Source organism: Gymnoscopelus microlampas (genome assembly GCF_963454915.1).
Source record: "Gymnoscopelus microlampas genome assembly, chromosome: 19".
NCBI classification, from domain to species: Eukaryota; Metazoa; Chordata; class Actinopteri; order Myctophiformes; family Myctophidae; genus Gymnoscopelus; species Gymnoscopelus microlampas.
The window spans coordinates 43,617,574-43,689,662 of record NC_139956.1 but is presented as its reverse complement, the minus strand read 5'-3'; the positions used below and the strand labels follow the sequence as shown (position 1 = coordinate 43,689,662).

General features: G+C 42.7%; 1 protein-coding gene across 2 annotated transcripts; it reads left to right on the top strand.

Moving 5' to 3' along the window:
• The first annotated feature begins 15,293 nt into the window (after positions 1 to 15,293).
• On the top strand, positions 15,294 to 53,009 carry arsj (arylsulfatase family, member J). 2 transcript variants are annotated; one of them, XM_084042177.1, is made up of 6 exons: positions 15,294 to 16,098; positions 17,194 to 17,447; positions 49,397 to 49,817; positions 50,588 to 50,967; positions 52,025 to 52,223; positions 52,310 to 53,009. In XM_084042177.1, the coding sequence occupies exons 1-6, from the start codon at positions 15,958 to 15,960 to the stop codon at positions 52,721 to 52,723; spliced, it is 1,809 nt and encodes a 602-aa protein (XP_083898303.1). In that variant the 5' UTR covers positions 15,294 to 15,957; the 3' UTR covers positions 52,724 to 53,009. The 2 variants fall into 2 exon arrangements, with proteins under 2 accessions (XP_083898303.1, XP_083898302.1); XM_084042176.1 differs by having other exon boundaries at positions 15,294 to 16,113.
• The last annotated feature ends 19,080 nt before the right edge of the window (positions 53,010 to 72,089 follow it).

The window sequence follows — 72,089 nt, the reverse complement described above, 5'->3', positions numbered from 1 at the left end:
TCTCAATTTGGAGACAAGGTTATCAATGTGAAATTTAAAACACAATTTCTCATCTAGCCAGATGCCCAGGTAATTGTATTCCGAGACCCTTTCTATTGTAGCACCATTTGAAGAGGTTATGACTATGTTGCTAAGGTTGGTGGTTTTAACTCTAGTGAACAGCATGAATTTGGTTTTGCTTGCATTTAAAACCAGTCTAAGCTCAACCAGGGCAGCCTGGAGAGCATTAAAAGCAAGCTGCAGCTTCCTGGTGGCAAGATGAGCTGAGTCAGCGACACAGTATATGAACGTGTCATCTGCATAAAGGTGGGCCTTACAGTCATTAAGAGTGGAGATAATATTGTTAATATATAAAGTAAAAAGAACTGGGCCTAAGACTGAGCCCTGTGGGACGCCCACGGAGACTGGCCGAAACCCAGATTGAGAGTTTCCGGACTTCACAGCTTGATGTCTATTGTTAAGTAGGTTTGAAAGCATTCCGAGGTTTCATTACTAAAACCTATGTTGTGTAATTTCAGAAGGAGTAGGTTGTGGTCTACGGTGTCAAAGGCCTTGGATAAGTCCACGAAGAGGGATGCACAAAAATGCTTATTGTCAAAAGCAGTGATAATGGTATTTGTAACTAAGGTGACTTCAGTGATTGTACTATTTTTGGCTCTGAAACCGGATTGATTTTCATTTAACACTGAGAAGGATGAGAGGAATAATTTGAGCTGCGAGTTTATGAGGGATTCCAAAGTTTTGGCAAGGCAGGGCAACTTTGATATCGGTCTGTAATTATTTACCTCTTGTCTATCACCACCTTTGTGAAGTGGGAGAACATGTGCAAGTTTCCAAATATGCGGGAAAAGTATTGTACTTAAGTACAATTTTGAGGTACTTTTACTTTACTTAATATTTCCAATTTTCAATACTTTTACTTCTACTCCACTACAAATATTGTACTTTTACTACTACTTTGCAGATATAAAATGATATTATAAAACATAAATTAACCACTTTAGCCCTGTTTTATACATAGGCTATTTGAAAATAGCCGATCTACAAGCTCACAACGCGTCGCAAAGCGACACGTTGTGAGCTTGTAGATCTGCTATTTTCAAACATTTTAGTACTTTTACTTTTGGTTCTTTAAGTATATTTTGATGCCAATTTGTACTTTCACTCAAGTGACATTTTGAACACAGGCCTTTTACTTGAAACAGAGTATTTTTATATTGTGTAATTGCTACTTTTAAGTAAAAATATTGAGTACTTCTGCAGTGGTATTTGAATAAGGAAGAGGGCGATGAGCCACAGGCTGAGGCTGCGTCACCGCCGGTGAACTGGCAAAGCATAACAGTGTCCTCTTTATCTCTCTGTGCATGGGAACCTCTTTCCTATGCAGTCTTTTATTGTTCCAGCTGTGCTGTTTTCATTAGACCTGCCTTTCACTGTCATCTGAGGGCTTTGGTGGCCTATATGATCTTTGACTCTAGCAGAGAAAGGTTCACCATGGAAGAATTTCAGCTGCTCTGAGTGGGTTTCAAATGTCCATTTTTGGAAGGAGTGCTTGTATTGTTTTATTTAACCCATTAAAGGACGACTTCACCACTTTTCAGCCTATCTTCATATAATAGGTCCTCACTAATACTCATGATAAAATGGTACCATTTTTTTCTACTTGGTCTGTGTCTCGTAGGAGGGCTGTGGACGGTCCAGAAACCGTCTACCAGTGACATCATCATTAGGCAGGATTTTTTTTCCCAACAAGATTTCAAGTTTATTATTTAGATTTTTATTAACGCGAGAACAATGGCTTTTATTATTGCATTGCAACTTTCCAGGAATAGAAAGCCTGCAGTTTCTATTAGCTTGGATTCCTCATCGATGATGTCACTGGTAGACGGTTTCTGAACTGTCCACAGCCCTCCTCTGAGACAGAGACCGAGTAGAAGAAAATGGTACCATTTTATCATGAGCATTAGTGAGGACCAATTATATGAAGATAGGTTGAAAAGTGGTGAAGTCGTCCTTTAAGACCTGAGGGCCGATTCTACAAAGGCCTTCTAAATCAGTGGTTCTCAAACTTACAAGGGTTTGTCCCAGGGACCCCAAGAAGAGAAGATTTATGTTTTTTTTTTAAATAGCAAACATACAAGCTTGTAGATCTGCTATTTTTGAATACCCAAAGCCTTTATGGTTAAAGTGGTTAAATGATTGTGACGCTATTAACCGATTTTGCTGGGGACCCCCTGGAACCACCCCAAGGCCCCCTGGGGGTCCCAGGACCTCACTTTGAGAACCGATGTGTTAGGGAGCACGTTCCACAGTCTTTTTTTCCCCCAGTTTGATAGAACGTGTTTCAGACCACCCTGCAAAACAAAAGGTTAAATCACTCATCAAGTGTGTTGAAAGCCAGTGCTAATGTATTATAACAGACGCTGCAACATAGCTCACATTCCCTCCATATCTGCTGATCGGCGGTTAGCGCTGTTGAGTAGTGCTGTCCTCCATGTTCCACTGATGGTTTGCAAAAACCCACAGTCCGTGGTGGAAGAAGTACTCTTTTACTTGAGAATATTTTTTTACTTAAGTAAAAGTAGCAATGGCACATCACTTCTGTGTTACAAGTAAAATATGTGAGAGTAGTAGTAGTAGTGTATGTTTTGTAATAATAATCTAAATCTACAAAGTAACTAGTAACTAAAGTTTTCAAATAATTGTAGTGGAGTAAAAGTAAAATATGTGCCTCTGTGATGTAGTGGAGTAAAGTACAGAAAATTGGAAATACTCCAGTAAAGTAAATACCTCAACATTGTACTCAAGTACAGTACTTGAGTAAATGTACTTAGTTACTTCACACCACTGTCTGTAAATGTACCTCATTGTGTGCATTTAGCAGAAGCCAGAGTGGAATGTCAGACACAATGGCAGAAGCAGCACAGAGAGGTCCCCATCATGTGGGTTCCTTTCACTGTCTTACCTGTAATTTACGTGTCAACGCTCGAGTGCCGAGAGGACTTGACGGAGGAGGACACAGCGGGGTCATTCCACTGTTTACCTTATCACTGGAGTCATTGGGGTTCATGTGGAATTGCTGGAATACCAGGGCTGCTAAACGCGCCCGGAAGCACAGTGGTGGAAAAGCTACTCACATTCTTAAGTAAAAGTATTAGTTTTCAGTGTACAGTTTAGGCAATTTAGCAGATGCTCTTAATCCAGAGCGATTTACAGTAAGCAAGGACGCAAGATAATACATCAATATTACATCAAATGCATAAAAATAGAAATCTAATAATAAAGTGATACATAAGTAAACCAATAATCTAATAATAACTAATACATACGTAAAACAAGAACCTATCATCAGCCTACATTGAAACTATACACACTATATCAATACTGCAATGTAGAAATACTCTGTTACAAGTATAAGTACTTGTACTAAAAAAAATACTTGAGTAAAAGTACAAAAGTATTGATATCAAAACGCACTTAAAGTACCAAAAGTATAAAGTACTCATTATGCAGAATGTCCCATTTCACAAGTTTTCAAATGTATAAAATGTAACAAATATTTTTGAAAATAGCAGATCTACAAGCTCACAATGCGACACATTGTGAGCTTGTAGATCAGCTATTTTCAAATGGCTGAAATGTATATAGGGCTGAAGTGGTTAATGTATGTTTTGTAATAATAGTAAATGTACTTACTTTACACCACTGACCAGGGCTAATACAAAAGTATTGGCGGCATCTTAATATAGCTAGTGCCAAAGTAAAAGTACAACATGAATTGTCAAAAAGAACAGACAAAGTTAATAATAATCAAAATAAAGTGACTTGTAACTAAAGTTTTCAAATAATTATAGTTGTAAAAAGTACGATACTTGCCTCTTAGAGTAAAAGTATTTGGGAAAACAAGTACAGCTTGTTACAGCTTCTGTACCGGCAGGGTGTTATTTATATTGCAGGAAATGTGAGACTACTGGTCATATTTGGCACAAAGATGAATTATGACCCTAATTAAGACCCTCCTAAATTGATATATATTTGGCCGCGGACCCCCAACTGAAAATGTTTTGCCAATTTTTTTTTCTTCAAAAAATAGCAGATATATGTAGATATGCAATTTTGTTTTAATACCCAACGTATACATGGATAAAGTGGTTAAAATGATTGTGATGCTATATTAATTTATTTTGCCAGGGATCCCCTGGAACCCCCCCAAGGACTCCTGGGGGTCCCCGGACCCCACTTTGAGAACCACTGGCTTAGCAATTCTGCTTATTTTTGTCTTTGTTGAAACTAGAGTTTACATGGATGAATATGTTCTTTGTATTCATTCCGGGCGCTCACAACCGTTTAAAATAAACATGGCGTGATTTCAAAACTAACTGCGTGTGAAAGATAAAGACATGGGGCTTGATTCAGAGTGCAAAACCACTTTGAATTTTATCAAACACAGTCACTTCACGCCTGACACGCAAATAATGCTTTACACAAGGAAATAATGCTTTAAACAAGCAAATAATGCTTTAAACACAGTGTTAATTCACACGGGTGACTCTCCAAATCCGCCTCAGGTAAAATCCTGAGATTTCCTTTTCAAAACAAAAACCTTTTTCTCAGTCATCATGTGTGATGTGTGCAGCGGTGTGCCTTGAAGTAACCTGACACATTGGTTTACCTGAATCATCCAGTGGTGGAAAAAAGTACAAAAGTAAAAGTATCAATCCTGCAATGTAGAAATACTCTGTGACAAGTAGAAGTCCGGAATTCAAAATTTACTTGAGGAAAAGTACAAAAGTATTGGTATCAAAATGTATACTTAAAGTACCAAAAGCACTCATTATGCAGAAGGGCCCCATTTCGCAAGCTCAATAAGAATACAAATATTTTTGAAAAAAAGCAGATCTACAAGCTCACAATGCATCGCATCGCAACGCATTGTGAGCTTGTAGATCTGCAATTTTTAAATGGCCGAAATGTAAATAGGGCTGAAGTGTATATAGTGTTGTAATAATAATCAAAATCTACAAAGTAACTAATTCAAGTTTTCAAATAATTGTAGTGGAGTTAAAAGTATAATATTTTTCCTCTGAGACGTGGTGGAGTACAAGTAAAAGTACTGACAATTGGAAGTACTCCAGTAAAGGAAAAATACCTCAACATTGTACTTATAAGTACAGTACTTGAGTAAACGTACTTAGTTACTTTACACCACTGACTAACCCTCAAGCAGGCATCCATTCAGGACTTTAACCCCATGAACCCCAGTGATCCCAGTTCTGTGGGGCGAACGTAGCAATCTACAAGCTCACAACGCAACGCGGTGCATAGCAAGCTTGTCTATTTTCAGTGAAGAGATTTTGGTGTAGAGGGGGAAAAAAAAGATGCAGACCTAGTATGGTGCCCTGTGGCACTCCATTAAAGTACTTAAAGGAGAATTTTGCCCCACGGTTTTCTTACCTTTTCTATGATGTTATGATATCCTAGGATGAGTGGTACAGTAGAACAATTCAAAAAATAATTTTCTTTTTTTTTTTAGATCTGACGTTCAGTGACAGAACACTATGCAACGTGATTGTCTTGAATGCGCCCCACCGGAAGTATCGCGAGACGAGATTTCGTGAAGTCTCATCTCGCGAAAAAATAAAATAAACAATATATTAAAATACGCGATTTAGCGCAAGTTTTTTTTGTGCTGTGGCGGACCCTGGATTATGAAATGTTTCTACACTACCACTCATCCTAGGATATTGTAACATCATAGAAAAGGTGAGAAAACCCAAAACCGTGGGGCAAAATTCCCCTTTAAGTAGTGTTGAAGTGGTTAACTGTCCCTGGGCAGTGTGTGTGCAGATATTCTCTCCCTGCAATGCTGTAAAACGAGCTACCTTTTTCACTAATGAAGCAATTACACACTGGCATACAGCTTTTGAGCTATGTGCTGCCGAGAGCTCGGGTTCTTTGGCGCAGCAAGCACTCGGCACCGCTTGCCTGTGTGTGTGTGTGTGTGTGTGTGTGTGTGTGTGTGTGTGTGTGTGTGTGTGCGATGTGCCTGCGTGCCCGCCTGTTGGGGCATTTTCCCTCGCTTCAATGAAATCATCCCCAAAAAAACTAAACAGGGGGAAAAAAAATTTAAACAAAGGATTTCTTGGAAATTGGGGCCTGGCATCCGTGTTGGTTGCACAGCAGACACACACACACACACACACACACACACACACACACACACACACACACACACACACACACACACACACACACACACACACACACACACACACACACACACACACACACACACACACACACACACAGGCACACACAGGGCCGGGGGATTTTTTGTGGCTGGTGGCACGCACTCTTTAGTCTTTTACAGATCGGCCTGGCTCCTACGCTGTATGGCGTCACTGTGGCGCGCAGAGTGGAGATGAGTTGTGACTCCGGGTGAGGTCATCTGCCATCGCCGAGGACGTCAGAGCTGACCGCCGTTCTTTTTGGCGGCGCTGTTTCCCAAACAGTGGGTTCGGGACCCATCTTTGGATCGCGGACCAATTTTTGGGGGGTCATAATATCCCCTTTTTTCCGTTAAAGGACGACTTCACCGATTTTCAACCTATCTTCATATAATAGGTCCTCACTAATGCTCATGATAAAACTGTACCATTTTTTTCTACTCAGTCTGTGTCTCATAGGAGAGCTTTGGACAGTCCAGAAAACCGTCTACCAGTGACATCATCATTAGGCATTTTTTATTTAGATTTTTATTAACACGAGAGCAATGGCTTCTTTTATTGCATTGCAACTTTCCAGGAATAGAAAGCCTGCAGTTTCTATTAGCTTGGATTCCCCATTGATGATGTCACTGGTAGACGGGACTCTGAACTGTCCACAGCCCTCCTCTGAGACACAGTAGATTTTTTTTTTACCATTTGATCATGAGTATTAGTGAGGACCAAATTATATGAAGATAGGTTGAAAATCGGTGAAGTCGTCCTTTAACTACATTTGAAAAATATTGTTTCAAAATATTTTAAAAAGTTAAAGAAATCATTTTTTTTAAAGGATTTCATTAATAAAATGAAGAAAAAAAACACACAAATCTAATCATTTCCATAAATACATTTATAAAAAAAGTTAATGACGTGGTGAAAATAGCAGATCTACAAGCTCACTCGCGCCACGTTGTGAACTTGCTATTTTTACTCATTTGGGTCCCCGGGGGCAAATGACTAATTTCTCTTTTGGGTCTGGAAGGAACCACTGCATTATGGGTAACCATTAATGACATCCGCTACTTGTTAAACGTTGTGAAATCTCTTTTTGATGATTCAAGGATTCAGCTCAGGCGGGCATTACATTGCTTTAGTCGTACCAGTAAAAACAGGGCAGAATAAACTGCGTCTCGGTCAAAGCCAGTGGAGCGGTGAGTGTGATTTACGCACTCGTGCTCATTGTGGTGTAGCGCCGCGGTTAGACATGTTGGAGACCTTCCCGCGCTCGCTCTGTGTGTGTGCGTGCGTGCGTGTGTGTGTGTGTGTGTGTGTGTGTGTGTGTGTGTGTGTGTGTGTGTGTGTGTGTGCATGTGTGTGTTCAGTGATCTGTCAACCGTGTTTACCGAGCTGTAAATGAATTAAGCAGATTTAAAACGCCGGCCCACTCAGTGTAGCAGTAGCTAGCTAGGCGTGTTGTGAGTGGCCTATCTGTCAATTGCTGTGTAGCGTTGAGCATGTGGTGTAAAGTAACCAAGTAGGCTACATTTACTCAAAGAGGTGGTGCCATGGTTTTGCACTTTTTCTGTTTTTCATGTGTCTATGAACTTTATTAAGCCCCCTGGTGGTGTTTTTATGGTGTTTTCTCTGTCTTCTCTGACTGCTTTGAGTTTCTTCCTGGAGGCTGAAACCTTGAGTGTCAAACGTGCCAATAGATAAACAGCGCTTTAGTGACATAGTAATAACATGCCCTCCCCCTCATTATCATAACACAGCAGGTGTGGGCATGAGGAGGAGGAGGGACTAGGACAGGTGGGTGGTGCTGTGGTGGTGGAGGAGGTGCTAAGGTGAGAACCAGGTATACTTAATGAACTGGAGGCGTGTCCACATAAAAACATAATTTTAACACTTTCTGTACACTTTTTTGAAAAAAATCTTCCTCCTAGTATAACCATAATACCTGATGATTATGTTTTAGGGGGGGAAAAATCACTGAAAATCACGGCACCCCGTCTTCAAGTACAGTGGTGGAAAGTAACTAAGCACATTTACTTAAGTACTGTACTTAAGTACAATTTTGATGTACTTTGACTTTACTGGAGTATTTCGAATTTTCAGTACATTTACTTCTACTCAGTATTAACCACTTCAGCCCGATATACATTTCGACCATTTGAAAATAGCCGATCTACAAGCTCACAATGCGTCGCAAACACATTTTTATACATTTGAAAACGTGTTAAATGGGACATGCTGCACACATGCTGTACTTTCTACTTTTGGTACTTTAAGTACATTTTGATGCCACTTTTGTAACTTTTACTCGAGGGGGCTGACAGCACAGAGACGACTGCCCTTCAACTCCAGCAGCAGTATCCTCAAATCACCCTCTGACCGGTGCATGACCGGCTCATGGATCTAATCACGTATAGATCAACACTTTGGGGGCGACACACCATAACCCCAACAAATCCACCTCCACCATACGGTTACTGTAAATAACCCCCAATAAGCTCCTTTCTTCTAACTTAAATATTATGGACTACAGTTACAGTAGACGACTTAAATCCTTCAGCAGCTTTGCTATAGGTTTTAGTTGGTCCTCAGCAGACAGTATACATTTAACTATAAGCAGTAGTGGAAAGTAACTAAGTGCATTTGCTCAGTACTGTACTTAAGTAAAATGTTGAGGTATTTGTACTTTACTTAGGTATTTCCAATTTCTAATACTTTTACTTCTACTCCACAACATCTCAGAGTCAAATACTGTTCTTTTACTCTACTACAATAATTAGAACACTTTAGTTACTACAGTAGTTACTTTATAGATTTGAATTATTATTAACCACTTCAGCCCTATACACATTTCGGCCATTTGAAAAAGCTCACGATACGTCACGATGCGACACATTGTGAGCTTGTAGATCTGCTATTTTGAAATGATGTTTATGCATTTCAAAAACTTGAAATAGGACATTCTGCATAACAAGTACTTTTACTTTTGGTACTTTAAGTACATTTTCATGCCAACACTTTTGTACTTTTACTCAAGTACATTTTGAATTCCGGACTTTTACTTGTAAGGGCACGGTCCCACCGCACTTTCATTTTACCTCTGGGGCGGAATCTGCCAATGCTTTGTCAATGCAAATGCGTGGAGTCATGGAAAAAATGCTCGACTTTTTGGCACTTTAAGTACATTTTGATACCAATACTTTTGTAGGCTACTTTTACTCAAGTCAATTTTGAATTCCAGACTTTTAATTGTAACAGAGTATTTCTACATCGATATTTTTACTTGAGTAAAACATTTGAGTACTTTCTCCACCACTGTGCACGTGTCAGAAGGCAAGGCCCTGAAAGCTGGCCTGTGAGGGAGTCTCTTTCACAGACGCTCAGTGTCTAGGCCCCCCAGACACCTCTTGCTCAATTCACTGGCCTTACACACCATGGCTCTTTATGTACCGCAGCCCGCCATCATAGTAATGTGACCGTTTTTTTTTAGAGGCACAGCCAGCTGCGTGCGTTCCCCTATAAGCAAACAAACACATGGCATGAGATAAAGGCGGGCATTTGAATGGTTTTCCAGACACCTTGGTTCTTGCGATAGAGTGAACATTGTAGAGAGAGAGCAACACCTGGCTATAGGTTATGTCTCAATACTCTCACATACAGTAATGGCTTTTTTTTTAACACATTAACCACACAGAGCCTAATCTCTCAAGACAAATTCTCAGTGGTGGAAAGTAACTGAGTGCATGTACTCAAGTACTGTACTTAAGTACAGTTATGAGGTACTTTTACTTTACTGGAGCATTTCAAATGTGCTGATGATTTTACTTCTACCCCACTACATCTCTGAGGAAAATATTTTACTCCACTACAATGATATGAAAACTTAAGTTACTAGTTACTTTGTAAACTCCGATTATTATTACAAAACTAACCACTTCAGCCCTATATACTGTATATTTCGGCCACTCGAAAATATCCGATCTACGAGCTCACAATGCGTCGCGATGCGACGCATTGTGAGCTTGTAGATCGGATATTTTCAAAATACATTTTTATACATTTTGAACTTGTGAAATGGGACATTCTGCACAACCAGTACTATTACTTCTGGTATACTTCAAGTATATTTTGATGCCAATGCTGTAGTACTTTTACTCAAGTAAATTTTGAATACGGGACTCCTACGTGTAACAGAGTATAACTGCAGTATTGATACTTTTACTTAAGTCAAACATGTGAGTACTTCTTCCATCACTGTAGATTCTGCTAACGGCCTTATGGGTTCCCACTCCCAGATTGCATAAACCCTAGTACCCTGTAATCTATGGTGAACATTCGGCGAAAATAGACGATATACAATCTCACAACAAATGCTTGTAGATCGGCAATTTTTAAAAAAGAGATTTGGTGTAGATGGTAAAAAGGAGGGCACATACGCAGTATACAGGTATAAAAGTACCTACATTTTTTACTTAAGTACAGTACTTGAGTAAATGTACTTAGTTACTTTACACAACTGATGCTGTGTATATATATCAAAGCCCTTAATCATATGTTCTTAATGCGACGCAGATGACATGGCGATAGGGTACAGTGCAAAAAACACGAGATAGCCATTTTGTATCAAAGCTTGTGGTTTACCGGTAATCTCTCATAACAGGTCATTATCACGGACTGCAGATATGGATAACAGACACACTGTTGTGCTTTAGAATCCTCATGTGATCCGAACGGCTCTCCTCTGGGGTCATTCCATTGAAAAAGCCCTCGATTGAATTACCGTCCTGCAAAACAAACACGACACAACCTCGGAGATTACACCAAAGGCAGCGTCACGCAACATGATTATGCACACAAAGAGAATGATGTGTGTACATTTGCACAAGCCACAGATAAAGGATATGCTAAACATGTAAACGGTAGATATGTGGCGGCCGATCTACCCCGGAGAATTTTCGCACACACGCGCATACACATACACACACACACACACACTTTAGCGGCCGATCCGGCCAATAGGCTCTATTCACAGCAGCCATATTATGAAGACATTCACAGGTGTTACCAATGATACTAATGAAGCCTCTGTTCCATTCTGGTCAAACGGAGTCAGGGTGCTGGTATTGTGCATGTTGGCCCACTGGAAACACTCTGTTACACCAGTGAGTCTACAGTTGGGGTCCAGGGACCCTCATGGGCTTCCAAATGCTCCCTTACAGGTTTGTGACTTTTAAAATAGGACTGGATCTAAAAGTGCATGTGTTTGTACATGCGCGTGTGTGAAAATTCTGTGGTGTAGATAGGCTGTGAGATCCAGTCCTATTTTAAAGAGTGCGTATGCGGTATCAATTGGATCTTAAAACAAACGCGCCGAAATAGCCGATCTGCAAGCCGATCTACAAGCTTGTAGATCGGCTATTTTCAAATAGCCTAGGTATAAAATGGGGCTAAAGTGGTGCATGTATGTTTTCTAATGTTTTAAAATGTATATCTGCAAAGTAACTAGTAGCTACATTTTTCTAATAATTTTAGTGGAGTAAAAGTACAATATTTGCCTCTGAGGAGTAGAAGTAAAAGTATTGCAAATTGGAAATACTCTAGTAAAGTAAAAAGTAACTCAAAGTACAGTACTTTGAGTTCATGTACTTAGTTACTTTCCACCACTGATCGTATATCTGTCGGGTGGAAACCTCATTATGTCCAAAGCGGTTACTTTTCAGGATTCAAATTCAAAAGCATCAAAATTAGCAGCTTGTAGATCTGCTACTTTTGTGTGACGCTGTAGTATGATCAACTAGTGAGTACATTTACGAAAAAACACACAAAGTGGAATAGTCTACATCTGAATCACAGCCAGAGCCGTGGGAACACGTTATGGGTTACGCGTGCACGCGTGCCTAGCGTGTGCGCGCGCGCGGAAATTTGTGGTTTCTGGGCGGTTTCGGGGGTTATTTTGTTAATTTAATTCGGTTAATTCGGTTCCAGAACACTTATTGCACAAAAAAAATGGTTTTATGTTGGTTTTATATATTTTTTTATTTTTTATGTCTCCCACTTTTCTTCACTTCTCCCTCATCCCCTTTTGCTTCAGTTCCCTCACACGCATTCTCCATCTCTTTCTTCTCTTCTCCCCTCCTAACCCCTTGTTCACCTTTCGTTCTTTCCTCACCCCCTCACCTTTCATCCTTCACCCCCACCTCCATTGATCCCCAACCTTTGTGATCTCATCATTCTTCTCTCTCTTCACACATCTCTCTCCTCAGTTCAAAGTGTGGTCTTTACTTATGAGTCCACACATACTGTAGTCCCTAGTATACCGTATAGAGCCCTGGGGTAGCCTACTCTATACTACTGTTTCCCAAACAGTTGGTCGGGACCCATTTGTGGGTCGCGGATCCATTTTCGTGCGTCTTTTGTTGGTGACAAAATGTGTTTCCTAAATGTGCCATTAATTATTATTAATTTAAAAGATTTCCACACAAAAAAAATCACACATTTTCATTAGTTGAAAACAAATTCAACGGTTTTCAAGAAGAATTTCATGAATAAAATAAAGAATGATAAAATAAATTCCCTAAAGTAGAAAACAAAATGTTTAAAAAGTAGTGAAAATTGCAGATTTGCAAGCCCGTGCGACGCGTTGCGAGCTTGTAGATCTGCGTTGTTTTTTGCAGATTTAGATCTGTAGATCTGCTATTTTCACTAGTTTGGGTCCCGGGCAAACATCTGATTTCTCTTTTGGATTTCGAGCTAAAAAGTTTGGAACCACTGCTCTAAGTTAAGAGTTTAATAGTGACTATAGTATATTAGTTGAAGGTAGCCTATATTAGTGGATGTACCTCATGGCATCATGGCAGATTCAATCATATACTGTATGTACCGTATATGCTATTGCTGCAAACTCTATTATATCATGCCCAAGTGGCTCATTTGAGTGACATGGTTGGCTCTCCAGACATCGCAAGTGTTTTCCCACTTATATGAATCCTCTCCTGGGCTGCGTTAAGTCATACATCAAATGCCAGCAGCTTACTGGAGTGTAAAAACAGAGAAGAACATGTTTTTCTACCCCTGAGGAGCCACAGAAGAGAAACTAATCAATTAGAACCTGCATGTCAAGATGACTGCAATGATCTTTCCTCCAGCAATCTGGGACTAAAAACTTTTCTTTTTTTAAGTTGATTGCTTGATTGATATTTGCTATTAATTTTATCAGACACGCCCCCTCCTATATATATATATATATATATATATATATATATATATATATATATATATATATATATATATATATATATATATATATATATATATATATATATATATATATATATATATATATATATATATATATATATATATATACATATATATATATATAGGCCTACCCATTGTAACTTCAAACACCATTTTAACCAGGCTAGACTCATTGAAAACGCAGTTCCTTGGTTCTGGTGACTGATATTGTCTTTCTTATAGGCCTATATGAAGGATGTTTTTCTTTTTCAAAACCATTATTATTATTGTCTCCGCCAGGCCGAAGGCATGTCAAGAGAGTATGTTTTACCCCCTGTCCGTGTATCCGTCGGTGTGTCCATCTGTCTGCGAGCAGCTAATCTCCCACACCGTTGGCCCGCTCGCTGCGAAACTGTGCACACACTCCCTGGATGCCAATTCAGAACCTCTGCCTCACATTTTTCACATGGGCCTGTTTTAGCGCCACCAGGAGGCCGATTTGTGCAAAACCCATTGATATTACTCCTACAGATTTTATCCAAACATCACGCAAATCGGTACACAGTATCTCTATAGTCACGTGATCAACACATATCTGCCAATTAAATAATTGGCTAAGATTGCCTTCCAAAGTTTGCAGGATTGGTTCGTTTTGAACAAAATGCCTGCGATTTCCTTGAAATTTCGCACACACATTCCCACTAGGCCAAGGAAGACATGCCACCCTTTTCACATTGGCCTTTTATAGCGCCCCACACATTTTTGGAACAAAATGCCTCAAATCATGAATGCAGTGTCCCATTGCCTTGAAAGGCCTAAGAACAAATGGCACCCTTTCCACATTGGCCTATTATAGCGCCACCAGGAGGCCACAATAACCTACCTGACCTGGTGGAGACTTTTGCTCCGAGGAGTTTTATTTTTTATTGTTTTAAAGTAGGCCTATACATACAGTATGTAATTAATGTATTCATGTATTTGTGTATTAATTTATTTCAGTCACATAACGAGGTTCTGTCCTGGTTCTATTAAAGTTTAGTTTAATTTGAATGGGCTGATATGGGAGAGGGCGTGTCTGATAAAATGATACCAAATAAATAGCAGGCACATGTTGAACCAAGCAACTTAAAAGCTAACCCCACAAGTGTTTTAATGTTAAATATCCCTTTTAGTATAGGATAAATGTAAAAGTAAAAGTATCAATACCACAATGTAGAAATACCCTGTTACAAGTAAACGACCTGTATTCAACATTTTATTTGACTAAAAGTGCAAAAGTACATTTGCCTCTGAGATGTAGTGGAGTAGAAGTAGAAGTAAGCCTATTGATTATTGTAAATACTCCAGTCAAGTAATACCTCCATGCAACACTTAACCCATGAAGACCGGGAATGCATCTCTATCATTTTAGATTTCTTTGGCTATTCAAAAATAGCAGATCTACAAGCTCATAGAGCAGAGGATCTGCTATTTTTGAAGAAAAAAATAAATAAGTTTGTGCAAATCTTTGAATATATATATATCTTTTTTTAAGCAAACATTTATAACTAAAATCTTTGCTTCTGGAACAAAATATTTTGAGATATTTTTTTAAATATATTTGTTTCCAAAAAAAATAGGATTTAGATTATTATTTGTTTTAATCGGCCTCAGGTCTTAATGGGTACACAGTACTCAAGTAAATGTACTTAGTTACTATCCACCACTGTATTGCAACGTGCAGCAGAGTGGCTCAGAGCGCATAGACCTGCCTCCTCTGCACTGAAACTGTGCACCTCTTGTTCACCACGATCAGTCCTATAGACAGTGGACTCACACACTGCTGTAACAGGACGATCCTCTCTGGATCCAGCTCAATGAAGAAGACGATCCAGTCGCTCCTACCGACCCGTTGAGCACAGACAGAGCTGTCCTGGAAGCTGGATTACGTTTTTTTTTGCAAGCTTTGTTTTTTTGTGTCTACTTGGGAGAAATATGCGACCATTCTGAACTAGAAGAAGTGACAGCGCATCGATCGTATAGTAAAACGTTAATAACATCATCAGATCGTCTAGTTTTCCGTTATAACAACGAGATCAGTGCCGTGGTAACGCCATGAGTGACTGATCTGAAGTGATCTGAAGTAATCTGAACATGCAAAGCTTTTTTATGAAAGGACTGATTGTTTACACGTGGAAACGCCTATAGGCTACATCGTTGTGCTTGGGTATACAATATACAGTGTAACGATACAGTATCGTTTCCCCTCCTTCTCCTCCCCTCCGTTTGGATGTGTTCAGTTCATTGGACTGATCGCAGCAGCAGGAGAGGATCAGGACTACACGAATAATGCGAACCCAATTTCCAAGCGTTGCTGTTCCCCCCGAACATGCCGTGCACCGGCACACGCACGCCGTCTCACGGACCCTGCAGCAGCAGCAGCAGCGGGGGGGACGCAGCTGACAACTGAAAACCTTATATCCAACAACGCGTAATTACGCGTGATAGCGATCCCCCTGAAACGATGTTTTTCGCCCGGATCCTGGCGAGCGTCCTCTGGCTGATCATAGCGGCGGTGGAGGGGTCTCAGCAGAGGGGGGGCCATCAGCATCACCACCAGTGGGAGAACTGGTACAACCACCACCACAACAACAACAACAACAATGTAGGCAGTGGCGATGTAATTATTATTTTTTTGTTATTAAAAATAATATTATTTTTTTCAATTTATTTAATTTAATTTATTAGGATTGGCCTGCCCAGTTCTGATCAATTGATTAATTAAAACAAAAAAATATATATTGGTGGAAAAAGTTCTACATTTCTTTATTTAAGTATAAGTATGAATGCAATGTAGAAATACTTACTGTTACAAGTGCAAGTCCGAAATTCTAAATTTACTTGAGTAAAAGTACAAAAGTATTGGTATCAAAATATACTTAAAGTGCCAAAAGTAAAAGTACTCATTATGCAGAATGTCCCATTTCAAGTTTTCAAACGTGTAAAAATCTTTTGAAAATAGCAGATCTACAAGCTCACACGCATTGGCACTGCATACACTTGGCATTATAGGCTTGCTGTACATAGAGATGGTGTATGAAATGAATGCCTGCCAGGTAGTTTACTGTATAACAAGGGCTTAATCAGGTGATTGGAGCTCTCTCTCTCTCTCTCTCTCTCTCTCTCTCTCTCTCTCTCTCTCTCTCTCTCTCTCTCTCTCTCTCTCTCTCTCTCTCTATATATATATATATATATATATATATATATATATATATATATATATATCTGCCCTGCCCTGCAGAAGCCTATACTGTCTATCTATCACCCTGACATGTGCATATAACATGTAAGCACAGCTGTGACACCTATACATGGGATGTTACATTATTAGTTACATTGTTTGTTTTGCTTACTTTGTGGCTACAGTCATGTTGGTGACAGTAGATCAATAGTGTTGTCTGTTGACAATGTGTTGATCTGTGAGCCCACCTGCTGTAAGCTTGTAGATCAACTATTTCCACTATTTTCTTTTCCCCCCCAAAAGTATAATATTATTAAATGTAAATTCTTTGTATATTTAAGTTATTTGTCATATCTGCCCTGTGCAATTTGTGATTATGAAGCCAAACACCAAACGGAAATTAAAGTTGCATTCATATGTTCCAAGAAATGAAACGTTTTGCCAAAAAAACGATTCAATCCTTAATCGTAATCATTTGTGTGACAACTAACCGTCAACTCAAATCTGTGATCGTGACAGCCCTACAACAACGCCGATCTGCGGCGGAACCAAGCCAACCAATTTGAGATGAACAAGCCGGCGGCCGGTGGTCAGAAGCCGCCTCACATCATCTTCATCCTGGTGGACGACCAGGGCTTCCGGGACGTCGGGTACCACGGCTCCGAGATCAAGACCCCCACCCTGGACCGCCTGGCGGCGCAGGGGGTCAAGCTGGAGAACTACTACGTGCAGCCTCTCTGCAGCCCCTCCAGGAGCCAGCTGCTGACCGGCAGGTAATTTTAAACCCAGTGGGGGTTCTTAATTAATTTCAAGGACCCCCAGTTGTTTGGTATGCAGTTATAGGCCCCCACTGATTCCATGTGTACACTCCCAGAGTTACAGACCTGTAAAAGGCTCATTTGGTTCCTAGCTATGAATCATTAAGCTGGGCACCACTTGGAACCCCCTCAAGGACCCCTGGGGGTCCCCGGACCCCACTTCGACAACCACTGACGAATGAAGCATAATAGCGTTAGTTCATGCAGGACGCGGAAGTCTTGCACGCCTCAGCTGTTCATTACGTCACACATTCATTAGCTTCGATCTCTAGGCTTTGTTTAGTTTTGCTAAAAAATAAAAGCCTGGACCAGCACGTGTTGTGTTGACGGGGCGGGGGCTGACGGACAGATCGGTGAACCAATGGGATCACACGCATTCTCTCGCCGGAGATGTTAAACCCGCCCCTCTAGGCACGAAAGCGGGAGGGCTAGTGCAGCCTACACATTCATAAACTCCAATCAGAGCTCACGCCTTAACAAGGAGGTTCCTTTAAATACGGCTAGGTCTCTGCTTGTCTTGCTGCCTGCTTCACTGCTGCCTCCTCCACCCCAGCCTCCACCTTTTGATCAGAGTCTGGCATAGGCTCAAATACCCTTGATATTATATCTGCTAATTCAAGCTAATATGTCAATGTATTGCTTTTTGTTTGATATTGTATCCATATGGGGGTTTTTGCTTAACATTCCCAGATTTTGCTTAGCATGCCGCTTGGACCAAATTCAGGGAACGTCTCCAAGAGCGGAGCCTTTAACGCCAAGTTTAACTGTATTCCATTTGTTGCAATAAATGGTTAAACCTACTTTGACGTCTCAAACATGTTCATGTCAAGGACCTCCCAAATTGATTATATATTATAAAAAAAAAAATAATCGTGTGCCCATAAGATAAGATTTGTCAACATTTGTGTCAACATTTTTCCGAAACAGATGTGATGCGCTGTGAGCTTGTCGATCGACTGTTTTCGAAAATAGCCGCAACATGAAATGGTATTTAAAAAAAGATTCAAACTGTTCCTTATTTTGCTGAGGACCCCCTTGGAACCCCGCCAAGGACGCCTGGGGGTCCCTGAACCCCACTTTGACAAGCAGTGAGCTAAAACAGCCAACATCCCCTCCAAACCGTTCCTCTTCACATGACTCTGACTCAGGATGCAATTGGATTTGTCGTTAATGAATATAAAATGTCTTGCGTATGGACAGGTTTTATGACGTGGTTTGATCGCTGGTAGCCTCTGTATACCCAGCAGGCCTTTTACATTACTGGTGACAGGCAGCACCGGAGAGAAAGAACATCTCATAAGCAAAGTTAAATGTGGTAATACGCACTGAATGGTGCGTGCACACGCACACGGACTATAGTGCAAGCCTGTCTTTTGTTAGCATCGAGATCTTGACGCGAATGCTAATGTATGTAAAACAACGTGAGTTGTGACAATATACTTCCACATTCTGTCTGTCTGTCTGTCTGTCTGTCTGTCTGTCTGTCTGTCTGTCTGTCTGTCTGTCTGTCTACAGTGGTGTAAAGTAACTAAAGTACTTTTGCTCAAGTACTGTACTTAAGTACTTTTACTTCTACTCCACTACATCTCAGAGGCAAATATTGTAATTTTTACTCCACTACAATTATTTGAAAACTTTAGTTACTACGTAGATACTCTGTAGATCTTGATTATTATTACAAAGTAACCACTTCAGCCCTATATACATTGCGGCCATTTGAAAATAGCCGATCTACAAGCTCACAATGCGTCGCGTTGTGTACGCATTGTGAGCTTGCAGATCTGCTATCTTCAAAAGATCTTTTTTAAACTTGGGAAAACTTTTGTGCATAATGAGCACTTTTGCTTTTGGTATTTTGCTATCTATCTATCTATCTATCTATCTATCTATCTATCTATCTATCTATCTATCTATCTATCTATCTATCTATCTGTCTGTCTGTCTGTCTGTCTGTCTGTCTGTCTGTCTGTCTGTCTGTCTGTCTGTCTGTCTACCTACTCCATCCATCTTAAGAAGCTGACTGTGCATATACAGTATGTGTGTGTGTGCGTGCGTGCGTGCGTGTGTGTAGTCTACTCTAAGTGTCAGCATTTGGACGTAACAGAGCTCGTCTTACTACATTTCATGTTGCTTGTGCGTCTTCCTGCACTACAAAGGCAGAGCAGCAACATGGCAGTGTTTTCGTCCCATGGTGATTTGTTAAGTGTTTGCAAGCGGTGCAAACAAACAGCCTGCCCCCCGCCTCTGGTGTTTTGGCTGCTCTGAAGGAAACGATAGGGGAAGATATTAGAGCGGGCTGGGCTGATTATATCGATGGGGGGGGGGGGGGGGTGGTGGGGTGGGGGGATGGTGGTTTCACTTTGTAGTTTGGTTGTGTTTCACATCAGCAGTTTTTTCCCTCTCCCCTGTTCGTATAAACGCGAAGCACCATCTGTTCCACTCCTTAACGCATTAAGGCCGGAAAGGCATCTGTGCGTCATTTTTAGATTTCTTTGGGCTATTCAAAAATAGCAGATCTACAAGCTCATAGCTCGGCACCGCGCTATGAGCTTTATAAATCTGCATTTTTTTTGAAAAATCTTGAAAATGTATGCAAGTCTTTGAATACATATTTTTCAAAGTGAACATTTTTAACTCAAATCTTTGCCTCTGGGGGATTCTATAATTGTCTTCTAAATCCTAACAGTTTTTTGAAAAAACGTATGTTGCTATATCAGTGGTTCTCAAATTTTTTTCATGTCTAGGACCCCCAAAAGGATATGTATTTGGCCGTGGACCCCCATATGAAAATATGTTGTTCCAGGGACCCCGCAGAAGCAAAAATGTGCATACATTTTTTTTCCCGTAAAACATAAATATGTATATATTCAAAGATTTGCACAAACATTTACACGGATTAAATAAAATACGCACTATGAGCTTGTAGATCTGCATTTTTATATATATAAGTATGATATAATGGTTTTAAATGGTTACACAGATGTGTTCCCGGTCTTAATGGGTTAAGGAGACGGCGGACGGGTTGCCGGGCACCTCTCTTTTTGGCAAAACGTCCTGGGAAATAAAGTAATGAGAAAAGTGCACCACGCCCCCCCCCCCCTTCCTTCCTTAGGCACTCTCAAGACGGATTTTGTTGCTGTCGGGGCAGGAACCTCTTATCTCCATATTTTGTACGTCGTTGCTGTCTGGCAGAAACCAGCTAACTCCATTTTTTGGCTTTTGCATTTGTTTCTTTCATAAATCAGTCCCATTGAACACCCTTTACGTCTGTGTGTTGATTAAGAAAATATTGAACCAATGAAAAGCATTAAAAAGTGCTTCTGACAAAACCAGCTAACTCCATTGGATCCTCAAACTGTCTGCTAAACCAGCTAACTCCACCAAAGGGAGGTGGAGTTAGCTGGTCTTGCTGACTCCAGGCAAGACCAGCTAACTCCGCCCCCTTTTGACCTCCAACCTCATTGTGAGCTTGGAGATCCATTTAGATGTTCTTATCAATGATGAACAAAACCTCCTAACTCCACTTTTTGTTTTGTTTTTGTCATTTCCTGAAAATGTTATATTTAAGAGTTAGCTGGTTTCTGCCCGACAGCAGATATATATATATATATATATATATATATATTTTTCCCCCCGTAAATTATCGGCCCTACTTGATCATACTACAGCCTCACACAAAAACATCAAAAGTAGCAGATCTACAAGCTCATAACGCGGCGCTTCGCGCCGCGTTATGAGCTTGTAGATCTGCTACTTTTGATGCTTTCGAATTTGAATCCTGAAAAGTAACAGTTTTGGACGTATGAGGTTTCCACCCGACAGAGACGATCTATAATCCGTCGCAGGACGGCGTCCCGCGCGAGAAATAGCCAATCTTTACAAGCTTTTCTGAGCTTGTAGATCGTTTTATTTTTCCGTGCGGTAACAGTGGAATCGTCTATTTTCGGGGCGTGACAGCATCGTACCGCGAGAGTCTAAAGTAGGGGCTTGAAAGCACCCATCCATCTCTTGGACTGTAGAAGTGAGGGGGGGGGGGGGGGGAAGCCACGAACATCCATGTGGAAATGTTAGGTGTAGATTCAATTATGTTTCCAGCCTATATATTCCTGAAGGGATTATTGCAATGGGAAGAGGGGTGTGTGTGTGTGTGTGTGTGTGTGTGTGTGTGTGTGTGGGTCTGGGTGTGTGGGTGGGGGGGTCTGTGTGATTTGAACCAGACGGAGATACTTATGGCTTCGCAATGCACACATTTAACATGTGCATACATGTGAAAAGCCCTATCTGTAACGGTACACATGAGGACAGCTTACGGCTATGATTCCGCACACGCCGTCGTCATCGTCCCCTCCCGAACCAAGAGGGACGGTTGATCTGTTCCAGATGACCCCCCCCCGCCCTCCTCCCCACCCCCCCTTGTACCTTGTGCTATAGGCCGGAGTACAACACATGTCGACCGATTGTCTGGGCCAATGATCCGTTCTATGGTTGACATTAACCCGTTTAGACCGGGAACGCCATCTGTGTCATTTTTAGATTTCTTTGGCTATTTAAAAATAGCAGATATACAAGCTCGTAGCGCGGCACCGAGTGCCGCGCTACGAGCTTGTACAGTAGATCTGCTATTTTTTTTTTCTTCGTGAACATTGGTGCAAATCTTTGAATATATATATTTTTAAAGCAAACGTTTGTAACTCAAATCTTTGCATCTGGGGGGGTCCCTGGAACAACATATTTTTTACAAATGTTCGCTTTAAAAAAAATATTTAAAGATTTGCCAAAAAAAAATCACGAAAATGTTTACTTAGCTTGTATATCTGCTATTTTTGAATGGCCAAAGAAATCTAAAATTACATGCGGTCCCGGTCTTAATGGGTTAAAACGTCAAGGACTTAAATGCTTCTGCCCACCTCCCCCCTCTCATCTGGCCCTTGACTAAAGTGCTTGGGAATTAGGTTGTCCTGAAGCCCGTTTTGTTTTTTTGGCCTCACTCCTTGCAAAGCCAAGGAGGAGAGACCAGTGGTTCTCCACATATTTTCATGTCAAGGACCCCCAAGTTGTCAAATATTATGTTGCGGACCCCCCCATTTGAAAGGACTTTGTGGTATGGGACCCCCTGCAAGAGAAGATTTTCGTTGTTAGATTTAGTGCAGTATTCTAGGTGGGGAGATCACTGTGGAGAGAGTGAAAATATGATCTGACTATTCATTCTTATACGTTCTCTCATTGGGCTAACTCAATGGTCCTTAAATTAGGGTCCAGGGGAGGGACCCCTAGCTCTGGTCCATAGCCTAACTACTTCTTTGTTTTTTTAATCTTCGGCAGCGCCATCACGGCGCCAACTCACTACTGCCACACAGGTCGGAGGACCGCATTACACCTTACAAACTAGTGTCATTAGGTGTTATTCGGCTCTGCAACGTTAGAGGCGCTGTTCCGTCAAAACATCTCCGAACCAGGAAGTGTCTCTCCGTCCGGTGGATTATTTTACATTTTGGCCAAAAAGTGTATTTTAGACGTGAGGTGGGGGGCTCAGAGTGTTCCCACTTAGTTGAGTTGGCTTTCAACTCCATAAAACTGTCTTTGTTTTGGTGAGTAGAGAAAGTGTATTTTTTTTTTACTCCCGGCGAGAGCGCAGCCCGTGGTGTGAGAGCATTGGCTCGAAAGTCCCATAGCCTTAAGGGGAACGAGAGGGAAACGAGAGAGAACCCGAAAGGCTATGGAGCTAAGGGACCCCCAAAAGGGTCCTTGAAGCGTCATAGGTCTGTAACTCCCGAGAGAGTACGAATGGAACGGTTCCATTCGTACTCTCTCTGAGTTTAAATAAGAACAGTTTGAGGACCACAGGGCTAACATATAGCCAGTGAAATGATAGTGAAAATATGATTTCATTATTATTTCGGTAGCGCTGTCGCCTCACAGCTAGAAGGTCCTGGGTTTGATTCCCGCCGGGGACGCTGTGGGCACTGTAGGCGTGTCCTCTCCTCTGCATCATCAGTGCCCATACCCCTAGGTGGGGTTGGCGAAAGGGCCTTTCTTTGTGGAGTTTGCATGTTCTCCCCGTGTCCCCTAGGGTAGGCACCCTCACAAAAACATGCAGTAATGCTGGTCTCTATAATCGAATCCACAGACGCGCTGCCTGTAGGCAGCCATAGCTGCGGTGTCAACGCTCCGCACCGCGACACCGCAGCAATGGCGCCTACTGGCAGCGTGTCTGTAAATTCGTCTATACTCCCTCCCCCTGGTCAGCCGGGGCGCCTGGAGGGGAAAGGAACTGGTTGGAAAAACGCGTTCCTTCCACGCGCTACGCGCTACTGATAAGAAGCGGCTTGATAGCTCCTCATGCATTGAATGAGGCATGAGCTCAGCTCTGGGCTCTCCCCAGGCTGGCAGAGGGAGAGTAGCGCCCATGATTACATAGGCAATTGGCACTGGGTGAAAAAATGGGTTGCAAGATCGTGGGATAAAATTAAACTTTGTAAACTAAAGTTTGAAAATAAACTGTTCCTCATCTCGCGGGGGACCCCCTGGAACTCCCTCAAGGACCCCTTAGGGGTCCTTAGACCCCACCTTGACAACCACTGCCGTAGGCTCAGTCGAGGCAAAAAGTAGGACCAATAAAAGTTAAGGATCAAAAAGCCGATAGCGTCTGTTTGGGTGCTTAGAATATGTTTTATGTTGTCTGACGAGGCGAGCGGCTGCATCTTGGCCCAGGTTGCGTGTTAACCCTATAAGACCGGGAACGCAGCCGTGTCATTTTTAGATTTATTTGGGCTATTCAAAAATAGCAGATCTACAAGCTCTTAGCGTGGCACCGAGTGCCGCGCTATGAGCTTGTAGATCTGCTATTTTTGGAAAAATCGTGAAAATGTGTGCAAATCTTTGAATATATATGTATTTTTTACAGCGACATTGTTTCTATGTCAGTGGTCCTCAAACCATTTCATGTCAAGGACCCCCAAAATGATATGTATTTGGCCGCAGACAACATATTTTGTTCCAGGGACCCCCTCCCAGAAGCAAAGATTTTAGTAAAAAAAAATTGCTTTGAAAAATATATATATTCAAAGATTCGCACCAACTTTCACGATTTTTCAAAAATAGCACGCGCTAAGAGCTTGTAGATCTGCTATTTTCGAATAGCCCAAAGACATCCTGAAATAACACAGATGCGTTCCCCCGGCTTTAATGGGTTAACCCGAATTCAATCCTTTTTCCTCCTCTTTTTTTTCCGGACCCCGTCGTAAATCACCCCCGTGAGGGCCGGTCGACCCTGCGCTACTGTTTTTCTCAACTGTCACCCAGATGGACAGGCATGTCTCGGCTCATAAATTGCCAGTCGCACCCCATGAGGGGACTGACAGGTCCAAATAAACATCCTGATAGCCTGGGGCCTTATTAATGTCACACAGCCGTAGTGGAGGCAAGTCCACCAGTGTAACGTTACTAAGTACATTTACTCTAGTGCTCCCCTTCAGTACAATTTCGAGGTACTTTTGCTTTACTTGAGCATTTCCATTTTCAGTGGTGTAAAGTAACTAAGTGCATTTACTCAAGTACTGTACTTAAGTACAATTTTTGTGTAGATCGGCTATTTTCAAACATTTTAGTACTTTTACTTTTGGTACTTTAAGGTCCTTGACATGATAAATGTTTGAGAACCACTGATATAGCAACATAAGTAAAAAAAAAAACTGTTAGGATTTCAAAGACATTTGTAGAATCCCCAGAAAAGACAGATTTGAGTTGAAAATGTTGAAAAATATATATTCAAAGATTTGCGCACATTTCCACGATTTAAAAAAAAATAGCAGATCTACAAGCTCATAGGGCGGCACTTGGTGCCGCGCTATGAGCTTGTATATCTGCTATTTTTGAATAGCCAAAGGAATCTAAAAATGACACACAAATGCGTTCCCGGTCATAAAGGGCTCACATTATCTTTTGTTTTTTTCATTTCAAGGAAGATATGACTTGCAGTTAACGCATTTAGGTGAAATGACATGTCATTACATGGCTTCCTGAAGGGTGACAGAGTTAAATCAACTCTGAGGATTTGGCTGGTGCGCGGGCGGAGCGGCCCAAACCACCACCACGGTCACTCTGGTCGCCCCAGCCTGCAAGAACGCCATCATTATCCTGAGCCACAAACACCATGCTTTAAGAGCGTTGACTCCCACTCTCCTGAGGTCCTTGACAGGCAGATCGCTGCACTGAGTGTTACGTTACCTCAGGAGGGGTACAAAACGTAACCTAATGGACCCGTAATGTTCATTAGGTCCTTTCAAAGGTTGATGTTGTAGTTTGTTTTCCAGTTGAGTGTCCGGTAGAACTCAGTCGGTAGAGCTCTCGCCTTTCGACCACAAGGTCATGGGTTCGACCGGCCGCAGGCACCGGCCAACTCAGCGTATGACTAGCAAGGTTTGGGTGCGCCAAGTCGTGCGGTAAGTAAGTACTATGGGAGCTGATGGTAGGTGTGGCGCTCCACCTCAGCATTCCATCTCCAGCGCATTGTTATGGGGATACGTAAGATTCCCTACTGTCCAGTTAGGTTATATAGCAACAATACTTTTGCGGAAAAATGAAGACATTAAAGGAGAATTTTGGACTAAAGTTTTCTTACCTTTTCTATGATGTTATGATATCTTAGGATGAATGGTACAGTACGCGCACGTTTTAAGCTGTGGCGGACCAGGTATGGAGTTATGAAATTTTTCTACTGTACCATTCATCCTAAGATATCATAACATCATAGAAAAGGTAAGAAAACCTTAGTCCAAAATTCTTCTTTTAAGTTGAGACATTTTGACAGTTACAAATGTTCGCTTTAAAACATACACGTTCAAAGATTTGCAAACATTTTCACGATTTTTCCCAAAAAATAGCAGATCTACAAGCTCATAGCGCGGCACTCGGTGCCGCGCTATGAGCTTGTAGATCTGCTATTTTTTTGAATAGCCGAAGAAATCGAAAATGACAGAGATGCGTTCCTGGATTGAACGGGTTATAAGCTGAGGATTGCACTGGGTATTCTGTGGGAACCCGCCCCCCCCAGCCCCCCCCCCCCCTTCCTCCACACTCCAGCTGTAATGCAACACCTGTACACCAGAAGCCCAGGTCTCTGACACACACAACAGAAACCCACTTGTCTTGAGGAGGAGGGGGTCCTCCAGGGCTCCGTTTCTCACCCGCTCACTGACCCTGCATGGCAACACGCACGAGTGACCCCCAGCTACTGGAGCGCAGAATGGGGGGGCGGGGGGAGGGGGGGGGGGGGGGGGGGGCGCCACGTTTCAGGAGACTGGCGTATGTGCCTCCACCTGTGAGAACCGATTAGGTTACCATGAGGCCCGAGAGCAAGGTTATGAGGAGAGAAGACAGACTGCCTAGGCCTAGGCCTATAGGGCAGTGATTCTCAAACCTTTTTGTGTCAAGGACCCCCAAAATGATACGTATTTGGCCACGGACCCCCCCCCCCCCCCCCCCCCCCCCATCTGAAAAGGTTTTGTGCCAGGGAGACCCCAAGAAGAGAAGATTTATGTAAAAAAAAAACTTCTTTATTTATAGGAAAATTCAAAAATAGCAGATGTACAAGCTTGTAGATCTGCAATTTTTTTTAAATAGCCAACGTATAAATGGATAAAACGGTTAAATCTGCTTTTGCTGGGGGCCCCCTGGAACCCCCCCCCCCCCCCTCCCCCCCAGGACCCCTGCGTGTCCCCGGACCCCACTTTGAGAAGCAATGGCCTTGTAGCCTGGTAAACCCTCCCTCCGGAAATCTCATTTCCATTTGATTTCAGGAGTGAGTCTAGCCTGATCGCCCATTCTGCAATATTGGCTGTGTACACCAAATGGACGAGCCTACCAGCGTCGTCTCACATCGTTCTGTGATTGACAGCGACAGTTGGCCAATCAGGTGGCGAGTTCGAGTGAGCCCGAATGGCACCGAGTGCAGCCTGAATGCAGCCGACAAAACACGAACGGCAGCCATCTTTTCTGTCCGCTATTTTCTCCGCTGTTTTTTAACTTCAAAAAGCTCTCAAACTTCTATTTTGAGGCACGGAATTTACTTATAAGATATCGTTTGGATAGAATTTAGTTGTTTAACTTCATATATGTGGTCAATTAATTTTAGACAGAGCCTATTTTTTTTTTTTAAATCAGAGAACCGGCCGGGGCGGCCAGTGACACACATGTATCCGAATAAGGCAACCTATTTTGGGCATGGCCGTCTCAAAAGTCCCGTTGCGTCACATTAGTCTGGTGAACTGCTGATTGGCTGAAGGGGAAAAACGATCATTGGCTGAAGGGGTTGTCAGTCAACGGTATTACTCCCGCCCAACTCCAGCCCACAGCCAATATTGCAGAATGGGCGATCAGGCCAGACTCACTCCTGAAATCAAATGGAAATGAGATTTCCGGAAGGAGGGTTTACCAGGCTAATGGCCTAGGGCCTCATTTATAGAAAATTGTTTCGTACACAGAAACAGCATGCTTAACTGCACGAACGCCTGGCATCCATATTCTGAGTTTGTGAACATTCAGCAAAAAAAACTACTGATGTTCAAGCTCGCGTTACAACGCGTTGTGAGCTTGTAGATCGGCTAAGTATAGTGTAGTTTAAGTGGTTAAAGGACCAATTCCAGAACATATTGAACATAATGTTGATCAAATATGCTATGTTGAACTTTATCACGCCATCATAAATCAAAATCAAGGTTTGTTTTATTTGGATTTGAAGTGTAGCTATAATCTTAATTATCATTATTATATCTTTACTATGGCCTGGATCGCTGGCGTAGTGTTTCGGGCACCTAGGCTCCAAAGTAGCCTGACGGCGCGTCGCGGGTTCAAGTCCCGACCCCGACGGCCTTTTCTGCGTGTCACTCCCCATCTCTCTCCCCATTTCCTGCCAAACTAACAGTGGTGTAAAGTAACTAAGTACATTTACTCAAGTACTGTAATTTTGAGGTACTTTTACTTTACTGGAGTATTTCCAATTGTCCATACCTTTACTTCTACTCCACTACATCTCAGAGGCAAATATTGTACTTTTACTCCACTACAATTATTTGAAAACTTTAGTCACTAGTTACTTTGCAGATATGAATTATTACATTATAAAACATACATTAACCACTTTAGCCTGATTTTATACTAGGCTATTTGAAAATAGCCGATCTACAAGCTTGTAGATCTGCTATTTTCTAATATTTTAGTCATTTTACTTTTGGTACTTTAAGTACATTTTGATAACAATACTTTTGTACTTTTACTCAAGTAGATTTTGAATGCCGGACTTGTACTTCCACCATCCTATCAATAAAAGCCCAAAAAGAAATCATAAAATGATAATATATATATCTTTAATAATGACCAAACGGCAGTACAAAGTCAAAGAACATGTTCATAGACTGGGGGCCCCTGGACCTTTTGAAGAGGCGCTGGAGAGACAGGCATGCCATATTCTTTGTGTCCAGCTGTTGGAGGCTCCAGTGAGAAACCCTTCAACCTCTTGTTTACAGGAGCGTTTAGGGGAAGATCGCATGGCTAGCACGCCACCTGGTCCTCTCTGCATCACCAGATTCCAAGCCCTTTGCTTCTCCTTAGAGGCTGCGCTACATTTCGTTTAGCTAGTAAAAAGTATCAATACCATCATGTAGAAATACTCTGTTACAAGTAAAAAGTCCAGCGTTCAAAATGCACTTGAGTAAAAGTGCAGAAGCATTGGCGTCAACATACTTAAAAGTACCAAAAGTAAAAGTACTCATTATGCCGAATGTCTCATTTCACATTTTTTTAAAAAAATGCATGAAAATCCTTTGAAAATAGCAGATCTCCAAGCTCACAACGCGTCGCGATGCGACGTGTTGTGAGCTTGTAGATCGGCTATTTTTAAATAGCCGAGGTATATAGGGCTGAAGTTAATGTATGTTTTGTAATAATAATCGAAATCTGCAAAGTAACTTCAAATAATTGTAGTGGAGTAAAAGTACAATATTTGCCTCTGAGATGTAGTGGAGTACAAGTAAAACTATAGAAAATTGGAAATACTCCAGTAAAGTAAAAGTAATTCAACATCAAAATTGTACTTCACTACAGTACTTGAATAAATGTACTTAGTTACTTTACTGCCGGCCTCGCCACCTGGACCGCTCTGCATCACAAGATTCCAAGCCCTCTGCTTCTCCTTAACAGGCTGCGCTGATGAGATTAGGAGGCTTATAAAGCAAAGAGCTCTGAACTTCAAGTTCATGGCTTTTGAATTATTACGCTTTATCAAGCCCAACGCGCTCTTCCCGCCGTGTCGGGTGATCCGCAGAAATGCAGAGGAGAGTGCAAGAGGTTGTCTTTCTGACAGCCTGCCCTTTTACAAGCATTCAGATGGAAGAGGATTTGTTCCCGAGATTCCACCATGCTTTCTCCATTGTCCATCATATGAGGTTTTGTTTGTTCAGTGACCGAATCGCTTTTTAACCACTTAAAGGGATGGTTTACCCCCAGTTTTTTTCCTATCGATTAGTCACCCCATGGAGACTTGAATTGATGGATATTTGTATGTTTTTGTCGCATTCCTAAGCCAATAATTTGATGACAAGCGGAACGACAATAATTTGATGACAAGCGGAACGATCCCCATGGAGACCGGTCTCCATGGGGTGACTAATCCAAAGAAAAAAATGCCATTTTGGGAGTGAACTATCTCTTTAACTCTTTACTTTGTTGTATGACAAATAGTGACAAACCTGCTCCATCCTCAGCACATGTCCTAAAGCAGGGGTGGGCAGCTTTGATGATGGAGAGGGTCACATATATTTCCACACTCACTCCAGAGGGCCACATTGCATATACTGTAGGGCAGACACGTCTTATCTCCGTATTTTTACTTTTCTCGTAAATTAATGCCGTACTTCGCCATTCTATGTCACACAAAAGTAGCAAAAATAGCCGATCTACCAGCTCAAAACGCGTCGCGCTGTGACACGTTTTGAGCTATTTTGTAGCTATTTTTGAATTGGAATCCTGAAATTTAATTTCGAATGCATTTAGTTCTACTTATGTTAACTTTATGAACTTCAATACAAATGGGACATAAAATAGACAATATATTTTTTCATACTAGTCATTAAGCTACTAATAAAGCGGGTCATGTTTGCATGTTTGGAATTGTAACAGCTGAAATCAATAATAAATCTGCGGGCCGCATTAAGTGAAGGTGGGGGCCGCACGTGGCCCCCGGGCCGCCAGTTGCCCATGTATGTCCTAAAACCATTTCAGGTGTCTGTGTGTAATCTTCTTGGTGATGCTCCGGCTCCTTGTTTGTTTGTACAGTTCATTATTGGAGATTTTATTAGGCCAAAGGATCTGTTATATTCGTCGGAGGCATCTGTTGTGTGAACACTTCCATTTTCCTCGCGTCTGTTTTGACCACTCGCCGAGCTCTCGGATCCATACAGCAGTACAGACTTGACATTGATGTTGCATAGGAGCATATTTGTTTTAAGGCTGTATTGCTTTGATCTCCAGATTGAACAGAGTTGGGAGAAGGCACCCTGAGCCTTTCCCAGCCTTGCCTTGATGTCCTTTGATGCCCTTACTGATGAGGCTGCCCACTTTCACATCTATTCTGGCAATTGTGTGCACCCCAGTCAGTTTTTAAGCTCCTATATAAGCCCATTCATCTTCAAACTCCATATTAGATTAATTGAAAACACAAGCCTGCTTTTGGTGACTAATTTTGTCCTTCTAATGAATGGGGAGACCTTCATTTTTCTTTTCTATTTTAAGCAACTTAAAAACTGCCGTGGGTGCAGAAATCCCCCTTTAACAGTAATTGATTAGTAATTGATCACGCTGTGAATCCAAAATTCAGTCTCTTCCCAGATAACGTCCCGATGGTAACACTTCTAAATGTCTGCTATATTGTTATCAGGTCATTCTGCACATTGTTTTCACCCCATGGAATAAATTCCTTTTTTTGTGTGTCATCATAAGTCTGCCTGAACATATTAATGCTTTCTGACAGAATGTGGATTCTGGCTATTTTCCTGCTAGACTCCAAAAAAAGGGGGGAAAATGTAAGTCGTCGACTCGCCGCCGTCGGGCAATAACCTTGTATATGAAAAGTGTTACTTTTTCAGGAAATGGAAAAAAGAACCTGTGTTCCAATGGATCCAGCACAAGTATTATTTAGTCACAACCTCTTCTTAATACTTTGCATTGGCTAAATATGTATAAAACCCACAGATTTCATCAGTTTTACTTTCACTTGAAACCCCCCCCCTCCCAAAATAGCGAAAATAGCCGATCTACAAGCTCACAACGTGTCGCCTTGCGACACGTTGTGAGCTTGTAGATCGGCTATTTTCTCTACTTTTCTGTCACTCTCATGCGATGAAGTCGGACATTAATTTACGAAAATAAATGAATAATACAAAAACATTGCAAAGTTGAATGGAGTTACAAGGTTTCTTCCCCCGACGGCGACAAAGGGTAGGCCTATGTCAGTGGAATCCATGTGACATGGGGAGACTGTATCACGTCTAGCTCCCAGGAGCATGTCTTCCTTTTCCACTTCAGACAAGGTGCTGTGTGGATGATGGAATGTTGCTGTAATTTCAGTAAACACACTCCAGGAGTGACGGGGGGGGGATTTGAGGCCCACAGCTCAAGTGAGCCGTGACAACGGACCTGTCCGGACAAATCCCACGTGTGGTGGTCGTGCTTCGCGCAAAACGGGCTCAGAATTAGGCCATTGACAGCCAGTAGCTGCTTTTTTTCCCCCCATGTTTGAACCTGAATCCTTCTCAGACACAGATGTCATATTTTGTCAGTTTGACCTAATTGTGTTTATATTGTACTAGACCGGTTTGGGCACTGGCCTACATGGGGCCATGCAAGTTGGGAACGAAGTCTCGGGAATAAATGCCCCACCTGTTTGTTCAATACGTTTGATACTGCTGCGGCCCATGAACACAGATCCCGCCACTTGTGACGTAAAGCTCGACCATTCCGCGAAAGGGGTCGGGGTTGGCCAATCAGGGAAGTCGATGCCTAAAACCCCAATTCTTTTGCACTGCTGCTGAAGAACACCATGGAGGTTTTTTAGCAGGTGAAACGCAAACAAAAGCCACCGGGAAGATGCAAGTTGTAACGTCATCTATGTGGATTTTAAGGACATTATCTGCGGGGACGGGCAGTATAAAGTCGGCGGAAATGTTCTCTGTCTGTCTGCAACACAGAGCAGAACGTACGCTACGCGGCTCGTTTGTGATTACTCCGTTCGGGGCGGAGGGGAGCAGGAGGTGACTGACACAAATGGCTAATATGAATACCACGGTGATTTTAGCATTAAATGAGCTCCAGGTCCAGTACGGCTCTAGAGACCCGGTCGGACCGGGTTTAATACATTTGAATTATCTTCAGTAATTTGGAATGTTTTCTCGGGCCCGTTCGGACCGGTCAAATTATCCACGGGTCCGTTTCCGTTCGGGTCCCATGTTTTGGACCCGTGCTACCCCCTAGTACATGCGTGTCAAGTTTAAGGTGATTCGGTCGGACGGCGCGTGAGTTATGCACGGGACAGACAGACGTACAACACACACACACAGATTCCGTGAATGTATCGAGACTGTTTACTTTGAGGACCCCTTAGAAAATGAGATGCTAGAGGCTCACTGTGAGCGTGTGGATCTGTTATTTTCACCGAATGTTCGTCTCTCATGCCCAGAATAGGGGCGCTAGGGTTCATATGGTTAATAATGGCCTTTAAAGACGGTTCACAAATGTCATTCTCTCTACGCCATCATACAAACGGCTTCCTACGCATCGGTTTCTAAGCTGTTGTCACAAATTAAAAACCTGCCATGCCAATAAGGAATCGACATACAAAAAACTAAATTAAATTGTGTTATCTACGCCCTGCATCGCCTACATACTACCGTCCGTCAACAAACGGATGATTAGGAATGCTCCCCCAAGGGGCCGGGTCCCCAGGCTGGCGGGCGGTCGAGGAGATGGTCAGTGCGGATAGCGGCCAGCCGGTACTTAGAGAGAGAGGTGCTCTGTCAGCCCCCAGCTCTGTGCTTACCAACCTCTGGACTCTGAAACTCAACCAAACCGCAGGGAGTGTGGGCCGTTTATTTGCTCAAAGACACCCCCTCCCCTCCCCCCCACACACACACACACACACACACGCACACGCACGCGCACGCGCGCACACACACACACACACACACACACACACACACACACACACACACACACACACACACGTTGGTTTTTACTATACTTGTGAGGATGGTAATTTTATGAATGACACTTTAACCATGTTTTTGGCCCTTTTTAACCCGAAACCCTAAAGCCTGAGTTATACTTCATTGGGTGACATAACTCCCCTAAACCTAAACTCTAAATGCCTATAACCCTAATCCCCAACTTGAATCTTTTCCTAATCGTAAGCTTCTTTTACTCCCCAAAAATCGGTTTTAACCATAAAACAACCATTTTCTGTTGTGAGGACCAGGAACATTTTCCTCAACAATGTCTATTCCTCAAAGTTTACTATACTGGTGGGGATATTTGCACACACGCACACACGCGCACAGACACACACACACACACACACACACACACACACACACACACACACACACACACACACACACACACACACACACACACACACACACACACACACACACACACACACACACACACACACACACACACACACACACACGCACACACACACACACACACACACACACCCTCCTCCCCTCCACAAGTATGTGTCCGCCACTCATTCAGCCCCAGGCCATCATCTGTCCGCACCCACACCGGAGAGCCTCATCCTATATAGCCTCTCCTTCACCCATCATCTCCTGTTGTTTTTCTTACACATCTGTCATGGCTTTCTCCCTCCGCGCCCCCGTCTCCGTCCGTCCGTCCGTCCGTCCGTTTGCACACTTAGCTTGGCTCGTACATCGCTGATGATGTTGAGCCGTTTTACAAGCGGGGATGTGGCTGAGAGTTCTGAATCAGATGAAGGAATGAGGGGTAGGTTCATAGAGGCACGCGGGGCGGCATTTCACACCAACGGAGAAAAGTGAGAGAGACTGAGAGAGAGAACGCATGTTCGATGCCTGTGAGAGGGGAGGGAGGGAGGGAGGGAGGGGGGGGTCGATAGAGAATTTGAGGACGAGAGCCAAGTAAGGCGCTGAGCGAACGCTAGATCGAAAGGCCGGGGGGGAACGGAGAGTGCCGGCTGTGAACGAGCTGAACGAAAGGACACAACGAGGAGGAGGGGGGAGGTATACCGGAGCGGGGCGCTCTATTCCGCAGTGTTGCCATGTCTGCTTATTATAAGCGACTTTGGGCTTCTTTTTCTTCTAGTTGCGTTTTTTTTTTGGGGGGGGACTTGTTTCTTAAGTGTGGTTGATTTATTTTGGGCCTTGCTTCCCTAAATGCTGTGCAAACCAGTGGTTCTGAAACATTTTCATGTCATGGACCCCCCCCCCCCCCACCCCCAAATTAATATGTAATCGTCCCTAACCCCCATCTGAACGTTTTTAGCTCCAGGGAGCCCCGTACCAGATCTGTGTTGTTAGAATGTTTCAGAAATCTTCCAAATATTCAGCATTTTATTTCAAGTTTTTTAAAATAGCCGATCTACAAGCTCACACACATTGTAAGCTTGTAGATTGGCTATAAAAAAAATTGTAGAATTGAGCCCTGAGAGACTCCGGTTACCATTATGGGGTTTAAGTGGTTAAAGTGCTCATGTGGCCTATTAATAATCGCTTCTTTTGGGGCTTGTTTTCATAAACCCGGTTTGCTTATTTCTCCCGCAAAATCTGGCAACGCTGCCACTCCGCTCCGAGGCTGAATTTGATTAGCTGCAGAGAGGCGAGGAGAGGCTGCTTTTATTAGAACCATATGTGCGGAGGACGTGGAACCAGCGGTGTACACGGAGAGGCTGGTCCCGGGCCCGGCCCCTCTCTGAGAAGAAGCAGAGGGGTTTGCATGCGGGGAAAGGGAACCTCCGCGACCTCCGTGGCTGGAGAGCGCTTTGCTGGCCGCGGCCGCACTTGTCTTGCGGGACGCTTTTTTAACAATCGCGAACCCCCGCTCGCCGACTTGGCGTTCAATGGCGTGTGTGATTTTCTGGCCCCGGGTTGCCGAGTTGTGTAAATAAACCGGCCCGAGATAGCGTGTTTACAGTGGCACGCCAGCAGCAATGCACTCACCAAGCATTTAAATGGCTGATTTGTACTCGATTGCGCGCCGCGTCGTGCTCTGCAGGTCGGTTATTTTTGGTGCGCGACACAGACGTGCAAATAAGTACAAATCACAGTTTGTGAGGAGTAGGAGGTGGAGGCGGCGAGTCACTGACCGGCTGGAACTCCTTTCAGACCCTGTAAACGTGATGAATGCACAATTGTGTCGCAGAGATGCACACAGAAAAATAATGTTTCTTTTAAAAGGCTGTATAAAATGAGTTCCCTATACAAAATAACCATTTTATTGAATGTGGTTCAGCCATCTTCCTCATAGGGGTCTAAAGAAGCTTTTTTGGTGTAAGTTCTTTGAGGAACAGATTTGTTCTGACGAAGACATTTTGGTGTGACAGGACAAAAGGAGCGGATCAAGTGTGGATCCCTGGGAGACACTGGTCATGAAGGCGACATACTAAAGCCTATACCACTTAAGCTATAATCACGCCCCCCTTCTGTGGCCAACGCGGAAGTGCCTCTGCCTACAACAACTGTGGGCTATTTCTTTAGCCCGTATAGTTTTGGACCGCGACAGAGGCGTGCCGTCTCAAGCGAACTTGAGCCACGTGAGGCACCACCGAGCGAGCTAAAGCGAGCGAGTTGCCGTGCCGAAGCGAAGTTCGCTTGGGCCGACTCAGCGCCGTTCGAGTTACATACCGATAGGGACAGAATAGTAAATCATGTTTTGGTGAGAGCGTTTGCACCACTCAAAGTGGCTACTGGCCAATCACAGCGCGTCCTTGCACAAGCGTATTGGCCAATCACAGCGCGTCCTTGCACAAGCATATTGGCCAATCACAGCGCGTCCTCGCACAAGTGGTATAGGTTTTGGGATGAGGCGTCATGAAGTATATAGGGTTTAAGTGGTTATGGGTTCTTTAAAGCAGGGGTTCCCAAACCCTCTCTCTCTCTCTCTCTCTCTCTCTCTCTCTCTCTCTCTCTCTCTCTCTCTCTCTCTCTCTCTCTCTCTCTCTCTCTCTCTCTCTCTCTCTCTCTCTCTCTCTATCCCCCAGTGGACCAAGAAACCCTGGGAAGTGTTTCAGAATCTTCTTCAAGCGGAGCGGTAAACTCTCTGTCTCCTCTCTGTCTTCTTTCCAAAAGGCCTGGGAAAGCGCCGGTGGAAAGTAACTGAGTACATTTACCATAAGCCTGAGTACAATTGTGAGGTACAGATGTGGCGTTCCAAAGCTTCAAAGAGCCTGTCACTGTTGGTACTTTCAGTGGAACATCAGTGGATTGTCCAAGCCTTTACTCACGGACAAAGGGGTGGCATTTGCCAGGTGTGGAATGGTGCCAGGTGCGAATTGGCCTCATTTCACACCTGGCGAATCGGACACGACAATGGGGTGGGGCTTTACAGGAAGAGAAATGTGAAAAGTAGTGTGACATACCTAGTATGTCACACTACTTACTGTACGTACGTTGTCTCATGGGAGTTTTGAGCATTCGTACACTACTGTCTGCAACTCGCCGACGCGACATCGTTGCCACAAAACGTAAACAAGGAAGTGGACGTGGTCTTGTGCATCTTTCCAACCAATCACAGTGTGCGACATTTTATGTAGCCGTCTGCAACCTTTCATTTTTCCAGATGTGCGCGACACCGCTGGTGGACGATTGTGCCGGTCGACACCTTTCGCTCAAATCATAAATTGACCTTTATACTCCGCTACAAAGGCAAATATTCAACTTTTTACTCTACTACAATCATTTAACAGCTTTAGTTAGCAGATTTAGATTATTATTACAAAATATATTTTAACCTCTTAAGCCCTATTTTATACTTCGGCTACTATAGAGATCTGCAAATCTCGTCTCTTTCTCTCTCTCTCCCAGTCGACCCAAAGACCCTGAAAAGCGTTTCAGAATCCTCCTCAAGCGTAGCGGTATCTCTCCGTCTCCTCAGGCTCCTTTCCAAAAGACCGGGGAAGAAAAGCAGTCATGGAAGAAGTACTCCGATATTATGTTGTACTTATGTAAAAGTAGCAACGCCACAATGCAAAAAATACTCATCCTTTACACGTAAAAGGTCTCTCTATTCAAGAATGCAGAATGTCCTATTTCACACGTTTATTTTCAAAATGGGTCAAAATCGTTCAAAAAAGCTTACAACGTGCCGCATCACGACGCATTTTGATCTTGTTCATCAGCTATTTTTGAATAAACAAAATAGAGAGAGGGAGAGAATTGTACTCAAGTAAATGCAGTGGTGGCAAAAAGTAAAAGTATCAATACTGCAATGTAGAAGTACTCCGTTACAAGTAAAAGTCCGGGATTTTTTTTACTTGAGTAAAAGTACAAAAGTATTGGTATCAAAATATACTGAAAGTACCAAAAAATAAAAGTACTAAAATGTTTGAAAATAGCAGATCGACAAGCTCACAACGCGTCGCATTGCGACGCGTTGTGAGCTTGTAGATCGGCTATTTTCAAATAGTCTAGGTATAAAATAGGACTAAAGTGGATAATGTATGTCTTAGTAATACTTTATATCTGCAAAGTAACCAGTAACTAAAGTTTTCAAATAATTGTAGTGCAGTAAGAGTACAATAATTACCTCTGAGATGTAATGAAGTAAAAATATAGACAATTGGAAATACTCCAGTAAAGTAAAAAATACCTCAAAATGGTACTTAAGTACAGTACTCGAGTAAATGTACTTAGTTACACCAGTGAGTAAATGTAATGCATGTACCGTAGTTACTTTCCACCGTTAGCAGGAAGCCAGTACTCTGTGGTGTTAGAATCACTGCTGTTCAGTACATTAGTAGCACATATATACAGTATTCTTTTTTCCCCCCATAAAACATTAAAAAGTTTGCCACCAGGTGTGTTGTGAGTAGTGTAACCATGGAGACCGGTGTCAGGAGGGGGCAGGAGGTGGAAAGATGGTAAGAGAGAGAGAGAGAGAGAGAGAGAGAGAGAGAGAGAGAGAGGGAGAAATAGTACTTAGAATGCATATAGTACTTACAGTATGCACACCAACGCACCTATAGTTTAGAATGCATATAGTACTTACAGTATGCACACCAACGCACCTATAGTTACAGTAGACAGTACACACACACACACACACACACACACACACACACACACACGCACACGCACACGCACACACACATACAGTTGAACAGGCCTTGCACTGGTTGTCCAGCAGTTTGTAATGTCTGTGTCAGGGCCTCAAGGCTGATAACAGTATTAACTAGAAAATGTGCTCCTCGGAGCACAAGTCTCCGCCAGCAAATATTGATTAATCCTGTCTAAGCTATTTATATTACGTATTGTGATGACACCAGTGTGTCTACATAATGTATTGCTCCGCCATTTCTCAGCCATTTCGTGATTATTCCTGTCTTACCTCACTTTGAAAGAGACACAGACTCTTTCAAAGTGACACATCTATTTATAGGCCGCTATACGTCATGCGTCTCACTAGCCAATCAGAGCACACTCTTTCAACGTATTGTCACGTGTCACGTGAGGCTTGACCAATGTTAGCTTGGCCGAGGGGGGGGGGACGGAAAGTGAAGACATAGTCTCCTGGCGGAGACAATGATAGAAGTAGTAATGTTTGTGTCAGGGCCTCGGGGCTGATAGAGGTCGTGTTGAGGAGAGCTAATGAAGTGTGAAACCTCAGAGAACGGGCCCATGCAGCGAGACGTCAGCTGAGCAAATTCACCAAACGTCTCCTCTCCTCTGGGGCGTTGTTACCACTTCAGCTGAAACATACATCCTGCACTGGCGGGCGGGCAGGGAGGGCAGTCCTGTACATGTGTACACACAACCGAAAGCATGTAAAGAAACGTGGTCATTTGATGTATGTTTTCTATTAATCCTCATGTTAAAATTGCCTAGAGCAGGGGTCTTCAACAGGGGGTCCGGGACCCCTAGGGGGTCCTCAGAGTTACTAGGGGGGCTGCCAAATCTTTGTGTGATAGGAACTTTTTTTTTGTTATTAACCATTTGAACCGTGGTATCCCTGATAACTTTTTCCAAAAATACAAGTCCTGCGAGGCGTTGTGAGCTTGTAGATCTGTTTTTTATGTATTTTTCGGCAAAGAAGTTTGGTGTGTAGAGGGAAAAAAGAACAAACTAAGTACAGAGTGAAAGTTTACTAAATAAGAAAATACACATGAATCCAACACTGATGGTAGTGCTGTCAAACAAGTCCTTGAAGCTATCTATGACTATGAAATCTATGGATAAGTTTAATCTGCAACACAATTTTATAAATTATATAGTGGGGGTCCCCGCTTCATCTCGCTCAACTAAGGGGGTCGGTCCTTGGCCTGAAAAAAGTGTAAGACCCCTGGCCTAGTGGGTGGATGTGTTTGTTAGTTGCGGGTTGTGTTTTTTTGGGCTTGTTTCTAAAGTGTAGTTGCCCCCAAATTAATATGTATTTATCCGCAGACCCCCCCCATCAAAAATATGTTGTGCCAGGGACCCCCGTACCAGATTTGTGTTTCATAAAACACAAAAAAATTTACACTTTTTTTCACAATTACTTTTGAAAATAGCAGATCTACAAGCTCACCGCATGTTGCATCGCCAATAGCCAATGCATGTATAGTTTTGCTCATGTGGTCTAATAGTCACTTCCTGGGCTTGCTTTCATAGACGTGGTTGCTTACTTCTCTCGCAAAATCCTGCGCGACGCGTAGAAAGAAGTTGACCTAAATCCAGCTCTTGTAAAAAAGTAACAATTTTGCACGTATGAGGTTTCCGCCCGACAGAGACGATATGTTTTTGTAGGACATTTGCGGAAAGGGATCCTAGCGGTAAATCACTGGGTTTATCGGCATGTTGACGCCTTGTACACACTGCGTAGCCGCGGTGAAGCGCCGTAAAATCCACATCGTTAATTCAACTCTTGAGTGTAAAAACCTCAGGATTTTTTTTGCAGCGGCGCACTGTAAAATCCCCAGCGTTAATTCTACTTAAAAAAGTGACCCTTACGGGTCTAGTTTTCACTCTGCAAAGTTAAATGAACACTTTTTTGTGGCAGTGCTAGTGCTTTGCTCTGGCTCAGCTCCCTCGGGGTGCAGAGCCAGTGGTGGAGCTTTGGATAGCTCTCTCTCTTGGGGGCTCGTCCAAAACCCTGGAGCCTCGTCTTTCAGAGCCTAAAACCCAGCTACTTATTTTCACTACCGCGTCCCTGGCTAGTGGTGGAAAGTAACTGAGTACTTCAGTACAATTTTGAGGTACTTTTGCATGCTTTACTTGAGCATTTACATTTTTCAAGAAACCCCACACACACACGGACAGACTCTCCTCCACATAGCACAGCTGAATCAGGACATCCCTCCTGCTCTCTTAGGGTTTATGGGTGCATGGTCGACTGGTTTGTGTTTACTTCAACCTCATGTGCGGAAATCTCACACGACAAGGCATTTGAAGATAAGCATCAGTGACAAATGAACTGAAATTGCCCTACATGATTTGTTATACGACGAATGGCCGAGCAAGACCACCTCTGACAGAAATTGTGCCAACTTCTAATGAGCATTAGTGAGGACCAGTTGTATGAAGAGAATAATAATAATAATATTTACTGTCCCCTCATGGATATTCACCTTCACGGTCTGTTCCAACAGAAAAACACATAACCATACAGCACAAAACAACATAGCACATAAGAACAGAACCGGTGGTGTAATGGTGATTCTTTTTTCCCCGGCAGTATGGTACGGCGGTGGGGTGCACGCGCGTGCACCGTACCATGCCATACCTGCGTGTGGAAAAAAATACTGGCCACATGCCATGGTGTCCCGTCCAAGGACCAAAACACCACTGAACATAACACCAAGACAATTAGAGTTCTCAAATAATTCTGCCCGAACCCGACCCTACCCGACCTGGCCCGACGTTTTTGCCTATGCTAATTATTATTCATCATTATAAGCACATAATAACACATTTTCGGTTGTTTTGGGTCTTCGGGCCTAAAAGTATGGCTGAAGGGACAAAACTCCTACTAAAACAAACTTTTTACCATTTCAAAGTTCTGTATCTTCATCCAAGTGACGATGTAGGGGATGATAAAAGTGTCATTTGCTATTGTGAGTGCTAAACGTGTGATGGCTTTATTGTTCATATCTGAAAGTGTGGGTGTGGGAAGACCGACAATCTTAGAGGCAATACGGGTAATACTGAAGAGCTTGTCTTTGTTAGACATGGACAATATAGTGAGAACAGGTTGAATAATGCTTTTGTACAGTCATAACAGAAGATGAGGGGCAACAGACATTGATCTTAACTTACGGATTTACATGAAGTCTTTGCTGAGAACGTGTATGGATAGATGGAATGTGTTGATCAAAACTGAGTCTATGATAAGGTTGACAATTAGCACTCCTTTAAGTAAAACATTGGAGTATCCTTCTACTTCCACCACTGATGTGTAGTAGCCCTGCTGGCTGTGTGTCAACACAGATTAAATTACAGGAGGACCGATTGAAAAATCATTGTAATCATCTTGACATCAGTTTATAATTGATTTGTTTCTCTATCTGTGACTTATCAAGGCTCCAGGGGTAGAAAAACATGTTCTTCTCTGTTTTTACACTCCAGTAAGCTGCTGGCATTTGATGTATGACTTCACGCAGCCCAGGAGAGGATTCATTTAAGTGGGAAAACCTTTGCGATGTCTGGAGAGCCAACCATGTCACTCAAATGAGCCACTTAAGCATAATATAGATTTTGCTACAACAATGTATGATTTAATCTATTATAGAACTTTTTATATATCGCTGATGTCGGGTGGAAACCTTGTATGTCCAAAAAAGTCACAATTTATAAAGCGCAGCGGATAGACGGGATGGGCGCGCAGCGCCCCGAACCTCTAGTATTATACATTTTATAATCCGTTTTTACTATTGTATAATACTGTAAAAAAAAAGTATACAGGATTTACTGCATATCGTTCATGTTCATGTGAGTAAATAACCAGACTTATTCAGCAGATTCAGACAGATAGACAGACAGACAGACATGAGGTCAGAGGTAATGCTACCTGGTAGTGTAACTACAGCAGAGTCATCCAAAAAGCCCCTCCATTCCCCCGGAGCCTGTGCCAGCAGGGTGGGACGTCACCGTCATGGATTTTGGGACGCCGGTGTGTGTGTGTGTGTGTGCGTTTTTAAAAAGAGGCTTTTGTTGCTCTCTCTCTCCTCCTCTCTCTCCTGTCTGGAGGAGAGACTGGCCAGGAATCCGTCACGGTGTCAGCAGACTGGCTTTGTAAAGAAAAGAAGAAAAAAAAACGCTTGACGGATCTCTCTGATTGGTTGTGCTTCAAAGAGTTGTAGCTGTGGATGTTATGGGTTCAATGCAATTGAAACGTTATAGTAGCTTTGTTAGATTAAAGAAAACCCTCCTCTGATTGAAGCATAGGGCCCCTTAGCCGGGGAAGGTTATTAATTTGGCCGTGGACTTGGTGGAAGAGGTACTCAATTGTCTTGCTTGAGTAAAAGTAGCAATACCACCATGTAGAAATACTATGTTACAGGTAAAAGTCCGGTATTCAAAATTGACTTGAGTGAAAGTACAAAAGTATTGGTATCGAAATATACTTACAGTACCAACAGAATGTCCCATTTCACAAGCGTTCAAAATACGTGAAAATATTTAGAAAATAGCTGATCTACAAGCTCACAATGCATCGCTTTGTGGCACATTGTGAGTTTGTAGACCGCCTATTTTCAAATAGCTAAAGTATATAGGGAGGAAATGGTTAATGCTTGTTTTGTAATAATAATCAAAATTGACAAAGTAACTGTAACTAAAGTTTTTAAATAACCGTAGTGGAGTAAAAGTACAATATTTGCCTCTGAGATGTAGTGGAGTAGAAGTAAAAGTAGGCCTATTCAATATTGGAAATACTCCAGTAAAGTAAAGATACCTCAAATGTATACTTAAGTACAATACTTGGGTACATGTAACTAGTTACTTTCCACCACTAGATTTGTTAGATTAAAGAAAACCTCCTCTCATTGAAACACAGGGCCCCTATTCTGGGAAGATTGTAATAGACGGACGCTTGGGTTTGGCGAAAGTAGGCGAACACTTCTGATGTACTGTGCAATGGACTATACAGGGTTTAAGTTGTTAAGACTCTGTATACACAACAGATACAGCTGTCCCAGATGCCAATTCAATTCTTTGTCGAGTCCCGCCCGTGGCAATGCCCCTCTTCCCACGCCCCAACAGATTCCCCTTTCTCTCTCTCTCTCTCTCTCTCTCTCTCTCTCTCTCTCTCTCTCTCTCTCTCTCTCTCGCTCTCTCCATCAACTGCTATTGAACTTTGTATTCAATTATTATTTTAAACTCGGTCCTAGTAGTATCAGTCGGTATCACGTATTTGTATTCGTTTTTTTTTGTTGTTTTTTTCTTCTTGAAAAATGTTTTTCAAATGTTTTCTCTCCCTGCTGGTTGGTTAGTCATGGGACCAATCCGAAGGCTGACAATAGGTGAATTGGAAAGTTACAGCAAACATGATGTCATTGGTGTTAATCAAAACCTTTACAGGAAGACATGCATCTGAAAAGGATTCAGAACTCCTGTGTGAGGTTCAAACACGGGGGAAAGGTTTCAGAGAAGCAGCTACTGGTTGTCAATGGTTTAATTGTGAGCCTGTTGAGTGTGAAGCGTGACCACACATTGGACATGTGTGGACATGTCAGTTATCACAGCTCTCTTAAAACACATCGCATCACATCGCCGGCTGTTGTAAGCTTGTAGATACAGTATTTCCGTCAAAGAGATCTGCTGTAGAGGGGATATATATATATATATATATATATATATATATATATATATATATATATATATACAGATGTGCCACTTCAAAACTTCACACGTTACTGTTCTTTCCCTGAAAGTCCCCTGAAAAGGCATTTTTTTCCTCCCTTTTCTGCCCTTAAAATGCACTGTTTTGCCCCTGAAAAGAAGTTGTCACTACACACCCCCGTTTTTCCCTTCAACAGACATCCATATACATGAGAACAAAAGAATGTGTGTTTAAGAAGGTGTCAGACTCATTATGAGGCGAAAGGTGATTTGACCAGTTGCTCAAATTAATTAGCATCATAAAAGCAGTGATCATCAAAATAATTCAGCATTTTAAATGCCCTTCTTTGTCCCTCTTATTGCCCTGGGAATCCCCTGAAAATGTACTGTCTTGGCGATGGCAGGACATGTGAAGTTTTGAAGTGGCTCATCTGTATATAGGTACTCTCCAAGGATCGGCATCAGACCCAAACATGTGGCATGGTTCGGGCTCTACCCTCTATAACAGTGGTTCTCAACCTTTTCAGGCCATGAACCCCCAAAATAATCATATTTGAACTGGGGACCCCCCCCCCCAAAATAATCGTATTTGAATGTAATAGAGTTGAGGCATAACATGTGTTTGACTCGGTTCCACTGATAAATATTGTGAAAATAGCAGATCTACAAGCTTGTATACTATATAGTTTTAAAAAATATATATATTTCAGAGGTATTAAAAAGGTCTTAAAGTCATGAAATTGTCACTTTAGAGATGTGCTGATACCCTGTATGCACTTATACTGTATTTTGGTTTGTTTACTGAGTGAGAAAACAATGTTGCACATTAAGCTGATCACCTGGGGACCCCCCCAAAATCATGTAGGGACCCCACTGGGGGTCCCGACCCACATGTTTAAGAACCACTGACTCTATAGGAAGTCCCTGTATTTAGTCAACAGATAGATCTATGTCATTGTTCTCCCATCGCTAGCACTAGTACGAGGCTTGAGTCAACACAGCTCTGTGCCTTGATGGCAGCATGGCTGCCTCTCCAGGCGCGTCACGGCCATTCACTGTGCGTACGACGCGACACCCTCAATCTCACAGATCCGTGATTTCATACCCCCCACTTTTTGTAAAAAAAAAAAATATATATATATATATATATATATATATATATATATATATATATATATATATATATATATATATATATATATATATATATATATATATATATATATATATATTTTTTTTTTCTTTTGGATAATACATCGGTAAAATCAGGCAAAAATAAGAATTAAATAACCTAACCCTAACCCTATAACTGAAATAAAGTAACCAAAACAGGGGAAAAAAACTAACAAAATCCGCCCAAAAAAACTTAAAAAAAACAAACAATTTGTTTACATTTGACAGTTACAAATGTTTTTCACGCCTTTTCAAAAATAGCCAAAGTGTAAAGTAAGGGGTATAGTCCACCGACCACCCCCCCCACCTTCTGAGAGCCCGTGACGTCCCTGCTCCTCTCCTCTCTAGTATGAGGCTTGAGTCAACACAGCTCTGTGCCCTGATGGCAGCATGGCTGCCTCTCCTCTCCTCTCTCCATGATGGCAGCATGGCTGCCTCTCCTCTCCTCTCCTCTCCTCTCTTCATATGGCACTTCATTAGCTTCAGGTCACAGGTCCGCTTCCTGGCCCCGCTGTGAGTGACGGCTCTTCATTTTCTCATCAACTCTCCGTCCCACCGGTACCCGGGCCCCTCCTATGATCAGCGTTACCACCAAAACACACACTGTCATGTTGATGTTGGACGTCTGTGGAACACTGCGCTGAGTGTGCCAGACCAGTGTTGCCAGATTGTGGGAGAGCAATCAGCAACCGGGTCTATGACAACGATCTCAAAAGAAGCGACTAGGCCAAATGAGCACTGATATTTGAAAATAGCAAATCTACAAGCTCACAAGATGCAAAAGGGCAAAATGTGGAATGTTTGTGAAAAAAGAATCTTGGTCCTTATTGGCAGTGGCACCAAACATATTCATTTGGGGGTCCTTGACATGAAAATGTTTGAGAACCACTGGTCAAACAGCATTTAGGAAGGAAGCCCAAATAAGCAGCACTTTAGAAACAAGCCCAAAAAACTGCAACCCACAACTACCAATATGTACAAGCGACTTTGCAAAAAAACAATCCCAAAGTCGCTTAATAATAAGCAGACATGGCAACACTACACCAGACGGGCACTGGACCCACTTCTGTCATCTCCCCCGTCTCTCTCTCTGTCTGTCTCTTTGTGTGTGTGTGTGTGTGTGTGTGTGTGTGTGTGTGTGTGTGTGTGTGTGTGTGTGTGTGTGTGTGTGTGTGTGTGTGTGTGTGTGTGTGTGTGTGTGTCTCTCGTTCCTCTGTCATCTTATATCAGTTAGCGTTGGACAGCGTCCATTGTAATTAGAATGGGATTGAATAATGCATCGCGGTAATCTCCCTCTACAAAGCCCCTCTCTGTCTCTCCTCCACAGGTTTCACCCTCCAATGGACTGTGAAAGCATGCTTTTATGAGAGAAAAAATACATTTTGGATGCATTTTAAAAGGATTACTGCAACCGGTGTTTTGGTTTATTTTATTGAAATGTCATACGGTAGCATGTTAATAACTGTATAAACATATTCATACGGCCCTGACCCACTTTAGCTGAGCGTGTTAGCGTGCCCGGTTGGAAGCCCTGCCAGTTACAGCATAGAATAGAAAAGTTGTCAGGCCACTGTTTCTGACCACTCTGGTCTAGTGCAGTGTTGATTTCGTCGACTAAAACTATGACGAAAAATGAATGTCGACTACCTTCACTGAGGAAAAACAAATAAAACTAAGCTATGATGACTAAAACTACAGTATGACTAAATATATTGACAATTTCGTCAACAAATAAAAGCTATACTAATGTTTGGGAGGGACTAAGACAAGTCATCATGGGTGCGCACAGGTGTCACAGACGGAACATAGTTGATCTACAAGCTCACAACGCGTCGCAGCGCGATGCGTTGTGAGCATGTAGATCGGCTATCATTTCGATGCCATCACGGCCCGCCAAAAATACATTTCAGTCGACTAAATCAACTGTAAATTTAGTCGAAACAAATCTTATGATATTTAGTCAACTAAAACTAGACTAAAAGTAAAATATTTCAGGTGACTAAAATATGACTAAAACTAAACAGAATTGTATTCCAGACATGCAAAAGTGTCACTTTTCAGCTACAGTCACCTTTTTGAACCCAAATAGGGCAATTGTGTGACACCTGACCCGAAAGAAAACAACATGTTGTCACCTTTTTCACTTCGGGGCTGTTTGCATGCCTGGTATTCAAAAGAGTATGACTAAAATTAAATCAAAATTCGCTGTCAAATCAACACTGGTCTAGTGCAGTGGTTCCCAAACATGGTCTCGCTTGTATGGGCTGGTTTTATAGCTCTCGAGTAAATATCAAAAATCAGGGAAAAGAAAATAATCTTGCAGAATTGTCATTGAATCGAGAATAGCAGCCCTACAAGCTCACAGCATTGTGACTATTTTCACTATACTTTTGAAATGGGACTTGAGATAGGACTCGCTGTCGGGTGGAAACCTCATATGTCCAAAACCGTTAGCTTTCAGGATTCAAATTTCAAAATGGCAAAAGTAGCTTGAAACGCGTTGCTTCGAGCTTGTGGCTCTGCTACTTTTGTGTGACGATGTAGTATGATGTGGGGCTTTAATTTATGAAGAAAAATAAAAGTTAGAATATGGAGATAAGAGGTTTCTCTTTGGGAACTCCTTCTATATTGGAAGGTAAGGGAACTCCTTCTATAGTTGAAGGAAGGGACCTCCTTCTATAGTGGAAGGCAGGGGCGTCAATTGGGTATGGCAAGGTATAGCAGGTGCCATACCTTGGCTCCAGAAAAAAAATCATGAATAGTAGCCTAATGCAGGTGTAAGACCATTGTGTTTGTGTTGTGTTATAGGTATAATGCATTGTTTTCTTTGCATTTCGGGGGTTTTGGGGGGCTTCTATAGTGGAAGGAATGGACTCCTTCTATAGTGGAAGGAAAGGACTCCTATAGTGGAAGGAAGGGGAGCTCACAACACCGTCAGCATTCAACAGTGTCAAAGTCATGGCACATTGAGTTGCTTCACGCAATCACACCACATTCATTTATATTAGTGTCAGCGGAAAAGTGGTTAAGGAGACATCCTATAGCAGGTTTGAGTGGGGGAGAGGAAGCACTCTGCTGAGCCTTAAAGGACGACTTCACCGCTTTTCAACCTATCTTCATATAATTGGTCCTCTCTAATACTCATGATAAAATGGTACAATTTTTTTCTACTCGGTCTGTGTCTCAGAGGAGGGCTGTGGACAGTTCAGAGTCCCGTCTACCAGTGACATCATCAATGGGGAATCCAAGCTAATAGAAACTGCAGGCTTTCTATTCCTGGAAAGTTGCAATGCAATAAAAGAAGCCATTGTTCTCGTGTTAATAAAAATCTAAATAAAAAATGTGAAATATTGTTGGAAAAAAAAAAATCATGCCTAACGATGATGTCACTGGTAGACGGTTTCTGGACTGTCCACAGCCCTCCCATGAGACACAGACCAAGTAGATTTTTTTTTTTACCATTTTATCATGAGTATTAGTGAGGACCAATTATATGAAGATAGGTTGAAAAGCGGTGAAGTCGTCCTTTAAACAAAAAACGGTCCTTGACATGAAAAAGTTTGAGCATCAATGATATACAGGTAGCAACATGTTTTTTTTTCAGGAAACAGATTTTTAGACTCGTCCGTAATGCTTTAAAGTGATTTTCCTTCTCATTCTCTGTGTGTGTTCCAGGTACCAGATCCACACGGGCCTCCAGCACTCCATCATCCGCGCCACGCAGCCCAACTGCCTCCCCTTGGAGAACGTCACCCTGCCCCAGAAGCTCCGGGAGGCGGGCTACGCCACGCACATGGTGGGCAAGTGGCACCTGGGCTTCTACAAGCGCGGCTGCATGCCCACGCAGCGCGGCTTCGACACCTTCTTCGGCTCGCTGCTCGGCAGCGGCGACTACTACAGCCACTACAAGTGCGAGGGCGCCGGCATGTGCGGCTACGACCTCTACGAGGGCGAGGAGGCGGCCTGGGAGCAGGACCGCGGCCAGTACTCCACGCTGATGTTCACGCAGAAGGCCGTCGGCATCCTGGCCAGCCACGACCCGCGCACGCCCCTCTTCCTCTACCTGGCCTACCAGGCCGTCCACTCGCCGCTGCAGGTGCATTTACTGTACAGCAGATAGCATGTTATTCAGACATGATGCTAGGTTCGTTGTTTGCCTGGTATTTATCCTATAGTTGAATGTACGAGGCAAGTTCATTTGTGCAGTAGCACATTTCAACAACAGAGCAATTCATTGTGCTTTACATAAAACATGAAGTGAAGGAAACACATTATAAAAGGACATTAGAATAAAAACAAAAGAAGTACAAATTAAACAGAAAAGCAAAAGTAAAATTACTTTTTTTTTAGCTATGTACAGAATTTAGTTTAGACAGGTGCTAGGTTCATTGTTTACATGGCATCCTGCTTTCTCGATACACTACACCAGGGGTCTTCAACGTTTTCAGGCCAAGGACCCCCTAGCTGAGAGAGAGATGAAGCAGGGACCCCCTACTCTATATCGTATAAAATTGTGTTTCAGATTAAATTTTTTTTGTTTACTTGGTCTGCTCTTTTTTCGCTCTACACCTATAGCCTCTTTGCCAAAAATAGCAGATCTACAAGCTCACAACGCCTCGCAGCGTTGTGAGCTTGTAGATCTGCTATTTTTGGCTAAAGTTCTCCTCAGAAAAGGGATGCTAGGGTTCGAGTGGTTAAGGTAAAATAAAATAAAAAAGATTTGGCGGACCCCCTGTAGTAACTCTGAGGACCCCCTAGGGGTCCCGGACCCGCTGTTGAAGACCCTCTATATATTTGATTAATTACCTTGTTTATTGTAAGCTGCGTCTGCTAAATGCCTAAAACATAAATTATAAATCGTTACAGGTCCCCGCCCGCTACCTGGAGCGCTACAAGAGCATCCCCAACCTGAACCGCCGCAAGTACGCCGCCATGGTGTCCTGCCTGGACGAGGCGGTCCGCAACCTGACGCTGGCGCTCAAGCGCTACGGCTTCTACGACAACACGGTGCTGGTCTACTCCTCGGACAACGGCGGCCAGCCGCTGGCGGGGGGCAGCAACTGGCCCCTGAGGGGCTCCAAGGCCACCTACTGGGAGGGGGGCATCCGGGCGGTGGGCTTCGTCCACAGCCCCCTGCTGGTCAACAAGGGGACCAAGTGCCGGTCCCTGGTCCACATCACGGACTGGTTCCCCACGCTGGTGACGCTGGGGGAGGGGACGCTGGACGAGGACCTGAACCTGGACGGGTACGTACTGACCAAGGGCCCAGCATCCGCCTTTTAAATTGAGTCTACTAGTCCATACCCGGTCGACGCATCCGTGGGGGGATATGCGCACATGATCTGGCAACCCGGCAAATTGAAAAATGTGTTGAATTTTATTTAACATAAATGTTCTCTTCTGGGAGTCTTTGGGGGTCCTTGACATTGATTGATTGATTGATTGAATATTTTATTAGGCAAATGAATGTAAAACAACACATTTACATTTAAAATACTTTGTCTAACAGGTCCGTTCATAAAAGTCCTTGCGGACTTGTTTCCAATGAGGGCCTTGGTATTCAATTCATAGACATATATAGTGGCACCACAGTTCGAATATCATTACACAAAGAAATAAAAAATAAAACAGCAAAAAAAAAAAAATATATATATATATACATACATATATATATATATATATATATATATATATATATATATATATATATATATATATATATATATATATATATAACACTATGTACAGCCAATGGAATAAAAAAGGGGGGAAAGATATGTACAAGAACAGGGGGGGGGGGGGGGGGTCGGCTGTCTAACGGGAAAATGGTACTACCTCCTCTTTTGGCCTCCTGAAAAGTGATTTTTTTAAGGCTCTTTTAAATGAGCCCAGCGAACTGCATTTTTTGAGGGATGGGGTTAGACCATTCATACATGAAACACGTTTTAGAACCACTGACTTAGAATGTCAATTTATTTTTTTAGGATGTTGAATTTTGCAGATGTGAATCATTATTACAAAGTATAGCTGTCCCACTTTTATGTCCCGCAGAATCCCCCTACCATCGGGGGGCCAGAGGTGAAAGGCGATAGCCCACGTCATAAATAAACAGAAGCAGTACCATGTGTGCATCTTTGATATTATTGAAGCTAAACCGTTTGTTCAAATACAAACCCAACAACAGTGTTTTTTTTAATAATAAATGTGTAATCAATCAACAATTAATCCATGAATCAATAATTTAATTGTTTTTTTAATAATTATTAATTAAACACTCATTTTTTAATTACTGTAATCTTATAGGTACGATGTGTGGGAGGCCATCAGCGAGGGCCGGCCGTCCCCGCGCCACGACATCCTCCACAACATCGACCCCATCTACACCAAGGCCAAGAACGGCTCGTGGAAGGCGGGCTACGGCCTGTGGAACACGGCGGTCCGCGCCGCGCTGCGCGTGGGACACTGGAAGCTGCTGACGGGCGTGCCGGGCTACAGCGACTGGGTGCGTTATGGAAAAGTTATATCTCACAATCAGGGTTAAAATGTACTGGATGGAAGGTAATCATTTCATATGCTCTACCCACCAAGGTGCCGCCTCAGACCTTCTCCAACCTGCTGCTGACCAACCGCTGGCACAACGAGCGCGTCAACTGGGACCGCGGCAAGTCCCTGTGGCTGTTCAACATCACGGCGGACCCCTACGAGCGGGTGGACCTGTCGCAGCGGCACCCGCACGTCGTCAAGAAGATGCTGATGCGGCTGGCGCGGTACAACCGCACGGCGGTGCCGGTGCGCTACCCGGCCAAGGACCTGCGCTCCAACCCGCAGTACAACGGCGGCGTGTGGGGGCCGTGGTACAAGGAGGAGAAGGACGACGAGGGGGAGGGGGAGGAGGAGGACGACGAGGACAGGAACAATAACCTGCTCTCCAACCACCTGGCCAGGAGGAGGCGCAATAAGAAGAAAGCCAAGAGGAAGTTGAAACGGAGGACGGAAGAGTAGCCTTTTGCTTTTGTTTTCCGTTTCATTTCTTTAGCCCGTTTTCAACCTTATCTTCGTGAAATTGACCATATTCACACGGCGGTCATTTGGGAATTTTACATTGAAAGTGCCACCCTGTTGCCGTGGCAACGGGGGTGGCACTTCATTAACTTAATAGCAATATGGCCGCTGTGTGAATATGGTCTATTGGTCCTCACTAATGCTCATTATAAGATGGTACCATTATTGTCTGCTCCAGTGGTTCTGAACCCTTTTCATGTCAAGGATCCCCAAAATTATATGTATTTGGCCGCGGACCCCCATCTCAAAGATTTTGTTCCAGCCGCCCCCCCCCCCCCCCCCCCCCCCCCCAGAAGCAAAGATTTGAGTTAAAAATGTTCGCTTTAAAAATATACATATATTCAAAGGTTTGCACACATTTTCACGATTTTTCAAAAATAGCAGATCTACAAGCTCATAGCGCGGCACTCTGTGTCGCGCTATGAGGAGGGCTGTGGACAGTTCAGAATCCTGCCTACCAGTGACGTCATTGGTAGGCTAGGTTTGGTCATTTCAAACGAGATTTCAAACCTCTTAACGGGAGAACAATGGCTTCTATTTCAGCACGCTAACTCCCCAGAGAGAGAATCGATGATGTCACTGGTAGACAGTTACCTAAAACTATACACAGCCCCACCAAGGAGACGCAGAGAGACTAGACGGAAAAATTGCACCATCTTACAATGAGCATTGGAGAGGGCCAATTACATGAAGATAAGGTTGACAATGGGCAAAGTGCTCCTTTAACCACATGAACCCTTACCTCGAAATGCCTGGTAAAGAACTACAGCAGAGAGTGTGTGTGCGTGGGGGGCCTGGTATAGGGCCCAGGGGGACTCCGGACAGCTAAGTATATAGGGTTTAAGTGGTTGAATTCTACGTGTGAAAGACTTTCAGAAGACTTGTCTCAGGGATATTGACGGACATCCTGCGTCTCAGGATTGTCTTCTTTCAGACTTTTCTTTTTAACCCCGCCGGTTGGTTTCAGCTGGAGGTTTGTTTCTTCATGGACTGGAGGCATTCCAGAAGAGGTGCCCCCCCCCAAAAAAAACAAAAAACAACAAGGACGAGACCCACTTCAGTACCGACACTGCTGCCCATGCCCCGACGCAACGAATGACACTTTTTCCACTGCACGGTATCACCTCAAATCCACTCTGCTGCTTGCTTCACTTTTGTATTCCACTTGTGGATAGGACCCCTTCAGGCTGGCCAAAGCTTTAGTGCAGTGGTTCTCAACCTTTTCAGAACCCCCAGAAATAATCATATTTGGACCCTGACAAGCCAATTTGGAATTGTAGGAGTTGAGGCATTACTTTTATTTCCAGATAATTGGCCACATTGGCCACAATTTGGCCTGAATTTGGGTCTGAATACTTATCAGCCAATCACAGTACAGCGAAAGACACATTTTCACGACGGATGGGTCATCCCCACTTATAGGAGCGGCTACACCGCTCAAAAAAACGCGCTGTGAGTGGCTACACTGCTCAAAAAAACGCGTTGTGAGCTTGTAGATCGGCTATTTTCAGCATGCAACCAAGTGTAAAATCAGCCATTACGACGCCATCAAGGCACCGCCACAATACATTTTAGTCGACTAAATCAACTGTAGATTTAGTCGACTATAATCTTATGATATTTAGTCGACTAAAACTAGACAAAAACTAAAACATTTCAGATGACTAAAATATGACTAAAACTAAAATGGAACTGTATTCAAAAGACAATGACTAAAACTAAATCTAAATTTGCTGTCAAAATCAACACTGCTTGGAACCTTGATATGACACAGGTGAAACCAATATTAGGTGCTATACGTTTTGCCCAAAAGAAAGCCAAAAAAGGCAAGTACCGCAGAGTGGAGTTGAGCCGGGACCGTCCAGTGGAAAAGTGTCATTATTAAGACCTCAAAACTAACGTTCGGGCATTTAAAGAATGTTTTATTTTTCTAGATTTTTATTGCATGCTTGAACTCTGGTGACTTTTGGATTGTTACATAGATTTATTTTAAGTACACGCAGAGAGGGAGAGAAAGAAATACATAATTTCACCAGACGGCCGCTGTGTAGTTCGGCGTGAGAAAAAAAAAAAAGAATCAAAGAAAACATAGTTCTATGACATCGTATAGCTGTGGATTGAAGTGTTGCGGCATCTTCGAAACAGATGTAGGATTTATGTGATGCGATGGTTGATGTGTGATTTACTTTAGGTTTCATAGGCACAGCCTGTGTGTGTGTGTGTGTGTGTGTGTGTGTATGTGTTTCATAATAATAAGATTGTTGTTCCCACTTTGTAGAGCCTGTCTGGTCTGGTACCAGGCCAACCACCATGTAACCGTTCCCAGGCCAGCTTAGCCCAGATAGACCGGAAACAAGCTTATAGCCAAGACATGCCCTGTACCTCTGATTGGCTTTCTGCCAGAAAGAGGGCAGAGCCAGGTTCAAATCACATCCAAAACCGTGCAGGAACAGTGACTTTGACAGCTCAAAAACGTGTGATCAAAATCACAGGTTCAAATGCCACCACGGTTGTACTTTGTTTTCTTTTTCTTTGTTTTTGTTACTCCAGAGTATGTCCCGACAAATGCTACATTAGTGTGAGGTTAGGCATAGTTTTTGCGAGGTTAAGGTTAGCTTTAGGCATAGTTTTACTGAGGTTAAGGTCAGGCATAGTTTTTGTGAGGTTGAGGTTAGGTTTAGGCATGGTTTTACTGAGGTTAAGGTTAGGCATAGTTTTTGCGAGGTTTGAAGTTAGGTTTAGGTATGGTTTTACTGAGGTTAAGGTTAGGTTTGGGTTTTGTGAGGTTAAGGTTTGGTTTATGCATAGTTTTACTGGAGTTAAGGTTAGGGCTTATTTTTTGTGAGGTTAAGGTTAGGTTTAGGCACAGTTTTTGTGAAATGAAGCTTACAGTTGAAGTTAGGTTTAGGCATATTGCAAAAGCGTACGGAAGAAGTAGAACACAAGGAAGAATGAGGAAGACCTGGCAATCACAGCGACTACTAGCCAATCACAGGCTCACAGCGGGTCTTGGCTAGGCTGGCTTTGGGAATCGTTGGGTCACAGGCCAACCTGAATGTACGACCAACTAACAAAATAAAATAAAAGCTCCAGACACAAATCCTCCTCCTCCAAGTCTTTCTTTCCGTCTCTTGCACTCTTTCTGGCCTTCAGTGACGCTTTTATCAGACCCGACTTTCTCGTAATTTTGTCATCATTCTGCGCTTTTGTGACGGGAAAAGTATTTTCACGTCCCCCACCCCCTCCGCTCTCCCCCAGTGCGTTGCTGTGCCTCTGCCGACACGTGGCTCTGTTACGGCGTTTATTCATGGAAAGCACTATAAAGCTGGCCCCGTGCCATCATAAAGAGCTAAATCCTTTGTTGCCCTCCTTCAAAAATAAACGTTCATCATTCTAGCAGTGGTGGGAGAAGTGGGCAGCTCAGATCTTTTTTTTTACTCAAGTAAAAGTAGCAATAATAATAAAAAAAAGAATACTCTGTTACATACAAGTAAAAGGCCTGGATACAAAAGTATTGGCATCAAAATATACAGTACCAAAGTAAAAGTACTCATGAGGCAGATTGTCCCATTTCAGTTTCGTCTTTGACACTAAGATTTGAAATCTTTCGAAAACAGAAGAGCTACAAGGTCACAATGTGCCGCGATGCACAACTTGTAGATCTGCTATATAGGGCTAACCGTACTTGATAATGCATGATGATAATAATAATAATTAATAATAATCTAAGTCTGCAAAATACTGTAACTTGTAACTACAGTTTTCTAATAATTGTAGTGGAGTATGATAATTGTCTGTGAGATGTAGTGGAGTAAAAGTATAAAGTGTTCAAGAATGGACATACTCAAGTAAAGACAAAGTAAACCTCAAAATTGTACTCATTGAGTAAATGTACCCAGTTACAGTCACTTTCCACCACCGGTTACCATGTGTATTCATGGAAAACACCATGAAGCTGGCTCCGAGCCATGATAGGAGCTAAATCCTTTGTTGCTGTACTTATAAATATAATAATAAACATACACTCCGTCATTCTAGTAAAAACAGAAACGTACAACTAAAACGGGTTGGGCCTGCTGAACGCAAGAGTAAATCACAACAGTATTTTTTTCATACGGTACAGTATGCCTCCGTTGCCTGGCAACCCACGTAAACAAGGCCCAAACTCTTAATGTTGACTGTTGAGGTATGCCATTGTTCTTGAGGTTTGCCCCATTAGTTGTTTTTTATTCACAGCAGTTCCAATCTGTCACTTTAATGAGAAGTAAATTACTATTAAATGTGCCTTCCAAGCTTTATAGTCGCCAGAAATAGATTGCGAGCTAACTGCTATGGTATCGTTTCTGTTGATGATCGCTGGTTTCATTTTACAAGTTTCTTGCCCTTGTGCTCTCGTTTGTAATGGCATGAATACAAGAAGCATTGTAACCACACGAACCCTAGCTTCATTACTCATGTCATAATAGGCGAGCATTCTGTGAAAATAGGCAAACATTCAGCGAAGGCCGCCGATCTGCAAGTTCACGAAGAGATTTGGTGTAGAGGGGAAAAAGGAGGGGTATAGAACCCTGGGGCCTGGGGGACATCTGTCATCAAAGTATATCGGGTTTACATTGTCAGATCCCAGTCCAAACAGGTGCCCGACACTGTTCCCGGACACAACCTCAGACCTAGAAACCACTGTGTTTACTTTTACAGGTTCTTAAAGTCTGGTTTGAGGACCTCCAGGGGTCCAAATAGCCGCTTACGGGTCTGTAACTCTGAGAGTGTACAAATGGAACTCTTTTGGCTCTTTTATCTCTCTACACCTTAATCTCTCTGCCGAAAACAGCCGATCTACAAGCTCACAGCGGCTATTTTCGGTGAATGTTCCCACCAGAGTATTATGTTAGGGTTCAAGTGGTTAATGTAAAAAAAAGAAAAAAAGAAGACAGTTCCTATCACACAGCCCCACACGCGGCCCCTTTGTAGCAGCTCTGAGGACCCCCTTGGGGTCCCGGCCCCCCTGTTGAAGACCCATCCATGCGTTAGACTACACTGCCCATATTCGGGACCCCAATCTATAAAGTAATCTGTGTTTTTTTTGTTTAACTCAAGAGTGTAGAAATGGAACCAAAATGGACCCATATAAGGTTCCATAAAAGTCTCAGAGTGACAGACCCGTGTGGGGGTCCAAAACAGCGGTTTACGTGTTATACACGCAATAACACCGGCGCGGCTCCAGCTGGCCTGGAGGCGGGGGGGGGGGTTTGCCCGTGGAAACGATTGCCCAGGCAGTGAGCTCTTCTCTTTGCAATTCCTCCAGATCAAACCCCTTTTGCTCTCAATTACGCCCCATGCCAAGTCATGATCTCAGCCCTTTCAACATTTAACCCATTCAATCCGGGGAACGCATCTGTGTCATTTTAAGATTTCTTTGGCTATTAAAAAATAGCAGATATACAAGCTCGTAGGAGTGCCGTGCTACGAGCTTGTAGATCAGCTATTTGAAAATATACATATTTTTTGAAAACTTTTTAACTCAAATCTTTGCTTCTGGAAGGGGTCCCTGGAACAACATATTTTGATGAGGTCGGTGGCCAAACACATTATCATTTTGGGGGTCCTTGACATGAAAAAGTTTGACAACCGCTGATATAGCAGCTTACGTTTGTCAGAAAACTGTTAGGATTTAGAAGACATTTTGTAAAGATTTGCACACATTTTCACGGTTCTTCCAAAAATAGCAGATCTACAAGCTCATAGCGCGTTGAAAATAGCCAAAGAAATCTAAAATGACAGAGATGCGTTCCCGGATTGAATGGGTTAACCCATCCCCACAGTGGCTGCAGCATGGCCTCTGAATGAATCCCTGCTTTTAACCCATTAAGACCTGAGGCCGATTCTACAAAATGCCTTCTAAATCAGCAGTTATACAACTCTTTTTGTGCCAAGGACCCCCCAAAATCAGTTGTGTGTTCTACCGTGTTACGCTGTATACGCCGTATACAGTGCACATGTTTTTTTGGGGAAAAAGCGTAGACAGTCTAATAAACATTTCATCCATTAAAAACATGCTAGCGTATCGCGCATGTCATGCAGGGAATAATTATCGTATACCCTCTGAAAAAACGTAGAACACACCACTGCCCAAAATGATATATTCGACCCCCCATCTGAAAATGTTTAGAGCCAGGGACCACCAGAAGAGAAGATTTGGATTAAAAAAGAAATGCTCAAAAATAGCAGATGTACAAGCTCGGAGCGCGGCACGAGGTGACGCGTTGTGAGCTTGTACATCTGCTATTTTAGAGAGTACTAAATCCTAAGAGTTTTCGGAAAAAACTTGTTGAAAAACATGTTGCTATAATATACAGTAGCAACATGTTTTTCAACAAGTTTTTTTCCGAAAACTCTTATTCACCTGTTTCCTAGGCTGTGTGTTTTCCACTTCCTGTCGGATTTCATTGGATATCATTAGTCATCTGACCAGTTTCATTGGATTTCATTGGATCAAATCGACAGGAAGTGGAAAACACACAGGAAGTGGAAAGCCTAGGAAACAGGTGAATATGTAGCTAAAATCTAAAATGACACAGATTCTTTCCCGGTTTTAATGGGTTAAAAAGCTGAAACAGGCTCCCTTACATCCCTGGCTTGTGTAAATGCAGAGCAGGTGGAAGTTTAATCCCATCATATACGCTGGCTCTCCTAAACTATTGGCTCACGCTGGCGCTGGGGGGCAAGTTCCTCACTCCTGGGCAGTGATAGAAGAAGTACTCACATGTTTTACTTAAAGGAGTAAGTCACCAAAAAACTTGTGTTCTATCAATTACACACCCCGTTGAATTCATGGAGTTTTTTTTGTTTGTTTTTGTCGCATTCCTATAAGCCAAACATTTGATTACCGGCGGAAAGATGCTAATGTATCCGGTAGGAGACTCAAAGGAGACTTTTTGAGTCTCCTACCGGAAAAACATATCCATGAATTCAATGCTTCACGGGGTGTGTAATTGGGTGAACTACTCCTTTAAAGGACAACTTTGTTTTTTTACAACCAAGGTTTATGTTTTAGATTGTAATTAAAGTAAATAAAAGATGAGTGTTAAAATGTCTAAATTTACTGCTTTCTATAGTTTTAGCAATTCTGTCCGGTGGCTAAATATTTTTTTTTTTACACAATAACCCCGCGTTTTCTTTATTATTATTTACAGTAGCTCTTCTAGCCCCAAATAACTCACATCTGGCCATCAAAGGCCACAGGACCTTTTTTATTGTGTAAAAAAGGCATATTTAGCCACCGGACAGAATGCCCCCGCCCACTGTAAAAAGGATAGTGAAAATTGCTAAAACTATAGAAAGCAGCAAATGAAAAATAAATAACACTCATCTTTTATTTACTTTAATTACAAGCTAAAATATAAACCTTGGTTGTAAAAAAAACAAAGTTGTCCTTTAAAGTAAAAGTAGCCACAATGTCGAAATACATCTACAATCGTTAGGAAGTACCCGAGATACAATCTCACAACGCATCGCGTCGCAACACATTGTGAACTTGCATCTCGGCTTTTTGTCTAATAGACAAAGTATTTAATAATAATACTTATACAGTAAGTATTATGTTTCGAGCTTGTAGAGCTGCTACTTTTGATACTTTCGTGTGACGCTGTAGTATGATCAAGTAGGGCGTTAAATTACGTAAAAACATGGAGAAGAGGTTTCTGCCCGACCACAACTTAATAGCCATATTGGAAGGAAATTGGGCCTCTTCCTTACTTCCTTCACAGGTGTGAAGGAAGTTGGATGTCGGGGCTTTGTGGCAACATCAACTGTGAGGCTGATGAAGGACCTAGGTATCAGCGGACAAGTCGTACGCCAGGCCATATCAAGGAACTATCCAGGCTAGCAGAGCGGAGTATAGCCAGTGGCTTTGGCTGAAAAGGAAAGACCCTAGTTGGTCTCCCAAAAAAGCCGGCTGGACAGATGCAGAGCGAAGTGTTTCTGGGACGCCAGAATACACTGCTGAGTAGTGATGAGTGATGGGAGTCAGAATTTCAGAGGCAATTATGCGGGCTGTGGGTGAGCGGGTCAGCCGCTCTCACACGCAAAAAAAATAAAAATAATCACATGCTCTTGTTTTGTCTGTATTCCTAATAAGAATAAGAATAATAACAATAAAACAGTTTGAATATACTTGGGGATTATTTTCTAACCATGATTTTACAGAATTAAAAAAAAATCGCGGGTCGCGGGGCGGGTTGAGCCATAGATTTATATATGGGTTCGCGGGGCGGGTTGAGGCAGGTTGGGTTCCGTCGCGGGGCGGGGCGGGTCATGAAAAAACCCGACCCGCTCATCACTACTGCTGAGCCTACTGGAGACGTCGTGGGGTTAAATCAGCGAAACGTTGGTGAAACTATAGGAACCCACTTGAAAATCCCTAAGAAGTGTCTGTCCTGCTGTCTCAACATCACAGCGCATCAAGTCTTCTGTCTTTAGGTATGCGGCCAAGTGCAAGCCTGGCTCAGGGAGTAGGACGCCCCTGCCATGCAGAGTCCCTAGGCACTTTGGATCTTTAACATCGTGTCCTGTGTTTTCGAACCTTCACCTTCACAGGTGTTACCAATGATACTAATGAAGGCTCCGTTCCATTCTGTGTAGCACAGTGGTCCTCAAACTTTTTAATTTCAAGGACCCCCATAACTCTGAGTTACACACCCGTAAGGGGACCACACTTTGAGACCCACTGGTGTCTCACGGGAGGCATGCGATAATCCGACAGACCTTTTCTCCGACTATGTGGCATCCGCGTGCGGTTAGGGTTAGGGTGCGGGTTTGGTTCGGGTTTAGTATTGAAACGTCGGAGCGCTGCGCTGTCGGAGGAATGCGCTGTCGGAGTAACGTACTGCACCCGTGTCTCACGCTGGGCAAGACCTGGCATGTTGGTTGTCTAGGAAGTGAAGAACCGGAAACGGTTGAATTTGACGGAAGTACCGCCCAAGGAAATGACGTTGATACTTTACAAATCTGTTAACATTCTCCGTGAATGAAACGAGTGTTGTGATTGGTCAAAAAAATATCGTTTCCGGGGGAAACGCGTATGACGGAAATCCTACCCACTCAGCACTTCCTAGACACGCTGCTTTAGGTCGTGACCAGGCTCTTCTTTTCGCAGATAAGTGAGGCTGGGACCGAGGCTACTTGTGTCTCCAGTGAGCCAACATGCACAACATCAGCCCCCTAGCTGACTCTGTTTGACCAGAATGGAACGGAGCCTTCATAAGTATCATTGGTAACACCTGTTAAGGAATTAAGAAGAGGCCCAATTTCTTTCCAATATGGCTGCTGTGCATAGAGCCTCTTACTATATCCACCGCTGCATTGGATCAGGGGCGAGTATCTTACTCATGGTGGGAACCAGATTTTACAAGGAGCTCTCTTAGCCTTCTGTGAGCATGTACGGATCCCATGGGGCTTTAAAAGCCGCGGCCCGACGGCTGAGCAGCCATCCTCGGGTTAATCTGCACCCCACCCTCATAAAACACATGGAGCTAAGGGCGGACTGTGGACAGTAACTAAGTACATTTACTGGAGTATTGTCCTTAAGTTGTCCTTTTTGCAAGCTGATGATGACTTTCACTCCATTCAATTTCAAATGGAATTATTGTACTTTTGACTCAACTGCATGTGTAGGAAGGGACTCACTCAAGGGACCCAAACTTGCAAAAATATATTACTCACTTACTGTAAGCCCTATTTCAAATAGAGCTTGTAGAACCACCATTTATTTTTATATTTCTGTTTTTGTTTTTTTACATTTTTGTAGAGAAATTTCAATACAGCAAAGCACTGATGTACTTCATAATGTGTTCTTTTGGATACTTGAGTACAGTGGTGGAAAAAGTACTCAAATATTTGACTTAAGTAAAAGTACCAATACTGCAAGGTAGAAATACTCTGTTACAAGTAAAAGTTCGGAATTCAAAATTTACTTGAGTAAATGTACAAAAGTATTGGTATAAAAATGTACTACGCAGAATGTCCCATTTCACAAGTTTTCAAATAATTGTAGTGGAGTAAAAGTACAATATTTGCCTCTGAGATGTAGTGGAGTAGAAGTAAAAGTATTGAAAATTGGATAAACTCAAGTAAAGTAAAAAGATATGTCAAAATTGTACTTAAGTACAGTACTTGAGTAAATGCACTCAGTTACTTTACACCACTGCTTGGGTATAAACTTTACTGTCATCGTAAACCACTCGGTTCACATGGAGCAGAGAGAGGGGCCCTCCTTCGCTTCATTAGGCTCCATAGCAGAGAATTATAGCGGATCAAATTCTTATTGCAGGAACTAAAAACTAAACGTCCCGCTGAAACTCCACCGTTCCTACACGCTCTTTTGTTTGCCGCAAGAAACATTTAACCCACTAAGACCTGAGGGCCGATTCTACAAGTGCCTTCTAAACCAGTAGTTCTTTCTTTCTTCTTTCTTTTGCCTTTATTTATTCAGGGAAGCCCATTGAGAGCAAGCTCTCTTTTTCAAGGACGCCCCGATAACGGCATATAAAATACAATACATAATGAGAAACAATAACAAACATTTGAATCACGTTGCAGTGTCACAGATGCAAATAAACATAGTGTTACATGAAACAGGTGCAGTCACTATGTAGTGTGTCCTCAAGAAGCACCCTGAATGTCTCTATTGAGACCAAACGCACCCGTTTCAGAGAGTCCTGAAGTTTGTTCCATTTGTGTGGAGCATAATACATGAATGCAGTCTTACCTTGTTCACTGCTCTTACGTGGACGGGTATATCTAATGTGTGTTTGTGAACGTGTTGAATGTCCAGTAACCTTTGGTTTCAAAAGGATAGAGGATAGGTATTAAAGGTATAGGTATCTCAAAATGTTTGCGTGCCAAGGACCCCCAAAATGATATGTATTTGGCCGCGGACCCCCACTGTAAAATATTTTGTGCCAGCGACCCCCAGAAGAGAAGATTTGTATTTAAACATTCAAAATGATTCAACATTTTTCAAACACTTAACAAATAGCAGATCATCTGCTATTTTTGAGAACCACTGTTCTAAAGCACTGTTCTAAATCTGTTCTAAAGAGATTTCTGAAAAACGTATGTTGCTACATATAGCTAAAATCTAAAACAACACGGATGCTTTGCCGGTTTTAATGGGTTAAAACCAGGGGAATTTCTTCGGGGGGAAATCCACATTTGCTTTGAATTACACACAGGCACTAGAAATCCCTGTTATGGGAACAAAAGTGATGGCATCAGCCCTCCTCGAGACCAGAGAGCTATTCGAGGCTGCATCAAGCGTATCGTCGCTAATGTCAGGTGGAAACCTTGTATGTCCAAAACTATGACTTTTCAGAAAGTGGAAAAATGAATCAAAAGCAGTTATTTAGTCACAAAAGCTAGTATTAATACGTTTAATCGGGGTAAATATTTATAAAATCCATAGAAAGACCATCCTTAGACACTTTCAGTTTAACTTTCAAAACCCTTCGGAAATAGCAAAAATATGCGTTGTGAGCTTCTGCGTTACACTCTTGTAGGACAGAATAGGGCATTCATTTACCAAACAAATATTCAAAAAAGTTTGAATATGGACATACCAGCTTTCTGCCCGACAGCAAACGATATATCAACGCACGTATAAAACCACATGGACCCTAACGTCAAAAATCATGATTCTGGGCATGTCGTGATGGCAAACATTCGTCAAAAAGGGGCAAACATATTGCCCCCAAGCTCACAAAGTTGAGCGCTCGTAGATCAACCATTTTCGCTATTGGACGTACAACAAAGTAGAGGCTAAAGGGTTTAAGTGGTTAATAGCGCCTATTAGCGTTGCCACTGGGAAGAATGACAATATAAACGTGATAGATTATATCCCGGTAAAGTCTGGCAGTGTAAGACTTTTTAAGGATCGCAAGCGGCTCCGTTTCTTTCAACAGTGGCAAACCCGTGTGAAATGGCCGCATACGTGCGGTTTAGATTTCCGCACGATCAGGGTCGCAAATTAGCCGAATAATGCGCGGCCGATGGGAAAGAACAGGCCCGCCGCGCGCTGCCAAGACCCACATATGAACACGATGACTCAGCTTGTACTCATGTTGTAAGCCCGTCTCTCCCTATCCCAACGTCAAAGTGTTGAAAAATGAGACAAATCTCCAGCCAGCTGTTGTCCGACCCAAGCCAAGCGCCGAGACGGATTCCTCGACATGTTCTGTGAACACCACCCAGAATCAGTGGTGGGAAGTAAAGTAAGTACATTTACTCAAGTACAGTACTTAGGTACAATGTTGAGGTACTTCTACTCCACTACTGGGGTAAATATTGTACTTTTTACTCCACTACAATTATTTGAAAACTTTAGCTGCAGTTACTTTGCAGATATAAATTATTATATTATAAAACATACCACTTTAACCCGATTTTATACATAGGTTCTAAAATAGCAGATCTACAAGCTCACAACGCGTTGCATCACGACCCGTTGTGAGTTTGTAGATCTGCTATTATCAAACATTTGAGTACTTTTACTTTTGATACTTTTGATAGTATATTTTGATGCCAATACTTTTGTGGCTATTTTTACTCAAGTAACATTTTGAACACAGGCTTTTTACTTATAACACCACCGCCAGAATCAGTGGTGGGAAGTAAGTAAGTAAGTAAGTACATCTACTCAAGTATCTGTACTTCCTATAGTTTTGGGGTACTTTTACTTTACTTGAGTGTGTCTGTTTTTCAATACTTTATACGTCAACTCGTCAACTACATCTCAGAGGAAAATATTGTACTTTTTAATCCACGACAATCAGGCTACTTGACAGCTTTAGTTATACTAGTTACTTTACATGTTTAGATTATTATTGCAAAACATACATTAACCACTTCAGCTCTGTTTTTTTATACTTCGGCTAATTGAAAATAGCAGATCTACAAGCTCATTCGTCATGATGTGACGCATTGTAAGCTTGTAGATCTGCTATTTTCGAAAAAGTATTACAAATTTTGTGAAAACATGTTAGTGCTTTTACTGCCAATACTTGCACACTTACCGGTATACTGAAGTAACATTTTTAACTCTTGCAACAGAGTATTTATGCATTGCGTTTTTGCTGCTTTTACTTAAGTAAAAATATCTGAGTACATCTTCCACCAGTGCCCAGAATGCCAAAAGACACATTTTGACGTGCACACGCACGTGCACGCACATGCACGCGGATACAGACCATTACACGTACAGTAAATTCCGAGCTTTCAAATCTCTTGGCAGAATGTGTGACATTCCATTCATAGGAGGTAGTGGAGGTTTTCTTTTCCTTTTTTTTTCTTTCAGGTTTTTCTGTGCGAGCATAAGGAGCGGCCGATGTGCTCGTCAATGGTGTAATGGCAAGCCCCGCCCAGGAAGTGACTTCGAGGTCAGCGAGCATCGTTGCCAAGATGACAAAGATGTTATATCCTGTTTCCTGTGGGAGAAGCGGCATTGTCATCTCCCACACACACACACACACACGCACGCACACACACACACACACACACACACACACACACACACACACACACACACACACACACACACACACACACACACACACACACACACACACACACACACACACACACACACGTTTGTATGCTATACTTGTGAGGACGTCAACATTTTCAGGCGGTAATTTTATGAGCGCCATTTTCTTTTTTGCCATTTTAAGCCTTTAACCAAAGCCAAAAAACAGACAGATCTACAAGCTCACGTCGTGTCACACTGTGACACCTTGTGAGCTTGCAGATAAGCTCTTTTCAGTGTGCATCACCAACGTACAACTTGTTGTATAAATGAGGCATAAACTTAGGTTTAGGCATAACGCATAAGCCTAACCTCTAAATGTTTTTTATTTTTTATGGGGCTTGTATGCCTGTATTGATAGGACAGTAGGCTGACAGGAAATGGGGAGAGAGATGGGGGGAGACACAGCAAAGGTTGTCGGGATCGGGAGTCGAACGCGCGACACGCTGCCAAGCTGGAGTACCAGCGTATGTGGTATGCAACTGGACCGCTAGCCCCTACTCTAAATGTTTAATCCTAACTCTACCCCTAACCTGAATCTTTTCCTACATTAATTACAAGCCAAATTCTGTTCTTTTTGTTGTCTTTTTCATAAAACCATTTATTTTGTGAGGACCAGGAAAATTGCCCTCACCATGTAAAATGACTTGGCCCTCACATGTATAGTGAGGCACACATCACGCACGCACACGCGGGCACGCACACACACACACACACACACACACACACACACACACACACACACACACACACACACACACACACACACACACACACACACACACACACACACACACACACACAAACACAGAGAGAGAGAGGGAGCGTGCCATACCTGCTGGAAAGACATACTGTACTGTTTTAATTACAACTCCCTGTACACAGCTATGAGTTGGGCCAACTATTAGCTGTGACATTTATGGGTCCCCCAGGAGGAGATCTGAAGTGTGTGTGTGTGTGTGTGTGTGTGTGTGTGTGTGTGTGTGTGTGTGTGTGTGTGTGTGTGTGTGTGTGTGTGTGTGTGTGTGTGTGTGTGTGTGTGTGTGTGTGTGCGTGCGCGTGCGTGCGTGATGGACAGACTCTTGCAGGCATGGGGATTTCCTCTGTAATGAGTAATTTCAGCCGTGCACAACTGGATCTCCTCTTGGCAGCAGCAGCAGGAGGAGGTGCAGTGCTCCTGACATCTCTCTGTTTCTGCATGACGTTCAACCCCTAACCCCCCACACTGTCCTCTATACCCTAATCACTTAAAGCCCTATTTCAAAAGCAGCCAAAATAGGCAATGTACAAGCTCGCAATGCATTGCGGACATTGTGACGCATTGTGAGCTTGTAGGTTGGCTAAGTTTTAGAAAAACTTTATGGGAACGCTAGCTTATCCTCTCTCTCTGAGAGGCGTGAGAAACACTGGTATCTCTTCATTTTTAAAGCCATCTCAGGTATGCTCCCGCCTTATATTTGTGGTATGTTGGAGCAGAACCCTAGCTCCTACCAGACCCGCTCAAGTGATTTCCTAACACTTAAGGTTCCATTTGCTCATACAGACCTAGGCAAAGCAGCATTTTCTGTTAGTGCTCCATCTACTTGGAATGAGCTCCAGAAGTCCCTAGAAATTAGATCACTGCCTTCCTTGGGTCAATTTAGGGCAATGGTTTCCAACACTTTTATTTCTGACTGTAACTGCTTTAATTCATTTTCTTATGTATCTGTTTTAGTTCTGGTAAATATTTTGAGTTTATTTGAGTATTCTTTGTCTTCTGTTATTTAATTTAATATATTTGATATGGAATTGTATACTTGTATCTCTGTGGATAAAATTGTTGTATCTCGGCTACATTGAAAATGAGGGTCTGCCCCTCAACTGTATTCCGAGTTGAAATAAAGGTTATGATGAATGTTTGAACATTTTGGGAAGTTTTTGAAAAATGTACTTTCCCCTAATCGGGCATTGTTGGAAACTTGAAAGGTGCATTGAACAGGACAGGACAGGACAGGACAGGACAGGACAGAAAAGAAAAGAAAAGAAAAGAAAAGAAAAGAGTTTAATTGAACAGAATTGAGCGGGCTACGATTCCACTTAACATGGTGGAATAGTAGATGATAGATGGCCTCGTATGTCATGCAAGTAGGCAAGCCGTGGCGGACGGAATATCACCAAACAAGTGCTCCTTTCCCCCTGTGTCAACCAATCACAGGGCGTCTTTAGCCCAAGGGTCTCCCTGCCATCCTATGAAAAATCAATCACGTCCGCTGCTCACCTAGCTTACATATTTGTTCACTGACCGTGAAGCCAAGGGAGTCGGTTCACTTTCAGCGGAGACCCTGTCGGAGCGTCTCGCGGTGCCACTTTTGGAACCAGAACCGCCGGTTGAGCAGCGGCTGTGCGTGTTGGTTAAGAGGTCTTCGTTGACTGGAGTCCCGGACTGTAGGCTTTGTCAGTTCTCCAGCTGTGTTGCAAAGAGAACCGGGCCTCTTTCTGCACCACAGGCCACACACACACACACACACACACACACACACACACACACACACACACACACACACACACACACACACACACACACACACACACACACACACACACACACACACACGGAGCATCTCTCAGAGGACTCATCCATCTCTCAGTGGTCAGGCTGGCTGACCAGCTGTCAGTGAGTCCTCCACCACCCTCATAGTTCACAGGAACGATCCCACCCTGCCCGACCTTCCCCTCCAACTCTGCTTCCTCCTCATCTTCATCCTCCTCCTCCAGTCCAGTGTTGATTTCGTCGACTGAAACTATGACGAAAAATGATCGTCAACTACCTTTTTTCACTGACAAAAACAAAATATAAACGAGCTACAATTACTAAAACTAAGATTAAATATATTTACAATTTGGTCAACAGATAAAAACTAGACTAAAATGTTAATGAGGGACCAGTGGAGAAGAGATCCAGTAGAACTAAGACAAGTCATTTTCGGTTTGTTTGCGCTCGGGTGTTGTGCTCTGAAAATATCTGATCTACAAGCCCACAACGCGTCGCAGCACGACACGCTTGTAGATCGGCTATTTTCAGCATGCAACCAAGTGTAAAATCAGCCATTACGACGCCATCAAGGAACCGCCAACATACATTTTTGTCGACTAAGTCAACTGTAGATTTAGTCGACTAAAATCTTATGATATTTTGTCGACTAAAACTAGACAAAAACTAAACCATTTCAGATGACTAAAATATGACTAAAACTAAATGGAATTGTATTCAAAAGACTATGACTACAACTAAATCAAAATTTGCTGTCAAAATCAACACTGCCTCCAGTCCTTCTCCTCTCTTCTAGAGCCAAATCGGTATCAGTGTGGCCGATGTATCAGCCATTATTTGACCTCTTTTTTGACAACGTGGATATCGACAGTCATGTAGCTGTTGTGTCCTGAGTTTTATCACGTTTAAACCTGGCATCCCTGTTTTGGGCATGTCATCATAGGCAAGAATTTTCAATGATTTACTTTTTTCAGATATACAGTACAAGGTCATAATGCTTTGTGGCACATTATGAACTTGTAGATCTACTATTTTTTGGGGGGGAAATGAATAGGGCTTAAAGCGGCACTATGTAACTTTTTTTATGAATACAATGTAATTGTGTCCAATCTGTATGGTAGAGTATGTTAATACAATATAACTTCTACAATCTGTATGGTAGAGTATGTTAATACAATATAACTTATACAATTGGGGTGGTTGTATTCTGTTTCCCTGCTCTTCTATTGAGACATTTAGACCGTGTCAAAGGTCATGTCTCACCTAGTCACAGGATCTGACACGAATTTTGACCTGATGGTCTAGATCCAATTTATCCCCTGAGCAAGCAGGCAGGCTCTGTTAGCTCAATGGTACAACAAATCAGCAGTTGTGCAGGAAACTGGGTAGAAGAGGAAGGTTACAGTGCAGCTTTAAGATGTTTTTTATTTTTTCAGTTTACCATAATAATAATCCAACCTATTTTTTTCAAATGACTTTGAAAATGTTGCACTTTTTTTGACAAAATGTAGGTCAAAAACATAAACACGGGTGGTCTAGGCCTCAGCATCAGTATCAGACCCAAACATCTGTCATCGGCCGGGGGCTTTCCTCTCTTTCCCATGCAGATGCGACAGGACAGCGGCCAGCCTGATACCCCTGACAGCCCTGTACGCACCCTGACTCATATCATATTTAATCATCGGAATTAAAATAATCTGCGTGTTATTTATCTTATCATTACGCTCTGGCGTTTACACCCTGCACCTCACTCTTCCCGGACTGGGAAACAACAGGAACTTTGAAAAGCCGCTCAGAGCAGCTGAAATTCCTCCATGGTGACACTTCCTCTGCTAGAGCCAAAGATCAGAGGTCACAAAAGCCACAAAAGCCCTCAGATGACATTTCGTTGCTGTCGGGCAGAAACCTCTTGTGTCCATCAGTGGTGTAAAGTAACTAAGTACATTTACTCAAGACCTGTACTTTTGCGTTTGCGTTTTGTATGACATCACAGATGATCACACGAGAGCTCTGGTCAGCCTATATATGATGCCAAGCTGTCTTCAGACATCAAGTTTTTGAGTACGTCCAAGAGAGGAGGTGTTTTCAGACAGAATCTACTGGGACACTTATACACAGGGAGAGAGAATAATATAGAAATCATCCAGTCACAAGAGAACCTATGTCTCTGTCCACACCAAATTCCATGGATAGCAGCAGCTTTGAACTTGAAGGAATGGTGAATGTTATACTGTGACCAAAGCAGGGCGGGTCAACCAGACATGTGACCAGGGAACCGGGAAACAATCCCCGAAGAATGTTATTGGTTGTGTAGTTGTCAATCAAATCATCCCGCCCCTCCTGGAGCATAGCCTACTTTATCGTCAATTTTAAAATAAATGGGACCATAATTTAGCAAAACACATATCATGATGATTGAAAGGAGACTTTAAACTGCGACTGGAAGCATATAGTATTTATGACAATCTTTATTAAGGTAAGAAAATCTAGTCTAAAGTTCGTCAAAAACCCATCCGCTTACAATAAGAGAATATTCTTTCTGACACCTGCAGGGGTAAAACAGCGCCATACAGGCCATTCATATGAACTGTCTCTCTTCCGTATCGGCTTCAATGTAAATATGTCAGTCTGGCCCCTTGGTCCACACTGGCGAAAAACCATTCCACTGTAAACAGTGTGACAGGCGTTTCAATCGGTTAGATGTTATGAACACGCAGGTGTCTCAACACAGGAGAAAAACTCCTTCTGGTCTGAAGAAACATGATCATCTTCACACTCCACAGCCCTTTCCCCGCCGAAATAACACCGGTTCCGTTCAGGATTTTGGGAACCGTGGTCTCTTCTAGGTACCCGGTACCCATTGTACCCGTTGTATCTGTTTGCATCGTTCCTGACTTGCATCGTTCCAGAATAGGCTGTTGCCCTGGTCTAGTGTTATATAAAAATCTTAGTGATTTGCCAATTATTCGGGGGCCCACTTGCAATATCCTCACCAACCCACCAGTATATTTCCTAATATTACATTTTTTTATTTGTGGCAACTAAATTGCTCAGATTACTCAGATTACCTTTTATGTAATCTGAGTACTGTAACGTGTTACTTTGTAACACATTACCCCCAATACTGGTTGTGAGCTTGTAGATTATTAGTCATAAATATGGATAATGATAAACATTTACAATCTAGGCATTTAGTTGGT

Excerpts from the sequence above, each read along its gene's own strand:
- arsj (XM_084042176.1), top strand. The coding sequence starts at position 15,958 with ATGTTTTTCGCCCGGATCCTGGCGAGCGTCCTCTGGCTGATCATAGCG. Across the intron at positions 16,114-17,193 it reads ACAATGTAGGCAGTGGCGAT|CCCTACAACAACGCCGATCT; the intron begins GTAATTATTATT and ends TGATCGTGACAG. Across the intron at positions 17,448-49,396 it reads AGCCAGCTGCTGACCGGCAG|GTACCAGATCCACACGGGCC; the intron begins GTAATTTTAAAC and ends TGTGTGTTCCAG.